Here is a 66,266-nt window from a genome sequence, read left to right as displayed (position 1 = left end):
ACTTGAATGAGGAGAATTAGTGACTAATATGATCATTTGAATTGAAAATACTACACCACCAGGACCAACAGACGAGGCTTGGGATTTTATACCAAGTTAATTTGTACATTTGTACAAATGTTTTTGTTTCGAATAATTCTCTAAGAATACAGACATCTGTATTTCAGTTTTGACTGGTCAAAACCAAGTTACAGATACGGTAACTACAATTTGATTTTGCCTTTACAGTTTACAATTTACAGATATGTGCTACAAATATGCAGTGTAGTTGTTAAATGTTACAAGAACCTGCCGTAGAGTTGTGTATTTGCAGGTATTGGATAGTAAAAGTCGTCTCGCACAGCAGTTGGATAGCTACTGTAAAGCCGTCTACAGTACTATTGTACAGTATGTTGGGCGTGAAGTAGTTAAGTCTCTGGCACACTTTCAGGAGCACATTTTGGCTCACTGTCCACAAAACGTGCACAAACAGAATCTCATCCCATTTGGCTGTTGGGCAAGCGTCTCATTACAAGTGCATTTCATTATGAATTACTCTTTGCATCATAATACTGATTGATGCCACTTGGCCCGAGTCTCATGTTTTCAGTGCAGCCGGCAGAATATTATTTTTGCTGATAAATGGTTAATTTACAACATAACACACATAAGAAATTAGTGAGGATGAGGAACATTTTCAGGCAATTTGCATGTGTTTCTCTTCTCATTACAAAATTTAATTGGAGCCTTTTTTTTCCCCACCACACAGATTTCATCTTTTCCTATCTCTCCAAACTATGAGGTTATATTTTTCTCTTCGGCTGTATATGAAATTGTCAACATTCTGGATTTTTTGCAAGGCAAGGTCCAACTGAACATCTTGAAAAAGGATTTGGAGAACTTTAAAATAGAAGGTGAGTACCCAACAGATAAGATTTATTTCTGGAATTGCGGTTATGGTCAACCATTTCTTGCTCTCGGTTTTGAGATTGTACTTACTGTTTTCGTTGTCCACCACTCAAAGACAGAAACACAGCCGGAACTGATCTGAACCTGGCCTTCACAACCTTCTTGGAGCGCATGGCGCTTCTAAAACAGCAAGTAGGGGAGGAGGGCTTTAAGGAGCACCGTCACGTCATCATTCTTTTTACAGATGGTAACTTCAATCATCCCTGAAATGATTTTCAATGTGTACATTTCATGGGGGGAAAACTTAGCATTTCTCTATTTCACCTAAAATCACTCCCATTTAGACATTTTTGTCCTTTGTTATCATTTCTTAAATCAGTTTCCACTGACATTTTTGGATAACTTACTTTTTTGGGGTAAAAAATATTTCAGTTCAAACCCGTACCTGCTCTGCAATTGTAGTAAAATAGAGCATTAATGGATGTGTATTGTGGCTGGAGTTCATCGTCACCACTGTTTGTCCAAAACTTAACCCACAAGTACTCATAATATGTGATGTTTCTTTCAGCTTGTCCCTTTCGGGGTCAGCACAGCGTGTCATCTCAGATGAACGCACATATATGTTTGGGACAATTTTCGCACCGGATGCCCTTCCTGACGCAACCCTTCTCAGGGAGTGGAGGCCCCAGTGGGATACAAACCCACAACCCCTGGTTTACCAAACCAGTGCTCTAACCACTGAGTTACGGGGCCTCTCGAAAACAAGTACTCATAATATAACCTATACAATACTTACAAAAAATTGGGCATATCTTTTGGGTAAAATTTCAGGGTGGAAGATACTGTAATCTTCTTCTTTCGGCTTGTCCCTTTCGGGGTCGCCACAGCGTGTCATCTCAGATGAACGCACATATATGTTTGGCACAATTTTTACGCCGGATGCCCTTCCTGACGCAACCCTTCTCAAGGAGTGGAGGCCCCAGTGGGATACGAACCCACAACCCCTGGTTTACCAAACCAGTGCTCTAACCACTGAGCTCCGGGGCCTCTGTGGAAGATACTGTAATATTTGTCAAAATCTGGGCACCAAAGGGATTATGCTTTAGTTTTTTGATTCATGGATTTTTTTTAATTTATTTACTTTTGATTGCAGGTGCTTACAATGTGGGTGGTTCAGCTGAGTCTACAGTGGAAAAAATGAAGGACATGGTATACATGGACCCAAATTATAGGCGGAAGGAGCCAGCGAGAGCAGACTACTTGGGTGAGTTTACGTCGGCGTCAACGGAATTGAGTCCAGTTCAAATGACCTTGCTCCGGTTTATTTTGCGACTTGCTTTCAGACATTTACATTTTCGCCATCGGGGCGGTGATCTTCGACAACGACTTGAAGCCTCTCGTCGTGGGGACGGGTGGCAACCATTACTTCAGGATGAACGAAATAAAAAAATTGCAAAAGACATTTGATGAAATGATCGGTGAGTTTCGCCTTTATTATTTTTGTAATTTGCTTCCACAGCTCTGGGCCAAGTGCTCATCTTCAACATTTAATTTGATTCCGAGGAGATGTACAGAAGATTATAACACGATGGCAAAACATCCTTCTCTTGTTTCCTCAAGTACCACTTTAATATTTTACACTATAGATCTGATTTCACTGCCATTTAAACAGCATTAAAATACATACTTTCCCAAACTCAATAACACAAATCTATGGGGCAAAACTAGCATGTGAATGTCGACACCTAATGCAAATATTAAGCAATGTTTTTCTTTGCATTTAGCAAATTAGTATAACAACTATATTGAAAACTCATTATCTCATAACAAAAAAAAAATGTTCGCGTGAGTGAGGTTTGCCAAATGTCCTGAAAGGCCACTGTAGTTGTGGGCTCAGTGGCTAAGCGAATGACCTCAAGCGAACAAGCCTGTGGTTTTTGACAGATAAATTGGATTAAAAATAAACAACAACAAAAAAAAGTCACGGATATCTGCAACAATAAAAATGTGTCACACTGCAGTAGACGTTTTGGGAGGGGAAAAACGGTTGGATAACAGTACATGGCACACATTGTCAAAATTTCCATACCATATAATTGCAATTAATAATGATATCCAAGTTTGAAAAGTTTCATTTTTATTAGCCTTTATGCCAGTTTTCTGTGGGAAATCATGTCATTTTCCTTAGTGAGGGGGTAAATATAATTTAGATTTTAAACCCAAAAGCGAATACAGTCTAATGTACTGCAGTTCCTTGCAGCAAAAAAAGGCTCTACCTTGCAAATTAAAAACATTGTAAAGCCAATGGATTCCAGGGTTCTGCGATCAGATTTTGCACATTTTGATTTGGAGTAATGCGTTCTTTCAAGAATGGCGTTATTAAAAGTTAATCACAATACCGTGTTGCATTTAAACTGGACTATTTTTCCAGCAATGTTAGCATTAGCACAACAGAGTGAGCAAGCTGCTATGAAAACATTTCTTCTATTTAACACACACTGATATGTTTTTTCCCTTCACGTTCAGATGAGGATGAAGTCAAAGGTTTATGTGGTCTCCACAAGGATTATCTGACCACCGAAAAACGGGAAAATTATCCATGGGCGGCCCAGATTGTTGTCCAGGTAAAAAAAAAAAAAAAAAAAACATTTTACTATGATGGCTATTTCAGTTTATAGAAACCGCCCCCCCCCCCCCCTTTGCAATCTATGGTGCATTTGTGGACTAAATCCTAATCTGTATCTTTCAGAACCGTGATGGAACCATGAAATGTATGGGCTCTCTGGTGACCCCCATGTTTGTCCTGACTGCCGCTCACTGCTTCACGTTTGAAAATCGGCCCGAACACGTCACGGTCGACATCGACGACGGACAAGGGAGAAGTAAGATGACGCCCATTCATCCTCCATCATTCGTATTGGATTCAAAAAGATATCGCAGTTCACCTCCGCCAAACCTTTCAAAATCAGATATTTTCATATTTAAGGAAATTTGTGTTGTGGAACTTGCGGGAGCTTCATAATGGGTTATTCCCCCCCGCCCTCTCTTTTAAAGGCCGTTCATTGTACCTGATTACGCACTTGCCCTCCTTTTCTCTCTTGCTCTCTCTCTCTCTGACAGTAAAGCGAGTTAAGAATTTCTTTTTACACCCAAAGTTCAACATCAAGGCTAAAGTGGATGAAGGTGTGAAAGAGTTTTACGACTATGACGTGGCTCTCATCCAACTTACTGAATTTGTGAAAATCTCCACTCTGGTCAGGTACGACTTGATTAAATCATGATTTAAAAAAAAACATCAACTAACATTTGCGATTCTGTGCTCGCCCCATTTTCTTCTCTCCTTTTTTAGACCCATTTGCATACCCTGCACCAAGGAGACCAGCGATGCTCTAAAACTGGTTGGTGAATCCACCTGCGCACAACAAGGTAATTGAATTGAGGTAATTGAAGTAAGTATATTAAAGGTTAGTTCTGGACCTCTAGCTGTTTAAAACAATTTAAAACATGCATTTCTGCTGTGTTGTTTGTTCGCCCGTCAGTAACTTTACCTTTGAAAAGAGCATTCTGCAATAATTAAAAGAATTAACAAGTAATGAAGTTCATGATGCAAGGTATAATACAAGTTAATAATTTAGGACCATGATTAAGTGATCAAAACTACTCTTTATAGAAAATGTATTGGGATACTGCTCATTATTTTTGTGAATATCATGAGCACTCATTTCAAAGTGTGGTCCAAGTACCATTATTGGGATGTGATTTCTGACTAGTCGCATGCAAAAGAATCAATACACAGTTTAGTTGTTTTTAACTTTTTGGATGGATGAAGGCAATGTTATGTATTCTTCATGAGTACAAAACAAAAACATCAGGAGAAATATACCAATCTGATGTATAAAAATGGTCATTTCTGGTGGAATCAAATGTTCAAACTGGATTATTTTATCTTCTCTTATTTTGCTAGCTTTTGAATCAAAACCGTTGTAATAAAGGTGAAGTTAGTACACAATACACTCCATAAAGGTGAAATATGATGTAATGGGATATGTGAAAATTGCCATATTGTGCCATGAAAAAAAAGTGAGTGGTTAGCATGGTGTCAGATTTGATTCTAAAAGATATCTTTTCTATTGATTACATTATAATATCCTTCAAATGCGCTAACCTTATTGTATTTTTTTCTGGTCTGTAACTGTAGAGCAGGTCCTGTTAAACAATGAGAAACTTGCTTTCCTGACACGCGTGGGAAAATGGGTGGATGAAAAACAGGTCCACGCTAAACTTGGCGATAGCGTGAGTTGTAAAACAAATCTTGCCACGTTTCCCCTCCCCAAAGTTCTTTTTGACCTTCCCGTTATGTGACGCAGAGGGATGAATGTATCAAACATGCGTTGAAGGCAGCAGGCATCACAACAACCAAACCGGAGGTTCCCGTGACCCAAAACTTCCTGTGCACTGGTGGTCTGACGCCATTCAGAGATCACATTGCATGTACAGGTAGGTGTATCGTATGGCTTTCTCATAGTTTTCGAGCACTCGGGGTGTCTATTTTCAACTAAGGAATCTCAATTGGCGCAGGTGACTCTGGAGGAGCTGTGTTCAAAAATTATGAGCATCGCACAGTGCAGGTGAGCCTTCCTGTCTCTTTCCCATCTTTCCAAATACAAATATAAAGTGGACCCAGAAAGGTTACAATTTGCAAACTGTTGCCCGAATTTCCAGGTATAAAATGCTTGGGTTAGACTTCCAAGTTATTTAAACGTGTATTGTATGGAATTGACAATAACATTTATTTAATTGTTTTATACTAAAGTACATTTCACTGGCTGAAAAGTACTTCTACCAAAGTACAGAGGAAGTGTGTCTCTCCCCCCCAGCTCTCAGTAAATAAAAGATGCTCCCTTATGTGTAAAAACACTGCTGGTTAAGTTTTGACATTGTTTAAATTGACAAATTTGTTCTTTTTTTTTCTTCCAGATTGGAATTGTCAGCTGGGGAACCCAAAATTTGTGCAAGGGTGGCGGTCTCTACGAATCACAGCAGAATTCCCGAGATTTCCACATCAACGTCTTTCGGGTTGTACCTTTCCTCAAAACCATCCTTGGGAACGATACCCAGAATGATTATGCATCACTGGAGTTCTTGAAGAGCTAAAGGCTTACGCTATCAAGAGTCGCTTCAACAATGCTATTATTTTACCATGTATGAAGCAAAAGACATTGTTTCAATATGATATTAAAAGCATCACGAAATCATTCATTAACCACCCTCAAGTGTTTAAGCAGTATGTTTCTAATGTGAACTGTAGGAGTCGCGTTTAGATTGTTGATGTGATGTTTAATGTTTATTATTTGTATTGTACTCTGGATTTGTTGGTATTTGTTTCATCCGGAATTTGTGCAACCTACTGCCAAACAGGCTTGGGCGAAGGATGAAGGAGACCGTGACAAAGCAGCCACATCATAGTTAATGAATGAGAGTTTGTGTAAAACCCGGGGTCATTTATTTAAATATTGGTATTTGTATTGAAAAAAATCTGAGTGGCTCCATCACGATGTGGAATTTATTCTTAATTGAGAACAGATCCAGCAACGAAGTATTTGTATGCGTCCAGACTTTTCTACGCTTTCAAACTCTCGTGTAAATCTCGACAACTTACTCACCGGATACATGTGTAGATCCACTTGTCCAGGACAAGTGGAAACGAATTAACAGTTCACTTTCTTATCGGCCTCTATGCCAAGTGTCTCTAATTTTTCCACCTACCTTCGTTTATTATCACTTTCTAAATGTTTAATGGTATCGGACAAAACTCTGTGCGTCGTCCTATAAGACATATTTTTGTGCCGTCTCCAACAGACTTAGCATTGAGCAATGCTTTGCTAGACTGTCAATATGGCCCGTCACATGACATCGGTGACGTAGGTGCACGAGCTCTATAAAGAGGAAAATATAAAAGTATAAGTAAAGTATAAGTATAAAAATATAAAGAGGAAGTCTGCAAGTGTCTTTTTCGCGTTTGGTCATGTTACAGCAGGTTTGGATTTTTTAAATTGAAACGTGGCTGTTCACCTAATTGGTTTCACCTAATGTCGTTAGCCAATCAGCTCCTTCCCTGCTGTTTTCCATCCAAAGAGCCAATCAGATCATTGCTTATTGAGTTTGTTAATGCTGCCCAGCTGTGTCTTGTCAGAGTTAATTCTCATATTTAATTCTTATGGTTAAAAAAAAAAAAAGAAAAAAAGCATCTATTTTTCACACACGCACACACACACATCATACATATATCCATCCATCCATTTTCTTTGCCGCTTATCCTCAAAAAGGTTGCGGGGTGTGCTGGAGCCTTTCCCACCTGTCAACAGGCAGGAGGTGGGGGACACCCTGAACTGGTCCCCAGCCATTCGCACGGCACATAGAGACTAACAACCGCACTCACAATCACACCTAGGGGTAATTTAGAGTGTCCAATTAATGTTGCATGTTTTGGGGATGTGGGAGGAAACTGGAGTGCCCAGAAGAAACCCACGCAGGCAGGGAGAACATGCAAACTTCACACAGACAAAACATCAATTTTCTATAATCCATGTCCATATTTAGGTCACAGGTGATCTGGAACAGTCTATGCGCGAGAGGTAGGGTACACCCTGGCCTGGTCGACTGAGGCAACCATTAAAACATTTATAATACATGTTGGTCTAAATTTCTCTACTTACTGATGTGTAGTAGTTAAATAGTTCTCTCTACTTTTACCAGTTTTTTTTTTTTTTTTTTTTTTTACACCCATGTGTCTGTACTTCTACTTAAGTACTCTTGCCACCTGTGGTAATAAGCATTTGAGACGGCCTACGTCACAGAGTGGTCATCATATTCAACAGTTTCCTTAACTACTGGTCGTTTGTCAAACTGCAAACACGAAAGTGGCGTGGAGTTACTAAAAGGTTCCATTAAAAGGCTTTTTCCCGTTTGCTGATGGAGCGTTCCGACTCTCCGTTCGGGTCACCGAGGCGAGGCTTGCCTCCAGCTTGTCTGCGCAGGCCTACGCATTGCGGACACCGCGTCTGGTGATGAGCCAGCTCACATTATTCAAATCTAATTCAGAGGAAAGTACTTTTGGTACAGTTCTGTGTCTCTGTGGTGCAAATTGGCACTACTTGTCATTCTTTGTCGTGCGTGTGTGTGTGTGCTTACAAAGCCTGCATTGCATTACAAAAGATGCAGAGGCAGGTTTATGGCTATTTTGACTTGATCAGCCGACCATTATCTTGTCATGGTTTGCCTCAGAGGAAAAAAGTACACTTAGCAATCCTCCCTATTGGTTAAATGTCCATCTTGGTGAATTTTCCCGCTGAGTTTCTTTGACATATGGCACCACCCATCCTCTGTGTCCCCGAGTGTGTGTGTGTAACCATTGCTGTACTGGAGCATTCCTACGGGAGCATTCATCTGAATTCTGTTTAACTAATGACGGAGGCAAGACGAGGTCAGCGGGATTGCCAGGGACAAACGGGTGTCTAAATTGAACGATAGCTCCTCCCGCTCTCAGATGTAAACAAGAAGTGTTCTGATGGGCAATCCACTTGTCTTCTGCTTTATTGTCCACCTGCTAACCTCAACATGACCCCAACCCCAAACCCACACCACCACCCTTCTCTCCATACCCCAAACTGGAATCAATCAAACAGAACGGGGTTAGCAGATGGAGCAATTCCACCCCTAGTCCCCATTCCTCGCCAGCCCACGCAGCAGATTCCTGATTGAGCATCACGCTTCCTCAAACTCCGGGCTGATCTGTCTCTCTGCTGCTCTTAAATCAAGCTCGTGGGCCATTTTAGAAATTACTCCCATCAGGAAGTGCATACATTCCCCTTTCCTCCATTTGTGCTGGAAAAAAAAGAGCAAAAGTGCATCAAGAGCTGCTGATCCGTGTGGTTATCAGATTGGCAAATTTCAAAGGAATGTTCCAAAACTTGAAAATCTGACTCATCCCAGTGATGCATTGACATTTGTGAAATTGGGGTGCAAAATCAACTCAAAAGGAATCATTTGAAAAGTGCTTGTACACCTTGTATCAATATGAAACTATGGGATAGAAGTGAGCATCTGACCTACATCTAATAAAAAGAAATACTGACACTATTGTGGCATCCTAAACAAGAGTTGGATAAAGTTTGACTGAATTTTACTTGCTATTGTGATTGTAGTTCGCAGTGGCCTCAAAGTTACTATCCATATATTCAATCACTGTGAATGTGTGTGTGGTCTACACTCCAATCACATTTTGTTTAACTTTAAATCAATTGTGCTGTGTGAAGACTAAATCATAACTCAAAAGACTGTCCTAAATGTAAATCACGCCAATACAGATGAAATATATACAAATGATCCTAATTTACACGAAAAGACAATGCGCATGAACACCGCAGAGTGAGGGAAGACATTCCATAAAAACAGCGCTGATTAAATCATAGCAGATCATTCTCATGTAACACCATTGTAATGATAATCCCCTAAAGCGCCAGTCATAAAGCCAGGAGTGAAATCTGCCTCGTGTCAGCGTTTACAATAAGAAGCACTTGCGTGATTAGATGTCTCTGCGATCAATGCCGCCTCTACTGACGATCATTAAGACTGCTCTTAACAGATTACAGCCCCCTCCCTAACACACGCAGCCCCTTCTCATCCTCTCCTCCTTGCTCCTCCTTCCACCACGAACAATCACACACACACACACACACACACACACACACACACACAAGAGGATCCGACTCTTGATTTCTTCATTTGAAGTTCCTTTTTGGCGACTCAGAGCATCCGATCGCTCTTTCAAGTTTTGGCAGATGATGCGCTGATTGCGTGACAGTGATATGACATACTAGGTGCCGAACATCAAAGTCAGATGCCAAAAGCCATGGACGGGCTCGCCATCCTCTGCTACCTCTTGATTTTATGTTTGAACCCATCAGGAGGCACCAGCCTCATCACAGGTAACCCTCACATCCAATTTCTAGAAGCTTCTACACAATCTCACTTGTGAATTTATTTTTTGGGGGGTTTTCCTGACTGCCTCCACGCTGGATATTGGGCTCCTAACATAAAGCGGAAGCATTTGAAGCTAGAGGTAAGCAGCCTGGAATGTGTGGATGTAATATATACTTACTAGACAAGTGTAATACTGTATGTTATTAACCCTGCATTTGCATTACATAATAGTGTTTTTTCTAATGTTTTGCCCTTTCTGAATAGCTAAAAAAGCTACAAAAACTACATCCACAATATGCAACATGTTAACTATGGACAAAATCCATTCTGTGTCACTGGGTGAGTTCTGTGTTTGATGCTACATGTGATGCTTGCAGAAAAAAACAGAAACAATATTCTAAATTGTTAGAAAACCATAAGATAAAACTAAATACAACTGAAAGTAAAAATACTCATTATTCAACGCCTGTTCGATAGGTAACTAATAGTGACGTGTAGTGTGTTCTAATTGTATCCATTCATCCATTTTCCTTGCCGCTTATCCTCACAAGGGTCGCGGGGAGTGCTGGAGCCTATCCCGGCTGTCAACGGGCAGGAGGAAAGGGGTACACCCTAAATTGGTTGCCAGCCAATCGCAGGGCATACAACAGTCCCATCCACATTTACAACAAGGGGCAATTTAGAGTCTCCAATTAATGCACGTTTTTGGGATGAGGGAGGAAACCGGAGAGCCCGGAGAAAACCCACGGAGGCACGGGGAGAACATGGAAATGCCACACAGGCAGAGCCGGGATTTGAACCCCGGTCCTCAGAACTGTGAGACTAATGCTCTACAGCTGTTCCACCGTTCCCCCTAATTGTATATATGATCGCATAAAATTGTAGATTGACAGTACTTGATATTTTTATATTTAAGTGTAATGCTCAGGTCACTGGCACATTCGCCTGACTTTGGTGTGGGCAGCGTGGGCTCAGTTCCCGATGAGTGTGAATGTGAGTACAGATGTGCCTTGCAACGGACTGGCGGGCGGTTCAGGGTGTAGACAGCCTTTCACCTGAAGTCATCTCGGATAGACTCCGGCAAACCATGACGTTGAACAGGATAAGGGGTTTTGTAAATGGATGGATGGATGGAATGCTTAGCAGGACATTTTCTTTGTCAATGTTACATTTAGAGTTCCTTGGTTATGTTGAGGCGGCACGGTGCCTCAGTTAGTAAAGCGTTGGCCTCACAGTTCTGAGGAACCCGGGTTCAATACCGGTCCTGCCTGTGTGGAGTTTTCATGTTCTCCCCGTGCCAGCATGGGTTTTCTCCGGCACTCCAGTTTCCTCCTACATCGCAAAAACATGCAACAATATTTGGGCACTGTAAATTGTCCCTAGCTGTGAGTGTGAGTGTGATTGTTTGTCTCAAAGTGCCCTGCGATTGGCTGGTGACCAGTTCAGGGTGTACCCCGCCTCTTGCCCATTGACAGCTGGGATAGGCTCCAGCACTCCCCACGACCCACGTGAGGATAAGGGGAAAGAAAATGGATGGATGGATGGTTATGCTGAGTTTATTTCCCATCAGTGGTGGCACCACAGACACACACGCACACACACAGAATCCTTTGGATTGTCAAGTCCAACTTGAGTGAAAATGGGTTGCGGGAACCAGTAATGTAGTATGAAAGAAAAATATTAACCGTTCCAAGATGGTCAGAATAGTATGTCATTGGCAAATTTACATTGCGTTTTATCCATCCATCCATTTTCTTTGCCACTTATCCTCACGAGGGTTGCAGAGAGTGCTGGAGCCTATCCCAGCTGTCAAAGTGGAGGAGCCAGGGTAGACCCTGAACTAGTTCCCAGCCAATCACAGGGCAAATAGAGACAAACAGCCACACTCACAATCACACCAAAGGGCAATTTAGGAAGAAAATGCAAACTCCACACAGGCGGGTCCGAGATCGAACCCAGGACCTCATAACTGTGAGGCCAACGCTTTACCAGCTGATCCATTATAGTATTGTAAATCTATTCGTCATCAGGGGTACCATTAACATTCTGGCAACAGGTTGACGCACAAGTAATTTATACCTTCTGCCATCGAGAGGGAGGGCATTTAATAGTTGTGCCTGTCGCTATTTGTCACGGGAAGATAGATGAGAAAAAATTATTTGTCGTGAATACACACATCTCTTCCAGTACAGGGGTTGAGAATAACTGCATTTGAGTGTGCAGGTGCACTATTATAATATTGCATGAAGGCACACAAAGCGTCATTCATACACTTAGATATCAAGTGTGTACCTGTACGTACAGGTCAGCAAGTGTGCAAGCCGTGTTACAAGCTGGCCTACTTCTCCGAGCTGCGGCGGAGGTTGAATTTTGCGGAGGCCGACCTGGCTTGCCGTCGGGATGGTGGGCAGCTGCTGAGCGTTGAGTCGGCATCCGAGCAGAAGATCGTGGAGCAACTCATCGCGGATCTGAGGCCCACCGATGGAGACTTCTGGATCGGGCTGCGGCGTAACCAGAGAGATGAGGACGGCAGCGGCGGCGGCGGCGACTGCTCCTCGCAGTACCGCTGGTTGGACGGCACAAAATCTACATTTAGGTGGGTTAGGTTTAGGGTAGCCATTGACCAAATAATTTTCGATTGTGCTTGTCCTTATTGGGGTCACGAGTGAGCTGGAGCCTATCGCAGTTAACTTCTACCAAATGGCAGGGTACATCCAGAAATATTACCTCAAATATGGACAATATTTTCCCATGGATATATTGATGTCCCATGTAAGTTATCCAAGTTACCTTCATTGGAAGGTCGAACTACAGCCAGTAGGCCATTTATATTCCACATTATATTTTTTTGGCAGCCCATAGGATATACTAAAATTCACAATAGATCTGAGTCACGTGGTTTGCCTGTACTGAACTGATGACTTCCTACCCTGAGTAGTAGATAGAAGGATAATCATAGAATACATTGAATACATTGTTTTAGTGTTGTGAAATATTTAGCTGTTTTTGTGTCAAAATTCACACTCCATTGCGAAGCTCAGTTTCAAAGGATGTCTACTGTGGTCAAGACTAAAGACTAACTCTTTGTCTGCAAGACCTATAAGACAGAAAACCAGAGGTGACATCAACTGCAAGAGGATCATCGTGTCCATTCTGTCCAATAAAGTTGCTCAGATGTCTTTTCATTATTTTTTTTCCAACCAGCGTTCACGCACTGCGTCTAATTGAATTGCAATATTTCGTTTTAAATATACTTCTCAGTATATATCCGGTGATGGTGCTGCACTACTTCCAAATGACAGCCCCCAAAACGCCCATTGAATAAGATCAATAGCTCTCTCCTAAACAATTACAGTAAAAGTGAACATTATAACCCCCGTGAGAGAAAGATTTATTGGCGGGTCATATTGGTTTTATCTGAGTGAGCCCAATAAATGGGAACGTATATTTCGTTGAGGCGGTTTTAGGTAAATGACAGCAGCTGTGTGTGTTTGTGTATGCGTGTGCAGGAACTGGCACTGGGATGAGCCTTCATGCGGCTACGAGGTGTGCGTGGTGATGTATCACCAGCCGTCCGCTCCGCCTGGGCCGGGAGGTCTTTACATGTTCCAGTGGAATGACGACAACTGTGAAACCAAGCATAATTTCATCTGCAAATACACATCAGGTACACCTCACGCACTTATTTGAAATATTTCCATGCTTGAGCTCACTTAATTTTTTATTTTTTTTTTTGCTCTCTCCAGGCGAGTCAGTTGAAACCTCGCCTCCTAACTCCACTCATGGAGGTAAAACCTTTGCTTTGCCTTGAAGAAATGTAAATGTATTTTATTTTATAGTCCGATCATCCTTGGTGTGAATAACCAGAAATTATTTGACTCCATGCGACGTAGATCCGATACACTTATCAGAAAACTAAATAAAAATGTAAACACCTCGTTTCTCCAGTTTTTGAAAATGAATAGCACATTGTAATATTTTCATTTGGAATAGTGTGTACCTTGTGCTCCCAAAACATTGAATGGACGCATACACAAATGTAAATATTAGGATTTTGTACACTATTCAGTTCAAACACTGTCAAGTGTATCTATGTGTTTTATCACAGACATATTTCCCTCATCTGTGCCCTGGAATCCAAGTGACCACAACGCAATGAGGAGCACAGGTTAAAACACCAATTAATAAAAAAAGCCTGATTTATATAAACCCATAAATTGTACATCTAAATGCTAATGAGGTGTGATGTACTGCTTTTTCTCAGCCCTGAATGTGATTTACATCATCATTCCCACAATTCCGGTCATTCTGCTACTGTTGACGGTGACAGGTGTCTGCTGCTTCAAAATGCTCATCTCACGGTGAGTACCCAATAGTTTTGACCCGTCAATCAATGACCGAAGCCATCTCGAGTGGAGAACGTGCAAGCAGAGCACGCGACGTCTTCAACCTTAACTCAAACATCCATACTGTATGCTTATCAATCATAGAGCAGATTATGTTCATTCGGCGAGGAGGGATTGGAAAAACAAGAGGATATGCTGAATTGATGTGTTTGTTTAATACTAACCCAAATGACCTCATCATTCCTGACAATGAAAATCAATTTTGTTGACCGAAAGAAATAGAGAATGATTGGACCGCACGCGAACTCTCAAGTGGGGTACAAACAGACGATAATCAAGACAAATGTCACCCCCCCACACCCTGTTTAGATCAAAAAACGCCCCATTATAGTGCATTTTATTTCTTCAATGGAGGCACACCTGACTTAATCTACCTCTCAATACACTATCAAGTTGCAGTCATATAAACCATAAATGCAATACAAACACAAAATGGAACAGTAACCCTAATCCTAGTGAGAACCGGCCAAGCCAAAAACTGCACGACTTTGATGTGAAATTAAACAATAGCCAATAAGGCAAAGTTGGGAATAAGTCACATATGTGCAAGTCATGCGGTAAGCACCCACTAAATCGAGTAAAGTAATTATTTGTTTGTTTTTTTTTTTTACTTGCTTTAGTTGGCTGTAATGAAACATTCACAATCCATTTTTCAGTGATCCAAACTGGTCTCCATATTATCTATGACTTTATCTTCTCAATTAAAACCAATAACCAACAAGAAACTTCGTTAATGTTTGGCCAGCTATAAGTTATCTTAAATAATGAAAAAAAAACTGTTAATAGTGATACTTGCTTCATGAGATGGTCTCCACACACCACAACATTGCATACTGGCGGGTTGCCAGGTTTGCATGCACAATGGGAATAATAAGTTATTTAAAAACAAAACAACTTGAAAATACACTATTAAACACAAACAGGCAAGACTTAGCTCATCATGAAGTTTAAGTCAAAGCGAGTCTCAATAATACCAAGTCAGAGTAAAGTCCCAAGTCCTAAAATTGATCACTTAACTCGCTAAAGTCAAGTGTGGGAGAATACAAATCACGTAAAACATTTGGTCTGGTTGAGGTTGCATTGTTTTGCTTTCAACAGACGAACAAAAGCGCAGAAGTCTGAAGTACCCAAGACAGAGCCTAGCATCCGGACCAGCCCGACCTCAGCTGACGTCTACAATGTGATTCGCTCCCAGAAGGACGACGATTTGTTGTCCGGACGCCCACACACTAAAAACACATCCTTTCTGTGTTCGTCCCCTGAAACCCCCACGGGGGATTATGACAACATGGGGGGTCGCGACACAGAAAGTGGCTTTGTGACTCTCGCCAGCACCGAGAGCTGCTTCAACTTTGACCTCAATGACCTCAGCCTGGGCCGTCGTGGTACGCGTGACCTCTACAACAGCAGCTTAGGCCGCCCGCTGAAGAAGGACGCCACAGACGGGGGGCTGGCACGACCTGGACAGTTTTATGACCGCCGCACCACCAAGAGCGAGCATTTCAGTGACAGGGTTGCCTACGGGGACCACGAGTTGTTTGATGACATCATGGCAGCAAAGAGGGACCTCTACGAGCCCAAAGTGACACCTGGGGGTCATGCGGTCAAGGCTGACTTATATCAGACCTACAGCAAGAATGGCAAGGGAGACTCTTACCAAAGTATCCTGGGAACGTATGGAAGACGCAAACCTGAGCAGGCCACGCTGGATAGCTACAGAAGTGGTGTGAATCTCGATGGAGGGAGAAAATACTTCAATGAACAACAATGGCTGGACAGTGAGAAGTACTGACGTGTTTGTGAGTGAGTGTGAGTGTGCACAGTAAATTGTGTCAGGTGGTGGACATGGGGTGGTAAAAAAAAGCTGCATGCATGTGGTTTTAAATGCTAATGTAAATGAAGCAAACCAATTACAAAACTTTGTTATTATAAGCAATACATAGAGCCGTACAGTACATCTAGAATGAATTTGCAACAGTTGACTTTTTGCACTTTGTTTAATTTCCCTAATGAGGATAAGTGGAATAGAAAATGGATGAATCCTACCAGGCTGAGAGAGTGAGGCACTCTAAAGTGGCCACACCAGCCCAAACCCCCTGTCCGTGATTGCTTGCTGTCAAGTCAGACATTTTTAAAAGATACCACCTCCCTCATCTTTCTCTGTGACGCGAGCGCACTCACAGCCAACGAGGCCCTCTAAAGCACCCACACCAGAAAACTAGTGAAGGGAAAATAAATTTTCTGCGTGTAAACTCACTACAGTTTCTTCACTGTAATTCAAATCCACATGTGGTGATTGGAGATGATCTGGAAAGGTAGACACCCGTCTACATAAGGTCCCATGTTTGACAATCCAATTAGAGCACAAACCAAGAATATAGTCAAAGGAATTGTCTGCTGAATTTTGTGGATTTTTTAAAAATAAGGCTATAACATAAATGTGTGTAAAGTAAACCACTGTGAATACTTTCTAGATGCAATGTATGCACTTATTGGATACCTCATTGGGTGCACCTGCACAGTACAATGCCAAGGTCCCATTCAAGACCTGTATGAAAAATTCATGATTCTCTGGAGTCCATTATAATACCCCCCCCCCATAGATTTTTAACACATTCTAAATCATGTTTCTCTTCATCATAAACAAATTTGGGTGCAACGCAGTAAACTGAGTGGTAAGCAGATCCGCCCCACAGTCTAGAGTTCCTGGGTTCAAATCTCATCCCAGGGTGCGGAGTTTACTTATCCTGTACATACTAAAAGTGACACAAATGAGGGGTGGGGGAAAGTAATCAGCATCTCTCAGTATGATACAGTGTAATTATACAGCATTACAATTAAGTGATTACCGCTCTGACAGTGTCAATAAAAAAAAAAAAAACAGCTCTATTTGTTGCAGGTAACTTTATTGTGGTTATTGAGTCGAAACAAGTTGTGGGACTTCACACTCATCCTCAATGAAGACCTATTAATGTTTTTAATTTTGACATTTCTTGGAAATTTGTGATTTCATATCGGCCTTGTGATTGCGTTTTACTGAACATTGTAGTGTTGCATGCACTGAACACCAGACATGTGCTTGATGAAGTGGATTTTCTTTTTTAGAACGGTGAACCAGACAAAGCTATGTAGAATGAAGTAAAGCCTCACGTTGACATTGTACATACAAGATAATTACTGTAGCATGGAACATTTGCTTACTGCTAATGTGATATGACAGGTGTTCTTGCACAACCTGTTGATATGTCACTGATGTGTGCTGCGGCTGTAAATGTATATTGGATTAATTTAACACTTTGGGTAAGATGCATATCAAGTGCTTGTTTTTATGTTGCGGAATTGTGCAATGACACAGCTGCAAAGCAGGAATTCAATAAGGGCTTCTTGCGCTTTCCAACCGAATCAATCCATTTTAATTCATAATGCCTGTGAGTGTTGTCGTAGCCTATAAATAACGGCATGTTATTGAGGATTGCTCCACTGCATTGATATTTGTAAAAACGTGCGTCATGATAATGTCTACTCTGCTTTGTATGTTTGTTATGTAAATAAACAAATCAGATGGTGGTGCTGTTATTTTTTTTTTAATTTAAAAACAATGACTGATCACATTTTCTTTCATGACCCATTAAAATAAAATGTATTCATTCTCTACATGCACACAAACCACCTTAAGTAAACTTTTTTTTTCAATGACATGATTCAATGAGGACATTTCTTTCATTCAGGTCACACTTTGAAATCAAGTATGAAGAGAAAAACGAATATGAATTGCTTCCAAGGCATTCAGATAACACACTTTAGACACACAAACACGATTCCTTCCAGTCAATACCCCTTACAAGTTTTCACATGCACATACAGTACACACATACATATACACATGCAGGCCCACACACAGACGCAAGGTCCTTAAAGGGTCCGTATCATCTTATCTTAAAGGTACACTGTGCAAGATTTTAAGTTGTTTACCGGCCAAAATTGATGTCTGTGTGTATACCTGTGTTATCACTGGTGTGTTACGGTTTTGACTAGTAATTTGAGACAGTCTCATAAGAAAGAAGCAAGAATTTTTTTATTTATAACCAGATCCACTGGTTGGTAACGAGATACTAACAATTAAAAAATGGAAACAACACATGCAAATGCGCTGCACACAACTGAGACCCTACAATATGTCTGACCGGCCACTTCATTGGTACGGATATTTCGGTGTTGGTCTCTGGCTTTGGGGTCTCGTTTTTTTTATGTAAAATACCATCAGTTTCTTGCATTTTAACATGTTTTTCAGTCTCAAAAAATACACAGCGATGATACAGACAGCAAAGCGGTTCACAGCCCTATTGCATTCGGTTTTGTTTATAATAGGCGGGATAACACATTAGGGGCAACTGTCACAGATGAATCTGTGCTCTGACAAATTTTGCCCATCTTTGAGGCTTTAAAAAAAATAATAATTTCCACAGCTACCGTTGTTGCCATACATGTTTGGAAAATTAAGAATAGAATGCACTATTCTTTTGAATTACACAATTTCGATGATCAATGGGAGCAATTCTGACAGTGTCCCTTTAGGATGAAGACTTCAAAACACGCAACCACACACACACACACACAGCAGCTGTGTTATGTCAAGAGGGAAGAGTGCTGGGGTTCAAAGATCAGCCGTGGCTGCGGGTACGTGGCTGCTTTTGCCGCCTCGGCTTCAAGATGACATAGCGTGTGTAGCTGGTGTGATGGTCGGAGAGGAAGGGGATGTAAAATGCTCTGAAGATCGGAGAGGACCTGAAAGTGGAGAAAGTGTCCGTTTTGAGGTTAATGTTATTTCCTTTATGTGGAATTCGGGTATTAATTTAAGCAAAAATGTCCGACTACTGAATAGGAAAATTTGACTTGGAAAGATTTCATAAAACATGTAAACAGCGAGCCTGAAAAATACCAATGTCTTCAAACTAAAACAACTACACTTCCTATATGAATAGAATTACAGTATTATTCCTTTGAAGTTTAACAATGATTACTTGAAAAAAATCATATTTTAAAATAACGGTGTAGCATGATCACATACACATCATGTGTAGGTGTTAGTAGCTCTGATTGAGGCATACATTACCTGGAAGCCTGAAGAAAAGGCTTATAGGCAATGACGTTCCATTCTTCTTTGTTGGCCGCGTAGCGCGGTTCACGTGGCGTTTCTTCTTCTGTGTCGAGGTCTACCAGGTAGTGGCAGTGCCGGATGTCCACCTGTGTGGAGCCATCATTACACACTTGCTCGTGTCAATGACAGCTCAGTAAGATTCCATGGAGGCGGGAAAGCATGTCTTACATATCTGCTGGGCTCCTCAAGATTTTGATCGTTCATATCAGCAGGTATGACCTGCGTGGCCAGAGGACCTGAGCCATACGGTTTAGGAAGTTGACCTTTGAACTCACTTTGGATGAAGTGCAGTTGCCAACTGGAGATCAGGAACAGGAAACAGTGACAGTTGTAAAGCTTAATCAGTACGTACATAAAATGGCAATTCAGCAAACTATAATAAAAACATTTAGGTATTTTTTTTGTCCAGTAAAAAACTAACTATGCTCATATAAATATCAATATATATGAAAATAAAACAGCATAATACAAAGGCTCCAAATTAAACCTTTACCATCAAAATCATTTTAAATTAGTTGGGAATTGGCACTCTTAAAATAGTCATGTTTATATGTATATAATACGAGTTACACATTTTGAATTAAACTATTAAAATAAATTGACTATTCAACAATGTTATTTTCAGATTTATTGAGATGTACCACCATGCTGTGTTGCAATATTTACAATAATGTGTTTTCTTTACTTTAAGCAATGAACCTTTCCTTCTTTCTGTTTACTTCACGTACTTTGGCAACCTGTCAAGGTAGAAAGGTCGGGAATGAACTGTGCTTGCTTCTGGTTGCTGCCAAAGGAATCCATTATGCTTCAAAACTTAACGACTACACAACTTAACCATATCGAAGTAAATGTATCCATCCATTTTTTAAAGTGCTTCAACTCATTAGGGTCATGGGTGGGCTGGAGTCTATCCCAACAGACTTTGGTCAAGAGGCGGGGTGACCGTTTTTGACAAATAATTATTCACCCTTAGGCCCATTTTAGAATCTTCCATGATGGTGAAGCACATTTTTTGGAACATGAGAGGAAGCCTAAGGACCTGCAGCAAACCCATGAAAGCACAAGGAGACCATGCAACTGCCACAAAGGATTTGAGACAGAGAACTGCAAGCCAGATGTGTCCACCATTCAGGCCCACTGCACAAATTCAACATGAAGAACAAATGTCCGCAGCTAGTCTTATAGGTCGGAATCATGACTACTGACTTGTGAGGAAGAAGAAAGCTGCTGGGGAAGCGATACCACTCCTTGCCCACGCACACACTAACTGGTCTCCCTTCAGGGACCGTGTGCAGAGTCGTGTCCTTGGCGATGCGGAGAAATTCTGGATACAGGTCCAGAGGGGCATGATAGCCTGTAGAGCGGGAGTGAGAGCAGGGAAAGAACAAAACTCAAGGCCACTGAGACACAAAGATCTGTCCACATCTTCACACACCAACCTCTGAAGAGGGCGACGGAACGAGATAGTGACACAACAGCAAAGACCACAACTGCGCTAAGTGCGAGCCAATTGGAGGACACCGTGTAGTGCTCCAGTCGGTAGCGCTGGAACAGGAAGTGGTAGCATTTCTGCAGGAAGAAAATGGAAAATAGGAAACACAACCTGACCAGTCGGTGGAAAAGATGGTGTAAAACTCACCTGTAGAGACGAGAGGGCCACGGCGCCACTGAGGCAGATGAGAGGGTAGATGGGAAAGAGGAAACGTTCTTCTTTGTGAGGCCGGGTGAAGAAAACCAACATCCACAGGTACATGGGAGACAGAGTCAGCCAGTAGGGACGGCCCAGGTTCTGCACTGCAGAAAACACGCGACGCATGGAAGCAAAAGAGCAGCCGCCATCAAAAGAACCGCCATTTTATCACATACAACCTCACTACACCCAAACAAACAAAGGCCCACACCCATCTAGCCATTTACTCATTGTCACGCGCATCCACACACACACACACACACACACACCACACACACACACACACGCACACACTCTCCTCACCATTGAACTTGTGCAGCAGTGTCTCCATGAGAGCAGTGAGCGGCAGAGAAAAGAGCGCCAGAACAAAAACCAGGTTGAAGTTGAGGGCCCCGTTCAGAAAGTAGAAGTGCCACGGCTCCGTACCTTGGAAGAAACCCCACACAAGACATGCTCAACATTGCAGCATGGGGTCAGAAAATCTTTAAAATGCTTCCCAGAAAGAATTTATGATAAACACTGGGGCGGCACAGTGGAGCGGCTGGTAAACTGTTGGCCTCACAGTTCTTAGGACCCGGGTTCGATTCTGTCCCTGCCTGTGTGGAGTTTGCATGTTCTCCCAATGCCTGCGTGGGTTTTCTCCGCGCACTCCGATTTCCTCCCACATTGCAAAAACATGCAACATTAATTGGACACTCTAAATTGCCCCTAGGTGAGTGTGGGTGTCTGTTTCGGTGTGCCCTACGATTGACTGGCAACCAGGTCAGGGTGTACCCCGCCTCCTGCCCGTTGACAGCCAGCACTCCCCCCAACCCTCGTGAGGATAAGCGGCAAAGAAAATGGATGGATGGATAAGCACTAGCAGAGTTGTACGATACGATCTGTTGAAGTCTTTTTTCCTTGTCTTAATATCAAAAGATGAAGAATTACTTACAGCAGATTTAGCAGAACACTAATTTCCATCTGTAGTCCATTTATCCTTCGATTTGCCCCATTTCTACTGTATTTTCCTTTTCTCCGCTCAGTAAGATGATTGTGCCAATTGGGATTTCATTTTTCATTGAATTCATTTGTAGCTCAGGACACAGCCAATATGGCTTCATTGGCTACTTGTAAACAATATCCACCCACACGATTTTTCTTGGTCTCATATCTAGTAAAATATTACTTGAGGCGTTGTGTTGTATTTATCTTAATTCTTTGCACTTTATTCCTGGAAAAGTGGTTATACTACCAGATATTTTCCAATGGGATTTCTATGGCCACCGGATTTTCTATTTTACTTTATTCTCATTAATCTATTTTTCCTCCTTTTATTGTGCACCCAATATAAAATATGCATTTTATACATAAAGGCTGAGAAGATCGCAGAAAATCAACTCACATTACATTACATTTCATTTTAGGGAAAAATATTACGTCAAGACATGCATTGTTATCAGGATATAAAATTATATGTAACAGGCGGGACAACTAAGTAGTGGTGTGTGTGTGTGTGTGTGTGTACCAAAAGAAACTTCTGATAACCTCAAAACTCTTGGATTCAACCATCCATGCATTTCTAGAGGATGTGTCCTCATTCGAATCGCAGATGAGCTGAAGCCTCTGCTGGCTGAGTACACCCTGAACTGATCGCCGATCAATCAGTGGGCCCATCTAGACAAACAATCATTCAAACTAATGGGCAATTTAGTTGTCACTGAACCTAACATATGCTTTTTGGAATGTGGGAGGAAGTCAGAGGGCCTGGAGAAAGACCACAAAAGCATGGGGACAACATGGATACTCAAACCTTTGACCTATTTGACTTTGAAGCAGATCTGCTAAGACCAGTGTCATCTGTGAAATTCCATTGTTGGATGCAGGCTTCCCCTAGAGTCCAAAGAAGGTCAAGGTGCTTAAAAATGAGCTTTCAACTATCCAATTTTACATACCGCTTGTCATCACGAAGGTCGCAGGTGTAAATGAATATGTAAAAAGAAAATGAAAAAAAAAAGGCATTTAGACCTCATTAAAGGTCACACAACTTGGTTTAATTTGAAATGGGCATGATGCCACTGCTTACTTTTTGCTTGGTGCTCGTGCCAGCACGATAAAATAATATACAGGGGTGTGTGTTAATTACCGTACAGATCGGGGCCATGTGGTGTGAAGACATTATACAGTAGAATATTGAGCGGGGCTACCACCAGTTTGCCATAAAAGAACGAGTCCACTGCCACCAAGGGACACTAAGAAAAAAAAAAAGTTTGAATAATTAAATTTTACATACAATAAGTTTACTTCATTTGTGCATTATTCTTTCACTGGTAATATGTTCAGTCAAAATAGTTTTTTTTTTTTTTTTTTTTTACCAGCAATAGAAGCAGCGCAACAGCTGTCCAGGTGATAAAACATTTCCACTGTCTCTTTATCACAAGCAGGTCAAACGCAATTGGCACCCTACAGAGAAAATGCAGATAAGTCAGAATAAAAAAAAAAAAAAAATCATGTACAGGTTATAATGAGGTAGTCTGTATGAGGACGGTACCCAATCAGAGCAGAGAAGGGCCAGCCAACAATGGCGCCGGCGGCTACACCCATAATGGCTAACGGCACAGAGTCCTGGAACCAACCCGTCATGGCGACTAGTGTCGTGTACATGCAGAAGGAGGAGGGGAGGAATGCTGCGGAGGTGCAGGAAACAAGGATGAGGAATCAGGGCACCAGAAAACACTAAAACAAACAAAAATAAGTAAATTATGATCAACAATAACAACCTGCAGATGAGCTGAACATTCCGGTGCTCAGGACGAGAAAAGCCAACATCAGGCGACCGACGTGCAAGCCAAATTTCTTGCAAACGGCCCTAGACACACAAAGAAAATGCTAATCGACACGAAATTAATACCTGCACTCACTGGACTGATCATTGGGTACACTTGCACAATTTAATGACATCATACAATGACATGAAAGCACAAGTTTCCATTACACTGATTGTAATTTTAACCTTCCGACGAAGCCGACTAAGGTAAACAAAGTTATAATTTCTTCTTATTCCTGCAAATAATTGAATACTACTAATAATAAAGGGCCACTTTGGGATAATCAAAATTTTACTCAGTGTATATTAATTCTGTGATTCACATTTCACTTTTAAGAATTGACATGTTGAAGTTTTCCACGATATTTACGATATGACATTATTGATGCACCAGTAGTTTAGCAAATTTATCGAGAAAAAAAATGCAGACATTCAAATGTTCATACTGAAACTGTTTTCTTTGTCTTTCTTTAATATTTATTGCATTTATCTATTTTGTTTAGCAGGAACCTGTGATCAAGCACTTTACGAAAGCAGAATTGATCAAACATAAATTGAGCAAATGTTTCATAAGTTCTTCCAGTTGAGTACGAAAAGAAACAAATTATGTCCAAACTGTACTAATTTCATTTGACAATCATTCAGCGGTGACGACTGTTGCTAAAATGAATATAAATTTAACATATGGGAATGAATAGGTTCTGATATGGGTACTCCTTTACTTTCTTTTTACTTTTACCCTGTCCAAAAGAGTAAAAAAATAAGAATAAAAAAAGTCTCACTTGTAGAAATAGAGCTCACAGGCACAGCAGCAGAATGCAAGGACACATCGCACAAAGTAGAACACCAACACCTGCAACATAAGCGTTAACGCTCGACTTGCTCCATCCTGGATGTGTTCTCGTGCGATGTCGGACACAGTACAAGTGCGTACCCTGCTCGTTTGCAATACATGGACGTGCAAACAGGCCGGGAGAGCGTGAAGCCACAAGTAAGCGTAGGACCTGATGGCGTACAATGGCGAGTATTCCCACGTTTGCATCCCTGTGCCATAAAGCAGGTAGTGCATCTGTCAGAAAAGAGTCATCACAACTATTATGCACATTAACATCTTAAGATGACTAAATAGTAACCTTGCAAGCAAGCAAGAAGTGTTGCAATATTTTTTTAAACAGTCCACAAGTACTTTAATAACATATCTGAATGAGGTTTGCAATTGCACATCGATGTCACAAGATGACCGATAAAAAAAAAATCAGTCTTTCACAATATGTTGCCGTGAGGCACCATTACTTTTTTTTTTTTAAACTCTAGTACGCACAGGTTCCCAGTAATTGAAGGTCTCATCGCAGTCGGAGATGTTGCTTAGCAACGCTGCGCAGAAGCGTGCCGACAGCAAACATTTGAATGCAGTAGAGCCTTCCGGAGCCCACACTTGCCCACCGCGGCTTATTGACCTACGAAAGGAACACATGCGCATTAAGAATTGTTTAATACTTGCTGTCAGGTGTGCTGCTATGTCACTATGCTTGAGTACTATTCAATTAATTTAAAATCAATAGCTGTATCAAGTACCACAGAACTAAGCATGAACGTAATGCAGTACCTCGCTCACATTGTCCGGAATAACATCCTGCTTGATATTACTATTTTTGAAACAGTTCTTGCCTCACAATACTAGTTTTACACAGTTCTTTCTCACTTTGGATTCATTTAGATTTTAGATCGTGCAGATGTATTTATTCTAATGGCATGTATGGCAAAGGTCAATTTAGTAGTAGCAGGTGATTCATCAATGTTGTTTATGAATGCAGCTGCATTTGAAGGTTGTCCCCCTGACTCCCCAGCATCTAAAGTTCGCAAAGCACAGCTTCGCTGATGTGCACTGCTCGCACCACTAACATGGCTGCCGAGCTACTTGACAACAACGCAGCCAGTTTTGCCAAATTGGTGACTTTGCACTATTTAGCGACCTTCCAACCCTTCAATGAATTCTTTCTCAGAAAAACATGAACATTTTTTTTTTTTGCAAAAGGTAAAAAACATGTAAAGGGGGATAATGACATAAAATCGTAAATGTATTTTTATTTGAACTCCATAATCACTCAAATCAACTTCCAAATGCATGTGAACTTTTGACTTACTTGACTTTCATTACTACTTAACTACTATTAATATATCAATTACTTAAATGCGCGCTTTAAGCAATAAAGGTTGATAGAGGCAGTTCTAGTCGAGCAATTCTCCAGTTTCACACGTCATCGGATTAGTTCGATTAATTGGCTCAAACTGCGCACCTCATTAAGGATCGTAATTTGAGTAACACGTCACCTTAAGAGTGAGATCCAGTTCAAACATTTAATAGTCATGATGACACGAAGCAGCGTAGTGTGTCGACGATGTGCCAGAAAGGTTGACATAATTCCCACCGAATGTGCCATGAATGAAGCAGCAGGGGAGAATGACGAATGAATGAAGACCACCAGCCTATTTGAGGTCAACGATCGGATTGTTTCGGAAGCGAAACAGGGCTCCGAAAACGCTGGAGCAAAAATGATTGTCAATATGATTTTTGAGGGAGGCTTCACAGCCGCTGTCACGAAACTGTTATGAGTCGTAGATAGCTAGCTTTCTAGCTCCCCTGTCCGAGCTGTCAGTCAACCCTGGGATGGACCTAAAACCAGCGGCGTGTCTCCTGTCCCTCGTCCCCGCTTCGTACTCACTCTTGGCGAGTCTCTGTGACTTTGCTCTCATCGCCCCCTTTCTCATCTTTCGGCGTCCGAGCCTCTGTGGAAACACTGAGGTTATTCGCATCTTGTCTACTGCCTCGTCTGCTTCGCTGTCGGAGCGCCTTGGCCGCCATGTTTCTCGACGAAGCGCCTCCGAGTCCCCCTTCGTTTATTTCCGTCACCGCTCGGCTCAGGACACGAACGAGAGCCGCGGATTGGTCAATAACAGCCACCATCGTCACGCTAATGCTGCTTAAATTCCTCAACACTGAAATAGATTTGATCCTTTATTTCTGAGCACGGAAACAAAACGTTACAACTGAAAAGGTTTCAAAATGTAAAAAAAAAACACCTATGAAGAAGGTTTTATTTGTTATTAAGTTATAAATGCCTCGATGTCTTCGTGGTTGATTATTGTCTGGCCGTATTGCTATTAATGTGTATGTGCATAATTACATGTTTTTTATCTTTCGTGAGCGACTGAATTCTAATTGAGGATGGAATTTGATTATTGAATCTGGCGCATTTCCGCAATAAATTCTTGTCCCACCTCACAGAATGAAATACAAAATCATTTCCAGTTTGTATATATTCTGCTAGTTTTGAAGATACAACCACTCAATTGTAAAACAATTCTGGATTTTTTTTTTTGTTTGTTTCATGGTATGAACTTTGTACATGATATTTAACTGGCCAAATGTTAATAAATTTGACTGCTACAAGAGTGAATGCCATCCTGACGTTGTGAATGATCCATCCTTCCATTTTCTTTGCCGCTTATCCTTACGAGTGTCACGGGAGTGCTGGAGCCTATCCCAGCTGTCAACGGGCAGGAGGCAGGGTATACCCTGAACTGGTTGCCAGCCAATCGCAGGGCACATGGGGATAAACAGTCGCATTCACAATCACACCTAGGGTAATTTAGAGTGTCCAATTAATGTTGCATGTTTTTGGGATGTTGGAGGAAACTAGAGTGGCTGGAGAAAACGCATGCAGGGACGGGGAGGACATGCAAACTCCACACAGGCGGGTCCGGGATTGAACCCAGGACCTCAGAACTGTGAGGCCACCGCTTTCCAGCTGCGCCAACGTGCCGACTGAATGATCCTTATTGCCCTATTTTATAGCTGTATGCTAATGTTGTCTGTGTACCATGTAATACAAAACGCATCAATGGCAAAATTAGATTGTGAAATAAATCCAAAACATTTAAAGTACTTAATTTATGTGTAGATTGTGAAATAAATCCAAAATATTTAAAGTACTTAATTTATTGTAAACAAATGACTGACATTACTCAAGTTTACATAATGCACTGCAATGTGCACATTTTTGCCTAATCATTGTTTAGTATGAATTCTTTCTTGCATATACTGTGTTGCACAATACTAAGGTCCAAGTCTCTTGTTGCATATACAACTCATCTATTAAATAAATAAGATTAATAATTATGCAAATGTCACTGGCATGTGTAAGATTCTCAAAGACAAAAGCATGAAATGCCCTTCCACTACCACCACTACAAACACAGCATCATTATTTCATCATACATGACTTTGTTTGATTGTGCCCCATAAAATGATAAAAAGTATTGACCTTCAAACAAAGGTCAGGAAACACTCTTGAGCACTCTGGTGATCACATTTTTGAGCCCACAGCAGTGCTTTTTCAAAGTCGTAGCCTAGATTAAACTTCTCCTGAAACACTGTTTCACAATATTTGGCTCATTTCAAGGTTCTAATTTACATTTAATGAATAGTCTCATAAAGTGTATAGTTTTCAGACAAACTGGGGAAGAATAGCAGCTACCTGATTATCACTTCCAAGCACGAGGAGAGTAATAACTCCAAGCGTTTGTGGAAGTGGAGGGCTTGTGTGTGTGACAGTGCATGTGTGTGTGAGTGATAAATGAGCCTGTAGCAGTAGCTGGTCTGGCTCAGGTCCGGATGTGAAAACTTATCAATGAGTTTAACATGCTCCACCGTCTCGCAGGAGGCCTGTCGGACCAGCGCGTAGAACTTCTTTTCGTCCCACGCTGTCCCCGTCCAGAAACTAATATCGAAGCTAAACAGCTCAGGGAACAGAGAATATGCAGTGAAGGGTGTCCCAGGCAGTGGCCGGAGGACAAATTGCTGCAAGAAGCGTGGGTCATGTGACCACAGCAGACGCCAGTCTGGGAGCGAGAACATGAGCACAGCGAGGAGGTCCAGATTTAAAGACACAATTACGCTGAGGAGGGTGACGTCGCCTGCGCTACTTGTGAAAATTTTACCGATCAACCCCATCGGCTCTGCCATCAGATGCAGACCTTCCTGCCTGGTGACCGCGGAGACGCCATAGGGAGCGAGCAACACTCCCAAGGTTTGCTCAAGAACTTTCACTGGCTCGTAGTTTTTAGGGAGAACACAGATGAAGAGGAGCTCGTGGAAGACGGGCTGAGCCCAGCGGTGCACTGGAACATTTCTGAACACCAGCCCACTAATTCCAAAAAGCAAGCTTGGCACACTGTTCCAGTTTCCGCTGTGCTCCAGATTCACTCCCTGAGCTTGTTTTTTTCCCATTTCTGTCTCTCCGCTGGTCCACCCATCTTTTTTAGCAACAAGTGCTTCCATCTGAGGGCGCAGTGAGGGACGTAATACAAAAAGAGCCGTCCCCTCCTCAACGTCAACATCAGGAGCACACAATGACCTTACCCCCTGCGCGCCCTTACTATTCAACACGTTGTCCAGCGGCTTTGAGATAATGCACGACCCTCGAACCTGACCCGCCAACTCCTCTGTGGGGTAACAAGACTCGCAGTTCAGCTCTTTCTGACACACATGAATCCAGTAGAATAGTGTGTGGTCTATGTCAGGGGAGCACAAATGCAACTGTTTGGCTGTGAGGAGGACAGGAAGTGTCTCTGACGCCATGGAGACCGCCCACTTTTCCTGTAGTCTTTCGAGAAGAAAATCTTGCACCAATTTAACAGGATGGACAGAATCTGAGTTGAGAAAGCCCCTGGAGAAAGAGCATAAAGACAGTAAACAACTTGAATGACATTAGGCTCCATCCATTTACTTTACTGCTTATCCCCATTACTATTACTATTAAGCACAGCAGGCGCTCATTATTTAGAATAAACGGCATTCTCAATTTTAGGGCAAGTGTGAGTTAGGTTAGAATCAATTTCCCACCAGCTGTAACGAAGTCCGTTTAAATCAACCACCATTAATTTTTCATCACATTCTGCACTCATCAATGGCCCTGGCAAAGGCTTTTATATACGACATTTATAGTCACTTGACAAAGAGTGAGGCATCATTCATTAGGAATATTAAAAATTCCTTGATATGATCAATTTGGCACACAAAATTTTCTAATTTTTCCCTGTGTGATTGAAAATGTCCATCAAAATTGGCTAATCAGTTTAGTTCCGAAGCAACAATTGGTTGATGTGTTTCTTTATAACGGAACTATTATCTCCACTATTTAACAGCTTGTTTCTCGTGTGACTATCCAGCACTTAACTTATTCCATCCATCCATTTTATTTTGCCGCTTATCCTCACAAGGGCCGCGGGGAGTGCTGGAGCCTATCCCAGCTGTCAACGGGCAAGAGGTGGGGTACACCCTGAACTAGTTGCCAGCCAATCGCAGGGCACATTGAGACAAACCGCCGCACGCACAATTACACCTAATGTTGCATGTTTTTGGGATGTGGGAGGAAACCGGACTGCCCGGGGAGAACATGCAAACTCCACACCGGTGGGGCTAGGATCGAACCCGGGTCCTCAGAACTGTGAGGGCAACACTTTACCAGCTGAGTCACTGTGCTACCTCACTTAACTTATTATCAAAATTATTAATGAGACAAAGTGGCATCAAAATCTGTTCACTAGGTTTTACATAATCCAACAACGTTTTATTGTAATCCAACATCCACTGGATATCAAATATGAGGGAGAGTGTTGAGGTTAAATACCGAGATGTGTAATCACTGAGTTCTGCCGGTATGTTGTACTGGAGTTTCTCTCCTTCCACAGTTTCTTCCACTTTAAATACTTGAGGGCATCTGAAGGGGGCGCTGCGAGTAAACACATGGAGCAGAGCATTCTCCAAATGGAAGCCTTTATCTTGACTCCTGTGGAAAAAAGGGGATCTCAATAATCATCTTCCAGTGCCACATTAAGAGAACAAGCTGTCAGTTTAAACACTCACCTTTACATCTTACCTGTATCCTGTGCACTTGTAGCTCTGGTATTTGTCACTCTCGAAAGGGCGGACATCACTGAGGATGAGGCGTGCCTCTGCTGCCATGGCGACCACCTGCCAGCTGTTGTGTCGCTCTCGTCTGGGCTGGTCGGCCGGCGTCCCGCCCTGTCCGTTGCACAAGGAAACGTGAACCTCCCCGTCTTCAGCTAACACCTGAATGCAACTGAAGGGACAATGCCACAAAAGCGACAGTTGGATGGATTGCGGGCAGAGTCAATCAGGAGTTGATACTAGAACAACTAAACTTCTTGGAGCTAATCAGAGGCACTTTAGACGGTGGCTGTGATTGATTAATTCTGAACACAGGCGCATCCCCAGTTAAAATAGGGTGTGCACATGTATGCACCTTTTTTTCTTTTAAAAGAAATTGACTTGTTCAGGTTATAGATCACATTGATGGCGAAAATGTTTTATAATGTAATGATTTTGCTTTGTCTCTTGTTTTTTTTTTTTTTTTTTCTCCTATCAAACACTTGGCATTCAAACAGTGCAGGGTTCAACTTTAACGATTGCCGTTTTCCCAAAATGCTTCTTCGGGAAAGTAAATGTACGGCACGATTGCCCGACGGGACAAGTGGGAATTTTCACAGAAATATCGTAATTTCGCATTTATTAAAAAAATATTGGGTCCAAGTCGATAGTATTGATGACTCACGGCCGACATTGCGTGAGAACATGTGACAACAACAGCTTAACATACGAGTTTCTGATTCGCTGGAGCTCGACTGAAAAAGCCTGCCTTCTTTTACGGCGTAATGGCCGCCTTGTGCTTTGGTCAAGAATAGTTAAACGACGAAATACAATCAAGGAAAATCTGAGGTAAGAAAGTCCGACTTAGTTAATATATTTATACAAATGATAAGTGCTGTCATCGATAACAATAATATTTTGACATGACACAGTTAGTTATTAGTGTATATTGTGATGAAACGGCGACACACAAAAGGGAAAACCGGCCAACATATTGTTGAAGGCTGCTTCCGGTCAGTGTTGTAAACAAATCCACGTGTTTGAAATTACACACTGGTTGGCAATTCATAGTTCCAATTGACCTGTGCTGAGGAAGATGAGTTGCTAGATGTCCTGATCAGTAAAAATATGATTTAGTATTTTATTCACTTTTCATTTGATAAGTCATTATTTAGTCATTTTATTTGTTCGTCATTTGTTATTGTGCCAACCTTTTGCCATATTTTTTTTAAATTCAGTAGTTATTTGTTAAAAGTCATTATTTAGTATTTAGTTATTTAATTTGTTCGTCATTTGTTATCGTGCCAAACATTTACCACATTTTTTTTCAATTTACATTTGTGTTTTTATTATTTAATTTATTTTTTGTCATATCGATGCAATAAACAATAACAAAACCTAAAATATATTTTATATGATGTAAGGATTATCAACAGTTGCTATAAAAGCATGTAATATTTGTTGAAAGCTATGGCAAGCGGGCTTTCGGATGGGGCAAGTGAGATTTAGATTCACTTGCCCAATAGGGCAAGTAGCTGCAAAAGTTAATGTTGAGCCCTGCAGTGGTGTGTAGACTTTTCATATCTATCACTATCAAACATTATTCAGTTATTCCTGATACTGTGTTTGCAAAGTATAAATGCATCATAAAATCTTCACAAAGCAAACACTAACAATGTCATCTACAATGAATGCATTTTTAATGGCAGTTAATCTACGTATTAGTATGGCCTTGAAGCCCTTGAAGCCGCTGTACTGCATCTCTTGGTTTCCCTTGGTAAGAAACAATTTTACCTGAGAAAGAAGTCTTTGAGAAGTTGCCTGTTCTTTTTGACGCCACTTTTTCTCCCGCAGTGTGGGAAGTTAAAGACCACACGGTCAAACAGATGCCCTTGCAGAGATGCGCATTCCCCAAGCTTTGTACTGTTTATCTCAAAAAGCACACAGCCACCTGAGGGAGAAAAAAAAAGTTACCAAAAAAAATACAATATATGGAACAAAACCACATGGTAATTTTTTTGAGAAGGTTAAAAATCCAAATCCTAACCGGAGTCCTTGATGCTCTGTATATTCTCGAATGCACCTTCCTGCCGCAGTGCTTCCTCCTGCGGCTGCAGACAAGTGGCCGTGACCTTCACTTCCGATGATAAGCGGCACAAAACAGCGGAAAACGAAAAGTTCCCTTCTCCCACCAGCAATATTGACAGTGAACGAGACATATCGCGCGTGAGAGAAAAAAAAAATATCCTACAGGTTTCAAAAAGTATTCTTTTCTCACGCAAAAGAAATGCGCGTCAGAGTCGGGATTTAAACAGATTTAATTCATAATTGTTTTGTAGTCTTAGCAATAAAATGTAGTTTTCCCGTCTTTTAGGCTAAAACTGTCTGACTCTTAATTTATGGTGCCTCAGGACGCAGACGAACCTGAGGATTAAGATCACCTCCAACCTGATTTCGTAGACCGTGTTTGCATTTTAGTAGTCCGACAGGAAACAAGGCTGTTGACATTAATATCCCAATTGTGATAAATAATAAACCCCAACTATCCACAGTATTTATTAAAGAGATGTGAATTATAAATAAATTATTTGAAAAAAAAACCAAAGCAATTTTTATTAAACCAGGTGTGCAGAAGAAGGAGCAAGTTCGTGTTTCCAAGGGACATGTTATCCGGTACCACATAACAGCTGGATGATCAGTTCCGGTCATAGCAGCGTTCTCATATTCACTTAACGTTTCCGATGTGTCGCTCAAGGGTTCTCCTTGGAATTTAAGGTATTTTAATCCGGAATGAGGTCACCGGTAGAACGAAAAGTGTACTTAGCTGTCCGTTGTCGCCTATGCTAATGTCATGGAAGCTAACGGTACTGATGCATCCGGGTACAGCATCCTTCAAAGTATGCTGCACATTTTTTTTTATATATTTTGTGTTTGACAACGTTTGGAATTATATTTGTACATCAACATCACTTTGAATACGTTTACACTGAAATTTACCAGCCAGAATCTTAGCTACAGTCTGCACAGTCAAGTAATAAAAATGGTGCACAGGAATATGTTTATAAATACACAGGTAACACGCCAACTTCCAAGGACCAATTTCCAGCCCATGTTTGAAGTGTCGTTTAATTATTCTGGTGTATTATTTAATGTGTTAATGTTGGCATGGGATGTATATAGCATAAAGGGAGATGGAAAAAAAACGAGTCCTTCATTCCTTCCAGGAAGTGTTGCAGTCTCATGGGCAGTGTTTTGGCTTTGTCTTCCGGTCCGGGCCACCAGAATTGGCCTTTTTCTACGGACCCCCCACCTTCTCGCTGGGACGCACATCCTGCTCACTGGTACAGCCCGCCACGCTGGGAGAGGAGAGATGGACGCCTACCAAACCCAGGCAGCTTTCACTCTCTTCACAGGAGTTGCAAAGGTTTGCCTGAAATACAGTTTGAACCACCAAAAGGGTTACTACTAATAAATTTCTTGGATTTTTTTCAAGTATGCATTAACTTTCATCTCTGACTGGCATGTCGAGAGCTGAGTGTCATCCCTTTTGACTCAAATTTAAGTGAGCAAACATGGTTAGAGGGCTACTGAATCCTGTATATAAATTCAGTAAATGAATCAAATGTAATTTAATTATGAAAATAATTTAGTTATTGTCACTTATGAACAATTTTCTTCTTCTCCTCTCAGATGTGTTTCCTCAACAGATTGAAGGTGTTAAGATGATTGTCAATAAAACTGTGAGCAGCTTCTTCAAGGTGATGCCTGTTTGATTGAATTGGAATTTTGTTCGGGTGTACCTAATGTTGTAGCCAGTGACTGAAAGATAAAATGTAGTTTGAGGTGATCATGCATGCGTCTGTCTTCAGGTCAGTCATACACTCCACCTCAGTGCTGTCAGTCCTTCATACTATCGATTCCATGTGGAACACCTGCAGTCTGATGATTACAGCAAAGACAAGGTAAAGCATGAATCACTGTTGTCATATACGCGTCCTACAGGCACACAAATTGCACATTGATGATTCGTCTACCTCAAGGATGCCCCCGCGTTAATTGGTGAGATGGATTCCTCAGGCAGTCTGAATGCACATGCTTTGCTGCATCTTACTGAGCGTATACGAGCCAGATCGGTTTTCCAGGTAGAAAAAAAGTGCTGTTGTTTTGCTGCTCTGCCATAAAACATGAGATGGTGAAAATTTTCATTGTTGTTTTAAGACCCAGCAGTCCCAATTCGTCACCTGGCAGTTTGAAACAGAGTACAGGGGGAGTGACTTCACCGCAGCTGTGACGGTGGCTAATCCAGATGTTCTTAGAGAATCAGGTGAGACCAGACCACCATACTATACCATACCACTGAAATTTGTGTGAGAACTGTGTTTTTTTTTATTTTTTTTATTGAAGATTCTCTTATAGTAACATTTGAGCTGCACTGTGTTTGTTTATGGATTAGGTGTGTGTTTTAAGCGTCCTTATAACTGGTCCATTATTTTACATACTGTAATTGCCCCTGCTTTTTATTATTAACATTTTCATCTTAGATAAGTACTTTTGAACCAATGTCAAGCAAAAACTCTGGGAATTGCTTTGCATAAAATGATATGGAGGACGAGATCTGTCCTGCACGCCTTGAGTTTGACACCTGCATAATCTGGGATATTAGTTGAAAATCAGAACATCTACATTACATTCTGAGTTTCATCAACACTGACAAAGAAGTATTTAAGCAATATATTATGGTAATTGTAGTTATCAGTGGTGACAAAGTGTACACCGTCGGAAGTTAAACCTATTGTGTTTTTTGTCTGTTAATCTATGTTGTATCTCTGTATGTCGTTTTCTGGACCAGTTATCCTCGTGGCTCACTTTCTGCAAAGTGTGTCCTCTGGTCTGGTGTTAGGAGGAGAGCTGGTCTACCACAGAGGCAGAGCAGAAGAGGGTGGAATCCTCACACTGGCTGGACAGTATTCAAGTGGGGATTCCTTGTGAATTAAGTAAATGTCATATTTTGTCAAGTTTTGGTGGATCTCATAGCACTTTTTCACTATCTTTTGCGTTTAGAACCAAATTGGGTGGCAACTTTGAATGCCGGTAAAGGAGGTGCCCATGCTAGCTATTATCACAGAGCCAACAAGCAGGTGCTGTATCTAATGTGTCAAAGTTTTTGTATTTTTTGCACTATTGCATGCATATGGTGTGTGGGCTCACTAGATCCAAGTAGGGGTGGAATTTGAAGCCAGTACCAGGACTCAGGAGACCACAACTTCATTTGGGTACCAGATGGAACTGCCAGAGGCCAACATGGTCTTTCGAGGTGTGTACAGAGATACAAATGCCCCAATTTTTTTCATATTTTGAGATTCTCGCCATCATTTTACTGATATTTTTGCTTTGACTGGCAAGAGCAAATTGGTAGCTAGGGAACATTTTATCAAAAAAGAGCCTTCAAGCTCTTTAATTTTACTCACAGTGGAAGTTACTCTCAAATATAAAACTAATAGAATTAGTTATATTTAATTATAATTAAATATAACTACAATAGTTCATGAATCATATAATAATTAATTAAATTATATTTAAAGGAACTGAACTCCCTTGCCTGACCCTAACCCTATGGCCCTCATTGGAATATCCCATTGACATGCTAATGGTAGCATTACTAGTTACTGTATTACAACACTTTAACAGATGGGTATTTGAATACAAATGCTGGAACAACACATGTAGACAGATAATACAACAACACTCACAGGGCATATTGTAGATTTTTAAGTTACTGTATTAAGAATACAGCAATTTACTGAATTCTAGTAGTAGAAATCTGTTATTCGTTTGTGTCTGTATGAATGTATTATCCAGTACTGCTTCCTGGTGTCCAAGGTGGGCACACCAAAAGCAGCTGAAAAAAATTCCGCACTAAATCATGATGCACAAAATGTTTACTGCTTTACATTGTGTTTAAGTATGTTATTGCTCTGTTTTTTTTTTTAATACTTTTGTTTGTATGGGGAAATGGCTTTTCAATCAATTTCAGTGGGAAAGAAGACTTGAGATGCGAGTGTTGTGAATTTGGAATGTGGCCACAGAATGAATTAAACTCATGTCTCACGGGTGCAATGTATTTTTAATTTTCATTAATCTCACAAGCATAATTTAAGATACCTATGAATTGTGTGCTGCAGGTATGATAAACAGTCGCTGCATCATAGGAGGCGTGCTGGAGAAACGCCTGAGCCCTCTCCCTGCCACCCTGATAATGGGTGCGTTTGTAAACCACCGCGGTGACAAGCTGCAAGTAGGTCTTGGTGTCAATGTGGGACAATAGTATACTTTTTTTCCTGCTGGAATGACATCTTACATCGACAACTGACATGTAGAGTGGGGGAACAGAAACCTGCGTCCATAGCTTCATCCTGACTCAATCCCTAACACTGAATCAGGTCTGGGATAAACAACATTGTCGTGGTCCCGGGTTCTCGAACAATACCTGAAATCAGTGCATCATCTCTTGCAATCTACCTCTGAAACGAAGGAGGATTATTTGTTTCTCATTTGTTTGCTGTTAAACTAAACTGAAATGACAAGGTGGGCTTTCCGGGACGCATAACCAACCAATATGAGGGATCTACTAGTACAAACATTTTTTTTTTTTTTTTACAAGAGATTATACTTATAAAAAACAAAACAATGTTCTTTTAATGTTTTTACTGGAAACCTTTCTGGATACTAGACCGCAATCATGGTCATTTAAATATGAAACTAATTTGCACATCATAAACTAGTTTTAGATTGTCAATGAGCAACTCAGATGTAATTACTAGCTGACAGGCCACTACTTGTTGGCATTCCTGCTAATGCATCAAAAAACAAAAACAGCAGTGAACTATGTGGTATTTTCAAATCAATGGATGCTAAAAGAAGGGATGTGGACAGAATGACCCAAAACTTGTTAAGTTAGGTGTAAAAAGATATAAATGGTGCTGTTACAGTCAACCCAAGAAGACCAAGTAATGAATACTATGGAAAGTATGCACAATACTGTTCTGTCATGCAACATGCACTATTGCACGCTCCAGACTTAATTCATATATTTATTGTTATTTATTTGTTATTTAAAAAAGGAGGGATGTGGAACAAAGCGCATTTTCTGAAATTAATTTATTAAACTATGTTATTTCTATCATGTGGCACTGTTTCTTTCTTCTTCTAATCCACGGACTGGCCTTAACATTAGGTGCAAAATTAAAAAAACTATTGACATCCATTAGAAGAGCTGTACCAAGAATTTCACCTCTTAGTATGATTTTGTTATACTTATTGCAAACGGAAACCGCAATGCTGTAATTATGTTTGTTTTTTTTTTTAAATACTGCTCTGACAAAACCTTACTTTGTAAAGGCTTTTTTTGGTGAGATTTTGTAGATTTTTGCACCCAAAGAAAGGCCTGATTATAAAAATGGTTTCATATTTGATAAAATGGATTACTAATTCAAAATTCTCAAAACATGCTGTGGTGATATAAAAATGCTATTTTCAGTTTAAAATATAAAGACGGACTAAGTTTGATCTTTTTAAGGCAGGCCTAAAGAGGTTTGTGAAGCAAAGAAACCAACCCTGAAAAAAATACAAGCTCCCAAATAACATTTTAATGAAAAGCAATAAAAATTGATAGTGTTTCTTTACTGTACATCCATAAATACAATTATATAGATATATACACCTGCTTCTTGTTATGCTCCAAAAAATGTAAAATGTTCACTCCTCTTGTACTTTAAAGTGGCAGTTTACTGTTTCCATTTGTATTATTTCTCTCTAAAAAGGGAAGAGAAGAATCCTTTTCCTCCTTCGCCTTTCAATTTCAAAGACTTGCTTCTTTGGAGTCCTCCTATGCTCGTTTGCTCTTGCTGAGCTTTCTTTAGTCTGTCCTCCTCCTTCTGCAGCACCTGTTGATTGATCACCAACCGCATATCCTCCTGCCAGACAGAGTCCAGGTTGGGAAAAACAGGACATTTTTAACTTCATTAGGTACACAGTGTCTTGGCTGCTTATCCTTTCTCGGGTTGTGGGTGTGCTGGTACCTATCCCAGGTGACTGTGTAAGAGGCCGGATGCACCCTGAATTGGTCGCCAGCCAATCGCAAAACACATTCACCCTTAAACAAACAACCTTTCACACTGACATTCACACCTATGGACAATTTAGTCTTGAACCTACCATGCATATTTTGGAGTGGAGAAGGAAACCAGAGTACCCGGAAAACCTGACACACAGGCACGAGGAGAACATGCAATCGCCATAAAGGAAAGCAATATTTGAACGAGTGACCTCAGAACTCTGAGACGGATCTACTAACCATTGGTCTGCCGCGGCGCATACACGTGTCTAATGAGCTTCAATGCAAGAGTTGAATCACATGTCTTTGATACAGGAGTTAGAAGTAAAGTTGCTACTCTTAAAAAGTGTTTTGAGTATGTTTTTGAACAATATCTGGTTAAAAGAAATGTAATCACACTCGCAGCGTTAACATTATAAGTATTGCTACTTGGTATGAGCAAGTATAGAAATGTAAGTACTAGTTAAGGCAAATGTGCCAACCACGATTGCACCATGGCACCCAGTTAGTATACCTTTATGTCAGAGTCTATTTTAGACGTACCTGCCAAGCGTCCAGCTCTTGGGACAGGGCCACTTTGTGTTGGATGGTATTGAGAAGCTGATGGGTCAGTAAGTCTTTCTCCTGTCGCACCGTGGCCAACTCACTCTCTAGCAAACTGGACATCGGTGAGTTGATGAACATATCTATAAACATGGGAGATCACAACCATTTTTGGAAAAAATGTTTAACTTTACCTATAACTTGGCGCATCTGGACTGCTTCGAAATGGCTTTATTTCCTCTCGCAGTGACTCCAGTTCTTCTTGTTGGGATTTCAGCTGAGAAGTTGGAAAAATCAAGTCATCAGTCATGTGAGATAACATTCAAGTTCTCTGTATCACACATTAACCCGCTCATGAAAATGCCCTTTATCTAATCTACACTGTTAGTCATTTGCTTATGTGAATTTGACAAAGAACCATTTTGACAGTAGCACAACTTTCACTTCCATAATGCAAAGCATTTTTGTATTTTGGGATACAATCTCTAGGATGATAAAGGTTTGACTAATTCAGTTCATCTCAAAAGCGCTCAGGTCTCTGTTCATTTTTGTCATCCCCCAAAATACTACACCTAGTAGTAAAATGTGCAATGAGTGCGAAATGCTTCCATTCAAGCTGCACACACGGCTCCTCCGTGAAGCACTCCACTATCAGTGCATAACTTTGGTCTCTGGAGGTTGAATACTGACGTGATTAGATGCTTGATTACCACTGTACATTCTTGACAAAGTGTAATGGGTTACGTCACAGCCACATACTGAAGATAAAAAAAAAAAAAGCTACTGTACATAGCAGTATTTGTATTAAATGAAAAAAACTGCAGGCCAATTAAGTGAGATTAGATATTTACCAATATACAGTGACTAGGAATCACTGGTGTAGTGGTTCACATCGCTGAATTTTCTGGATTTTACATGAGATCCATTCCCAGCCAATACAATATTCAAAAATGCTTTGTGATTGACTGGCAACCAGTCCAGGGCATAGTCTGCTTTTGAGTTTGCAGATGCACGGGTAGACCTTTGTGTTTTGTTTTGTTTTTGTTGCATTTGTATACAGAGGATGGTTGTACAACGTTTCTGCAGACCTCCTCTTTCAGTGCTGCTATCTCATCATCTCTCGCTTGCAGTGCCACAGAGTGGGCTAAGAGTGCATCTTTGGCCTAGAGAGTGGGGTGGGTGAAGTTGGATATATTAGACATATTGTATACATATTTAATACATGAAAAAAATTATTAGAAGTTCTGGTATTGGTTGATGCATTCTAAAATCAACAAAAGCAAAAATTTGGGTCTTTAATGGTTAGTATGCACAGAAAATTGCAGTGGGCCCTCCGTCTGTGTGTGTGTGTGTGTTTGTGCTTGCATTTGTGTCTGTATGTACCTGGGATTGCTGAATTTCACTAAGCAGGGACAAAGGTCGTGTGTGTGTAGTGTCCAGGATGCTCTCTTCTTCCAGGCTCAGGGCATTTTGCTGGAGAGAGCGATTCATGGTACGCAACTCAAACATCACCCCTTGCTCCTGCTCTAGCTACACAAATACACACACGCACACACAGTGAGTGAGGGATATGCACTCGTTGAACACTACAATTACTGATTGTGTGTTTGTAGCTTGTTGTTAGTGAGTACTGTAGTTGATTGACTTCCTGTGAGCGTCACCATGACAAAGACCACCCTGTGTCACGGGCCGGCGGCCGTTTACCTCTGTCTCTTTCTCTTTCAGCTGCACCTGGAGCTCCGACACTCTGTCCCTCAGGACGTTCCGCTCCGAGCGCAGTCTATTGCTGTCCTCCTGGGAGGTCTTCAGCTGGGCTTCTATGTGACACAGGCGCCCCTTCAGAATTCGGCTCTGTGGGAAAGGCCAATAAGTGGATGAAAAGGTAATATTCATTTTGCTTTTCCATTTACCAAATTAACCCTGACAATGAGCTTATTTTTTTTATCTGTTTGTTTGGGTGTAGCGATTCAAAGGGTCTGTACATTTCTGTAAACTTTCCTGAAACTTTGTTGGAATACTTCGAAAACTATTTAAAAGCGGGCCCCCTCTAAAATATGTGATAGTGCTTCCTGGTAAAAAAAAAAACCAAAAAACTTAAGTACCAAATTGTGTAGATACATTTTAATTACTCCCATGAGTTATTATTAAGTGTCCTTAGGTCATTGCTAAGATGTATGTAAATCTAAGCTATTATTACAAAATCACTCATAAGAAGTTTAAAAAATATTTTCCTTATTTGTAAGCAGTGCTTTAATGAAGAACAATATAAATCTTGACTAACCCAAATTTTGTCGTAACCATACAGTATTTTTTTCCCCCATGGTTATGCAGCAAGATGTTTTTACTTCCAAGTAAACATATTTTAAGAACCATGTATAAAATTGAAATTTTGTAAATTTCCAAAGTATTCCCAGAAGTGTTTATGTAGTTCCCAAAGTCCCCATTTGTGAACAGGTTTGTGCAAAAACAGTTATAATTTGGCAATTCATCAATTACGGTAGCCGTTGCCTTTCCACTTGTTATATATAGAATCCTTTATCATAGACTAATTGAATTCCTCTAGGTCACTTAAATTTGGATTTCTGTGTGAATCCTCCTCAACTTGGATTAATACAGCACCTTACGTTATGACTAAAACTGACTCACTTTAAATTAGTGTAAATAGATACGATTTTGATAAGGAACTATATTTACGCTACTTCATTTCTGCACACTAAATACAAATAAGAAACGTGAACAGTTGGCAGTTCACAGTTGGTGAATTCACTCTGCTCTAAATGCGAAAAAGAATAGAGACACAGCTCTTCAATCAAGGGTTATGATCCTTATTGCCTCCTGAATCTTTTAGACAATTGTATGCTTCCAACTTTGTGGAAACAGTTTAGGGAAAGGCCCCTTTTCTGTTCCACAGTGACTCTGCTGCAGTGTAAAAAGAGAGGTCCATAAAGGCATTGTTGGATGAGTTTGATGTGTTCCCTGAACTCAACCTCATAACACACCTATCGGATGAATTATAGCTATTGTGAGCTAGGTCCAACTTCAGGCTTTTGGATTTTCAGTCCCTGTTGTTGTAGCTATTCCAACAATATAGCCAATAGTCTGCAGAGGAGGTCTTTCTGTGCATAGTATGCGATGAAAGTGTTTCAGTTATATTTATACCTCTGCTAGTGTGCTTTCTAATTGTGTGGAGCTGATATTCCGGCTAAAGGAGGACTCGTCCATCTCCTCTCTCAGGGTACGAATCTCAGTCCTCAAGGAATGTTCCAGCGTCACAGCCTAGACGGGTGGCAGAGGGGAAAAGTTTAACAGACGGTTCAAAGAATTACAGACTCCCTGAACCTGTTTGCCTGCATTGCTCTCGCTGTGAATTCAGTTGTACTGTGACTGCATCATCAAAACATTCTCGTTCAGACTTAACAATTGAAACTTGCTCGATGGGTGATTATGTAAAACACACCTCTGACAGCTGCTCCACCAAGCGCTGGTTATGGTTGGATAACTGAGTCAGCTGTTCACTCTCATCCTTGCGACGGTCCCGCCCCTGAGTGTGATGGCGGTCCAGCTCAGAACGTAAGGCGGCCAAATCTCCATTCAGTTCGGCCTCCTTCTGTCCAGATGCCAGTTCATTCATTTCCAGCCTCCTTTGCAGAACATGCTTCTGTTGTTGTAACACCTAAAACATTCAACATGAGAGTTTTGGACAGATGTGCGCTCCAATCTTTAAAAAAAAAAAAAAAAGTTTTTATCATTGTCTATGTCACTAGTTAAACCCCCAATTTTCAAAATTATATCTCATTAAATAGTTGTTTGATTAATTTATTGCAGACAAAAAAAAGTTCAATAATTTTAGTCATGGTTAACTATTGTGTATTTTATGTATTCATTTATTTTATTGAATGTTTAAATATATGTTTATGAATGTATACGTTTGATACTTTTGTAGAACTACTTTTCGAGACTTATTTTATTTCGTAGTGATTACGTGCACTGGGGTGTAAATAAGAGGGCAGATGGAAAGTTTTTTTTTTAACTCATTGATCCTATTTCCAATATTATAGATGTACACTTACCACACAACCTAAAGAGATCAAGCACATTGCGATGGAATTAACTGCACTGATCATACTTTGAATAGTTTCTAAAATTGTAAATACATTAACACAGAGGCGTCATCAGACCTATTTTATTTGAAAATGTGGCTAAGCCCCCCCTGCAAAAAAAAAAAAAAAAAGATTTGAGTGTATGTGGTTATGTCCAAGTTTTCACGCCACCCTAAAACCAATTTTTAGCCTCCGTAAATGATTTGGTTCTTTGAAAAAAATGTTGTGTTAGGACAACAACAACAGCGGATATGAATGTTGGACCCAAAAGCTACAGTTGTGTCCTGAAAAATGTATCTATCTATCCATCCATCCATCCATCCATCCATGTTCCTTACCAGTTTTCTTCACTAGGGTCACAGGTGTGCTATAGCTCATCCCAGCTATCTTTGGGCGAGAGGCCTGGTACACCCTGAACCAGTCGCCAGCCAATCTCATAGACACATAGAAACAGCCATTCACACTGACATTCATAACTACGGGCAATTTAGTGTCTTTAATTAACCTACCATGCATGTTTTTGGAATGTGGATGGAAACCAGAGTACACACAGGCACGGGGAGAACATGGAAACTTCACACAGGCGAAGCTTGGGATTTGAACCCCGGTCCTCAGAACTGTGTGGCAGATGTGCTAACTCGTCCCTCACCATTCCAAAATATGTACACTACTATTATGTATTGTATAATATACTAACCTCCACTTCTTTCGCCTTCTCCTCCAGAGCGGCGGCCAGTTCCTCATTCTTCTCCAGCAGAGCCTGTCCCAGCTCAGCTGCCAGAATCAGGTCAGTCTCTATGCCGCCCCCGCTGTCGATGTCACCACGGTCTGGCGTGGATGTGGGGAGGGCGAAGGAGAGCGAGATTGGAGAGGTAGGCGAGAGCGGGAAAAAGGAGTCCTCCAAGATGGGGGAAGAGAGACTGTTCTTCTTGGGACTGAACATGGTCTCAGGGTGGCAGGGGTCAGTTTGAGAATGTCGTCATAGGTATGACAGTTAAGTGGGCTGACCAGAAAAAAATTCTTCTTTGGAATTGTTTCTTTGTAATCCAATTAATCCAAGTGGATTGTTCTTCACTGTAATCCAGATTCTTTTGATGCCGGTGTTTTTCACCTTTCCGGTCCTGTGTGGGGCAAGATAATGAACCCAATCCAACTTTAAATACAAAGCGGAAGAGATTTATAAGGGTTCCCTCTGGCTGTTTTCTAGTAATTTAATCTCACACGCTCTTTTGTTTGACAGTCTCTTTTGTCATTTTCTGACCAAAATTCCAGATCCACTGTCATTTTTTTTTTATCCACTCCCTGAATTCCACAGTTAACGTTCTCCACTGTTTCCTCCAAACATGTTACTAAATGTCAACAAAAATTCCACAAAGTAAAACTTTAGTTAATCCATACTTTTCTGATTGAGAAATCTTAATATTTTCTTTTGACAGTAGTTTCTGACAAGAAAACATTCAGCGGCTTCACAACTGTAGTTAGAGCTGCACAATCCCGTGACATCCAACATGAGCGCTATTATACAGAATGATTGAGGCGTTTCTGGTGTTTTGCCCTTTGCGTATACAGCATGTAATGCAACCAAAACATTAAAATAAATACACAATACAATGTGGTCCAGTACAGCTGTACACCAAAATGAACTGCAGCCAGAGCAATAGACATTTAACACACAAGTTCAATCAAAACTGAGCATTATCTTTATAAAGGCATAATTGTTCCTATACAGTCTGTAAAGAGATTGTGCATTAAGATTTGATTATTATTATTATATTCACCCTCAAAACTGCCATTCTGTCATATTTTCCTCACCATCTCCCACTAATTGGTATTATGAATAGTCATGTTAAAAGGCTAAAATTTGATTTAGTTCATGTTACCCTTTAATTCAACATGAAAATCAGAAATTCAACCTCACCTGAATGTTCCCGCAGGCAACTCACGCCAAAGAGTAATGGTCTTCCTGTTTAGTGAGTGTGTGTTTGCACAAGAGAGGCTGAGCTGGTTCCCTTGGCAGTGCAGAGTACAGTATGTAAATACAGGTTGAGGCTCCACCTCTTAGAGGTTTGAATGGATAGAAGAAGGTGGGGAAGGACCAAAAGAAAAGTGCGAGGATCAGCAAAAAATATTCTGACACCTAGTGGCTGAACAGGGAAGAAAGAACACAGAGGTGGCAAAAAAGAATACTCACTAGAGTGTGAGCCTGCTGTGCTCGTTTGGCATGGGAAAAGGGGGCGGGTGGAAGTCAGAAAACAAGCATGAGTTTGTCAAACCTGCACACTCCTCCATCCACAACACTCCTCCTTCATTCCTCCATCCTGTTTACCTACTTGAAAGCTTTCAAAGGACCTCTGTGTACGTAAGTCCTAAGCAAGGATATTAGGTGAGGGGGAGTACAAATAGTAGGCACCATCACAACATCTCCCACCTAAGAATAAGCTCGGAAGAAGAAGAGCATAGTGGATCAGTGGGTGCAGACATGCCTTGCAAATTCTTTCTTTTTCTCTCACTTGGGCTTTTCTTGCCAAGCTCTAATGCTGGAAGACAGATGCCTAAACTTTCTGCTAGAAAACTCTGCGCTGACTCAGAATGCAGCTGTAAGTATGCACACTTTCATAAGGGTGTTAAGGAGTTGTCGATTCTGGCATTCCCCCCATCAATTCATTTCTATGATTGTTTTTCAGATCCTATCCTGATAGCTCGTGCTGTGCAGGACTACAACCCCGCAGACTGCAGGTTCATCTCCATCAGACAGGGGCAGCTAGTTTATGTCTACGGCATGCTACAGGACACTGGCAACCTCTTCTGGGCAGGCAGCGTGAGTAACAAAAAAAAATTGAAACAAGTACAACTTTGTATAAATCAGGGGTGCCCAAACATTATTTCCTCAAGATCTACTTTTCAAGCAGCCAACTTCTCACGGACTAGATTTTTTTTTTTTTTTTTTTTTTTTTTGTGGTGGCGGGTTCGCAACCATCTCTCCTGTTTGAGAGCATAGAGAACTACCAGTGAGCTAAAGTTCTGGGGCACTGATACACCTCAGCACCAATGTATGTTCATGAACCTGACATCACCGCATGAGCACAACACAACATAATTAACTATGTAAAAATACAATGTCGATCACGATTGATACATTAAGCACCCCCCTGACATCCATTGTAAGAGAAAACATGTGGGAACAGCTGGTATTTGTGTTTATGCAAAGTGAAGAAAATATGATGATATTCATTCCTTAGTTTGTAACTGCTTCAGGGGAAGCACAGCAGCAATAGTTAAAAAAGGAAGAAAATTCTAACCATCTGAAAGGCATAACAACTTGAGGGGAAAAAAACGAAAATTCATTCATGAGAATAAATGGTTTGGAAAAGAGAAAAAGAAAAATAATTGGAAACATTTTGTCAATGAACAGAAAACGGGCAGCAGCTTGAGAAAAATAAAAACAAAGAAAATGCTGTCATAAACAGAGAAGGAACAGAAGCTACAGATAAAGTACCCAGTAAGAATTTGGTCACAAACAGAAAAGGTGCAGCAGCTTGAGAAAAATAAAGAAAATAAATGTTTTCCCCCAACTGCTCTCATGAAGCACATCATTTTCCAGAATATAAGCATATTAAAATAAACATTCAAGCTAATGCGCCTAATCTTTTAAATTTGTGTGTGCATAACATTCTTTTAGCCCACACGCAGCATATTGCGTGCAGATGATAATAACCATCCCTAACCACCATTTATGAATATTAATGCTCACAACAAATACCATCTATCAAATTGTTCTAGGTTCAGGATTCCTATTATGGAGGACAGGAGGCTCATATTGGTCACTTTCCAAGCAGCGTGGTGGAGGAGGTTCAAGCTCTCGAGCCAGCCAAAACAGAAGTGAAGACGACCGTGAGTTAGCATGCACACACAGAATGTAATGTTTGTAGTTTTGTAGTGATTTTTTTTTTTTCTTCCAGAAATGGGACTTTTACTGTAAGTAAAATGGGATCCCCAAGGAAAACAAAATTCTGGACATTACAAGATTTTACAGCCGCCACTTCAGTAGGATCTATCGCAAAGTTCTTGTTCTAGTTGTAAGAAATCACTGCATTGTGTTTATAGCCGTTTCTAATATTCTGGTTATTTTATGAAGAAAATAGGGGGGCTTTAGTATAATGCATTGCAACTCATGGTAAATAAGGGCCAAATGTCGGCTCAGTCCTGGCAAGCTTGCTTTTCTCATGTAGAAGCTTTTAAGCCATCATCCAATAAAATAACATTTTCATTTGGGAACCTCAGGCAAAAAAATATTTGTTGGTTGAAAATGCATTCCTACATCAGTGGTTTTAAGATGAAAGAAAATAAACATTGCTTTGTAAAATCATCTCCTGTATTTTGTGTTTGTACTTTTGCATCACTGACTCTTATGGATCGTTACTCTTTGAAATCGGAGCTTATTACTGTATACCATTAAAAAAAAAAAAAAAAAAAAAAAAAAAAAAAAGCTGTGACAAAGTAAACAGTAAAACTCGTGGTTTTTTTCCCAACATTTATTCTATGTATTATGTGTTAATACACCAGGTGATCTTTAGCATTTGCAAAGAGTGATAGGGATCATCATTAATTATCATCATTAATCATCATTATATTCTCACTCTCTTTTGGGATTCACCACACACTCAACATCATACACATACATAAATACAGGGTATCCCTAACACTCTAAGGCCCTGCCTCCCTGTGGAAAAGGATTACAGTAGTTCTTCCGTCATCCAACATTCCTTAACCCATTTTTCCCCCTCCCTCTCTGTAGAGCACATACCTGGTCCCAAATTCAACACATACAAAAAGGAACAGACTCTCACTCATTCAGGCACTGCTGCAATCACTTTTGGCGTAGAAACCTTTTCCCTACGTAAGTTACAGTTTTAAATTTGAAGTCAAATTGAAAATAAGAGCACTTTTACATTCAAGGTGGACAGGATATTTGGTTTGTTCATAATTTCTGTTCGGAAATTGTCCTCTAACCTAACTCCTGGCTTTAGGTGTCAATCAGTGGTTTAAAGCACAATTGTCTTGCAGGTATGACAATAGTAGTAAGTTAGATACTGGTTTATTAGAAGGCTCTTTGCAGGACTCTAGACATGGCTGGCCCATCTATACACGCACTCAACTGCTCACAACACAGGTTAAATACAAACACATGCAGAATTTAGTCGTGAATATTAGTAGTGAAACTGCATCAGAGGCCTCCCTGACTCTGCTCTACATTTTCTGCTTGGGTGTTCCATCGTCACAGGATATTGGGATGTTACGCTCGGGACCGGGTGAAGACCTGGGTGCAGTGATTGTCAGCACGCCGTCGAACGACAAGCTGGAGGTGATATCAGCGCACGACACCCCGGTGGGCAGCCTGTATTTTCGCACAAACTCCCTGGACACATAGCCGTGGTCGTCCTGAAAAGTGGGGAAGATAAACAGTCACCCATATGGACTTGTGCCATTTTCTGTGGAGTTCTGATCATTTCACTAACCTGTCTTTCGTCATGCTTGGCATGTATTGTGATGAACTCGTCACCGACGTTGACGTTGAGCTCCTCCGGTGAGAAATGCTTCACATCCAGATAAATCACATAGCGATCCTTTTCCACGGACATCTGTAGGTTAGACACTTGTTAGGAAGACAACTGAGAACCCTGCATTTCTACGACTACTGTTACTACCTTAAAAGCGAATAATCATTGGGCACTTTACCTCACTGTGTCCATTTTCTGGCCAGTTTAACCAGCGCATGAAACTGGGGCGCATCCAAGCAAAGGACCAGGGGAAAGGCCAGATGAGAGGCCAGTCGGTGAGAGACTCGACAAAGGACAGGTCAGTACGTCGGTATGGGAAGGCCCGGCGGTACCAGGGGTACTGAATGGGGATATCCATGGTGAGTATCCGGAGAAGATGAAACAGCGTTGGCGTGTCTGAGGGCGATACTTGGTCTCAGATGGGTGCTCGCTGTGCTTTCCTGCGTTGCATTTATAGCGCGTTCCCCCTCCCAGCCCACCCTGAGCGACTATGTCCGCCGCACTCCCCCCTGCACCCCGCCATGACAGCCCACTTGCACGGTGACCCTGCCAACAGGCTGATCTTTCTGGAACAATGATGTCAACTGTTTGTCCCACCATTGGCCTCATTGTTTCTTCTTCCCAATGGAGGCTGGCTGTCTCTCTCTCCCTCTCAGCATCTCTCTGCCGCTCCCTTCTGCCCGGTCATGAGTTAAGATTGGCTGAGAATACTGCTGATGCTGCCCATGTTTCTCTACCCAGGAAATGCCCCGGTCTGGATCTCTGTGCACGTGTTGGTATGAGGACGAGCTGCCAGAGCATTAGCCTGCTGGCCTGCGAGTGCCAGAAGCTTTAGGCCTGCGAGCAAAGTGAATGTGCGGCTTGAATGGGAAATGATGACTTTGTATGGCACTGCATTAGGTGAAGGCTAAAGCGTGTATCATTTTGCTGTGAGCTCAGATGTCAAATATGAAGTTCCCGATACACATTTTTCTCAATATGCAATTCCGTTCTTGATCACTAGATATATATTGCATTATGAAACATTTTAATGCACTTCTTGTTGAGAGGAAAAACAAAAATTTTTTAAAAGTGTGGTTCAATTCTAAGACGAAATTTACATTGTGTATGTACCAAATATACTAATATTAATGTGTCAGTGAATACAATATAGCTTACCGAAGATTATAAATTCAGATTGTTCCAAAAGTACACTTTCTTTTTCACGTTTGATTTTTATGTAACACTGGGACAGATGTTAGGCCATCAGCATTTGACTTGTGTATTGCATTTTTGGTAAGGATATAATTGTCTTATCCATTCCTTGTCAATGACATTGGAGCAGCACAACAAAGGTTTTCTGTCCCCAGATGCAATTCCAGCCCTGGTTTTTTAAACTTTATGATTCTGGGTGAGGGATGAGGTACACCCACAACTGGTTGCCAGCCAGGGCACTATATACGGTTTTTTTGGGAATATGCAAGGAAACGAGTACCTGGAGAAAAACCAGACAGCCACAGAACATGCAAACTACACACAGGCAAGGTCCGATTTGAACAACAGTTCTCTGAACTGTGAGGCTAATGTTTTTACCAGTTGTCCACTGTAACCTCTGTTTTCACACCACTTTTTTTCATATTGTTTTGATATTATATTCCTGAGCTGAACTGTTGCCAAAAACTTGAATTTCAAGTGCATATTATGTCATCATACAAGCCGCTTAACTTCAAAAGGGTTGCAGGAAAGTTGGAGCCTATACCAGCTAGTTTCGCGCGAAAGGCAGACTACACCCGGAACTGGTTCCCAGTCAGTCACAGGGCAGATATCGACACCATCACTGAGCGGGAATCGATCCCATGCTGCCCGCACCAAAGGCAACAAAGTCACCATCAGTGACTCCAACTGCATATTATAATGTGTAAATATACTTAAATGCGTATATGTGTGGGAACATAACGAACAAATTCATCAAAAGTATGCAAATTTAAGTGGGAACTATTGAACAGAAATATTCAAAACTTGAAAACAAAGCAAAGGGGGATTTTAGTGTATGTGAAATGTCAGTTTTATCCAAATGTGGTTTTAGTTTAGCTCAAACATCCAAATGTAAATAAATGCATACATAAATCACTACAAATCTGTCAATTGGTTAGTTTCCTAAAATGTGACATTTGAAATATGTAGTGGGGGTCATGGCTTCCACCAACCTCCATGTCATTGTTCAAGAGCAAAGGTTCACATATCTACAATCCTTTAAAAGGGTCCTAAAGGGACCTAAGGAGACGTGTGTGACCAAACAAAATAAATACACGCACTGTATTCATCATACTCTACTGGATTAATGTCGTTTTATCTCCACAGAAGCAATTGGGAAATTGGAAATGTAAAAATTCCGACATTCCCCGATAACTTGAACGCATCACTTTCAAGTGTCTGGTTTATTTAGCGTCGCACTTGTTACCATGGTGAAACGTCTCGTCTCGCACTCGTTGGCTGTTCAAGATTACTATTATGGCCTCGATGGATTTACCAGCGACCTATTACGGCAAAGTTGACAAAAGAAACCCGGTCATTGTCTCTTTTGAGCGAGACATTAACTCGTTTATGACCGTGATGAAACGAGTGGCGTCGTCCACCTTCCAGGACAACGTCTCTTATTTTAAAGGGTAAGTTAGCTAGTTTGGTAACAGGAAAAAAAAAATCACATAACTAAAATGGAACTTTTTTTTTTCTTGATTTTAATTTCTTACTTATTCGAAACTAAGTTATAAATAGTTTAAACAAACAAATGTTTTGCTTGTATTGGTATCTATGAGTAATATCAACGACTCCTGAGTCTTGTAAAGGGAGAAATTTGAAGTATTCGGCTTGAGGATTTATTTTAGCTGATGTACAATCCCAATACACGAAACACAATTTTCATCATGCATCCTTTTTCTGAACCTATGGATTGTATGGTTACAAGCAAAATTGGAAAATTATTTTGGATATGTAGTTGATTACAATTACAAGTAACCCTGAAAATGTATTAGTTGTGTAAATATTTCAATTACTTTCTCAACGTAATATAACTAAATATATTTTTAACAGGAGGTAGATTAACTGCTTAGTTAATGACAACTGAGGATGACGAAATGTAAACATGAAAAATGTGGAAGACATGTTACCATGTTGACCACATTACAAATAATAAAAATAAACATGCATTATACTCATGTAGCGCTTTTCTAGACACTCGCGCTTTAAATTTCATGCATTATTCATTCACTCTCCAGTTCACCATGGTAGTGGTAAGATATTAGTGTAGCTACAGCTGCCCTGGGGCAGTCTGATGATACAGCTACGCCCCTTCAACCACCACCAAACATCTAACCACATTCATTTGTCGGCAGTCTCTTTGTCTTGCCCAGAACACGATGATGACCTGCGCCCAGGCGGGTATTTGGACCAGTGACCTTTTCGGTTGCCCACCGTCCAATGTGCACAATTTGTGTACGAGGAGAGTGAGAGTATGAGATTAACCTTTTCACAATCGCCGACAAACTAATACAGCACAGCAAGGTGGTGCTCTGAGGTCACATCTGGAAAAAAACTGAAAGTGTAATCATAGTAGTTTCCCCCCCCAAAAAAACAACTAATGTACTCATACATTTTCGTACTGTTATGGATGACAATCACAATCATTTTGTATTTAAATGATCTAATTATTTACTCCCCAATTAGGGAGTGAAACCGTGATCATGAGGTGCCCTGTTAGCACTGTTATCATGTTGTTGAATGTTTTGTTTGAAATAACTTTGGAAGGATTACACTGCTGGCTGAGATCTGGAGAAACTTCAAACCTCGTCTGCCTTTTAAATTGTACCAGGAGCGCATGTTACAGATTGGAGATTTTCTCACTGGATTGAAGGTAAGTGTCAAATTGTCTGTATTGAGGGGGTTCGTTTGTTTACATGTTTTCTTAAATGTATGTCTCTTGTTTGGGCAGTTGTACCAGACGGCTTTGTCGCAAGGCTACAGTCTGCACCTGCTTCAGTTTTGCTCAACTAGTATAACCGACATCACAGATGTTGACCACTTTGTCAAGTGCTTTTTTCCAGATGGTTTTGACACAGACCAAGATGTCTTTATCATGAAGGTATTTTTTTGTTGTATTTTGTTCGTTTTTCTTCCTTGCCACTACAAAGGGAGTCATGCAAAGTCATTTCTGTTAATTGTATTACTTTTTTTGTGTGTCCTGGTCTGTGTGTGTGCCGGTAGGTCCGTTCAATGCTGGGCTGTGCGCTGTGTATATTTGAGTTGGAGAAAAGGCCCATGGTCCTCAGCCAGAAGGGGCTTTCGAAACTGCTGCATGTGCTGAACTTCATCAGGATAATGATGCAGGCTTTTCAGCAGAACAAGCACCTCTGCTGGATTATTTATAATGGTGAATTATTTCAATTTTGATTTTTGTCCAGCATGTTCTTTTGGTGCGCCACATTATTTCAAAATTATTTTTTTTCTTCCATACTCGCCTTTTACAGGCACGTTGCATATCTTCAAAATGTGTAGCTACCTGATGGCGTTGAATCATAGTGCAAAGGTATGCAGGTTGAGATGTGTCGAACCCATAAAACTCACATTTCACCTCAAACGTCATGTTGTAATATAATTGGAAATCCGTTTTACTCCTTGTTTTCCTTTTGTGAACCCTTCAAGGCATTGGAGTACCTTCTATGGGCGACCCTGTCTTTGGAGTCAACCATGCCTGTCATGACTGTTAAACATCTGCCATGGCTTGTGAGACTCTACTGTGCTGTCTGTCACTGTTACTATGACAACCAAGCTTCTCTACAGGCAGAGGTGAAACCTACTTGTCATTCTGTTCAGACACTTAAATGAGAACTCAGGACCAACCTGACCTTAAGCCTCAACTATCTTCATCAGTGTTGAAATTAAGTAAAAAGGAATGTCTATCAAGAGTAATTCTTAAAATTTTCCACTCCCATGTTTTTAAATGCTTATAGGAATTTGCCCGGAGAGCACTTGGAAAAATCAATGACCTTGCAGAGCAAGAGAAGGATAAGGAGAATAGTGGTCCTTCAAACAAAGAGACTCAAATGGCCTTCAGAGAAGCCTCCATCAAGGCATTAGACTATTTTTTTTTTAAAGACTGTAATGTCATACTACTTTGCTACAATAATATACTTTAATATCAGCAGGCATTTAAAGGATGAAAGGCACATTTTGTTGCATATCTTTTTGTCATTTTAACCACTACCTTTTGTTTTCCTTCCGGACTCAAAATTATTGTTTGCAGTAAAGTGGAAACCATTTTAAGCAAAAATGTTTTTTCTTCCAGCTGGCTGCCATGATGTTCAAGCGGGCTGTGTTTGAGACCAGGAGAAAACCCAAACACATGATTACAATCAAGAGCAAAACCACTCTAAAGGACTTTCCAAATGTAAAGAAAGCTTTTAAAAAACACTACTCTGTGGATGCTGCTGATGTGATTTTAAAGCAACATTCAGCAAAGAGACTAATTTGTGTGTTTGAGTTTAAAATTTATATTGTTTCTTGGTTTGCAAAGGGGTGAACCATTTTATGAAAGTTGACAGTAAATTTGGTAGTCCACCTATAAAAAGACGATCTTCATTTTTGTGTCTTCACATAAACTCCCATTAGTTCCCATTCAAAGATTCCAACTTTGAAAAGTCCTCAAAGTTTGCAAGCATAATTTCTGATGTAGTTGTTGTCAATAAATAGTCCTGATTGTTTTTACAGTTTTTGTCTTGTTCGTGTCACCATTTGCCGAATAGGGCAACAAAGACATTTAATTGTCTTAGGTTTGTTACTGTTAGGCACTCCGACCTACAATGATCTAAATGTTCTGTAGATACCGTGGCCTCGTAATGCCACAGAGCGAATGCTGATGGGCCTCTTTGACAGCAGTGCGGCACAATTCTTGGGCATCTGTGAAGCACTTTGGGACAGCTCCATGCGCCCGCTGCAGGCAAGGCTGCCGGAAGAGCTGGAGCTGCAGGAGGTGGTCCTAGAGCTCTTCGCCTCTGGTATCAGTATATTATCTGGTCAGTAGAACTAACAATTTAAATCACAAGTCATCAAGAGAAAATGTTGGTGGTCATATAACGGGAATTTACGTTTTGTCAAGGAGTGGCTACGACCAGTGATCAGAAACGTCAAGAACAGTCTTCCGTACCGCTCAGTGCACTGTCCAAAACATCAACTCTGATGGAATTAGCTGTTGCAGGTAAATTTATTGTCAAATTTATGTCTTTTTTTTTGTCCATTGTCATTCACTTTCAACACCCTATGATGAGTTTCTTGAATGTGATGTGATGTGTCACCTTGCTGCAGGAGAACACAAGGTGCCTGTCACTACCGCCGTCAGGTTTATCAAATTGATGATTCAGTACAAGCAACCGGACGCTTTCGCGGAACATTCGCGATTGATGCTGCAGATTTTGACTGTGAGTTCTTGTTTGCTTGTCCTGTTTAATAGAAAAGTAGAGGAAATTCACGTTATCAAAGTCTTCTTAAAGGATGCTGTCTGTGTCTGTCAGGTTGTGGAAGGGCCTGCATTCAGGAAGGCAGAATTTGAGCTCGGCTTGATCAATGGTTTCAGCACACTGAAATCCTCCCATAGAAGGCGGCTGAGAGACGACTTTGGTAGTAGAAACTATTACTAGTACAGTATTTCCAACCTTTAATGAGCAAAAAAATTATGGACCATTTCACGAAATTGCTTCTATTTGCATCTTTTTTTTTTTTTTTTGGTTAAGGCAAGTGTCCTGAAAAATGTGTCAGATTTCTGTCCACACGTTCGAGGCTTTAAAATGAAATATAGGTTTATGTATGACAATCTTTTTTTTGTTTACACATTTGTGTTATGCCTTATCCCAGCAATACGTTCAATATTATTGCCCTACTGTAGCGCATTACCTGAGTTGTTTTTGGGGCACCCCCCGGCCCTTTTGGGAGTTTGGGTTTTCTGACCAAATCATGGTTTTCTAGCAAACTCATTTCTGATGATTGAGTTGGATTCAAACCACAACATGGTCTTGTTCATCAATGTTTTTGACAGACCGGTACAGGGGGCCGCTAGATTGCATCATTGGCCTGACAGAGACTCTGCACAAGGCAGTTTGTGATTCTGTTCCTGTAAGTTTAGATTACATTATATCAATGTTTATATTACATCATATTAATGTTTTGTTTTTGGCATCTTCTAAAAAAACATGACATTCAGCTGTTGATTGTGGAGATGAGCCTGATGTGTTGTATATATGTGTAGGATGTAGGATTTGAAAGGCTTCAGACAAAGAGCATGAAATGCGGATGTGTTGTTTTATAGGAGGCGCAGCCGGATATAGAGCTAGTTTGGGATGTTTTGCTCTTTCTGTGGGGAAAGCTGAAGCTGGCGATGCTGATGGATCAGATGAATAATCCAGAATTCACACAGGACCACGACAAGGTAAAACATGAACTGCAACGGTGTTTATAAACCGTTGCTGTTTGATATATTTTTACTTGATGCATGCAGCTAGCTATTTCTCCCTTTGCCAATGCAGTGGGCGTGGTGCCTATCCATGCAGTGTGAGGTGGCCTTTGCCTGTGACCTGGCAACGGTTGACTGCATAAAGACAGCAGAGATGATCCACAGCTTGGTTTTATTGCTGGAGAGTGCAGCTGATCGGAGTAAGCATAGTGATCACACTTTTCTTGTTCTAAATCATGTTGCCTTTATACATTCATTATTGCATTTAACTTCTCAAACTTGTATTTGTTTGCCATAGTTCCACCTAAAGTCAAAGCTAGTAGTGAAAAGAAATATTGCTTCACTCTGCTTAAGGTATGTGAATTGAATATTACATAGCAATTAAAAAAAAATCTATAGTTCAAAATAGATAAGAACCTAGGAATACGAATTTAATCTGTTCTGTGAACTCATTCTCAAACTGAAACCTTTGCACACTGAGGTCATGTTTCCCTTTGAAATGAATGGAAATGCAATTAATTAATCCACTCCAGTTCCAGAACAATGCTTATCAAATTCTGACCACTATGAAGTTAAAAATGAATGCTGCAACATTTCAGCTGAGCTTTTTGTGTTGCTTTTTTGGATGAAGTTTTAGTCATTTTAGGCAAAAAGTATAATAGAATCATACAGACAAATTTCAGTAATAGAGACTAATACTTATTCTTCTATTACTGTAATTGGCTCAGTTAAATGCTGTTATATTAGTTATTTTTCATTGTGTAAAGTTTCTTTTGGCTTGTCCCGTTAGGTTCGCCACAGCGTGACATCTCAGATGGACGCTCATATTTGTTTGGCACAGTTTTTTTACGCACTTGGCATCAAACTGTTGAAGCTTCTTCTTTGATGAATTCGTCAATATTTGACAGGGTGCTTCTTATTATGAAGTGAGTTCAATTGAACTCACTGACCACTATACATCGCTCGTATCTCAAGTTGGCGCTTGAAAGTTAGAGCAAAATAAATCGTCAGAATCTCCAACACTTGTAAGTTGGGTCACCTGTAGCTCGAGGCACCAGTGCATAAACTGCTGCGGATTTTTGTGTGTTTGCAGGGGTCACGTACAGAACTTCTTCAGAAAGTCTGCATGGTCATTGAAAAAGGTTTTGAGGCTCTGGTCAAGCGAGTGGTCACGCTGATGCCCCAAGATGGCTCAGCACCCCCTGACATTACTTATTTGCTGGTACATACTACCGTATGAGATTTCTGTATTCATTTTATGTTTTTTTTTTTTTACTTTTACGAAGGCTCTTATCTTTGTATTTGGGTGCTGTGAATTTCCTCTCGTACTTTCTGAAGAGGCAAGATGGAAACGGAGAGAATGAAATCACAGAGAAGCAAAAGGAAGAAATAGAATCAGATGTTAAAAAGGATCGATCCAATCAGTCTACACATACAGCTATGCTTGCGATCGACATTCTTCTTGAACTGGACATCATCCACCATCGGGCATCTCTCAAGTTAATGCAATTAAGTGCAGGTAAGCCCCTTATGCTACATTGCTAAATAACTAAAATATGTGGAGATGCTAATAGCGTTTAATCTTTCCAGTGACGGAATCTGATCTCTTGGACAAGATCAAGAAGAACAAAGTGTCCAAAGCACTTTTTCTGATCCAGAAGGCCTTGCTTTTGTATGATGGAAGGACGTCAAATGACTGCAGTGTGACCAGGAGTCTACTAGAGGTTGTATGCAAAAAAGGTTTCCGGAATACTCTCAGAAAATATATATTTTATTTTCATATTCGGCTTTTGGGTGAAATTTCAGTACAAACATAAAAGTCACTATAACCTTTGCACGTTTGCTTCATTATAACTTCTATAAAGTTTTAAATGCACGCGTTCAATGCTTCTGTAGTTATGGTGTGTTTTTGTGTATTGTTGCAAAACTTGCCGTTCTCTAAGAAGGAGCTGAATAAATGTCTTGATTTACATATATTCAGTAATTGAACAGCCCTCCTTGTGATGCTGTTTTGTTTTCATAAAACCAATACAGCAACTAACAATTGATCAACAAGCTGTACCTGAGCACTGCGATATATCAAACAGGATCCTCTCGGAAATGGCAACTGAGCTGAGTGTCACAGAGCATTATCAGCGAACGCAAGAATCAGAGCGACTGGAACAGTCACACAAAGGCGCAGAAGTGGAAATCCTTTGAAATTCATTGGTTGATTCAATGATCAAACCCGACCCTAAGATGAAAAGTTGTGTGGAAAAATCGTGATGTATTGAACACTTGGACATGTCCATGTAAAAGTTAAGAAAAAGTTAAATTCACCTGCAAAGGTTGAAGTGCATTGTAGGTTCCAAAACAGAAATTCCACGTGGACATTGTTAACTTTTTGAAATCCTGTATATAATTTACAGTAATAATAATAAGGATTCATTTCACTCTGCATCCAGATACGTATTTACAATAATATCAAATTTTTATCATGTTCACCAGGAAGCCTGTGTTTTAACCGAGAAGGCAGCAACAGAAGAGAGAAAACTGTACATTGCCAACAACCCAAAGTTTGCACTTGAAAATAAAAGCAAAGTAATGAAGGAGGAAAAGGAAATCCCTCCACCTCGTCCCGTCCTAATCTCCCGCACTAACCGCTCCTTAACCTTCGCTCCTGCCCCGTACCACATGGAAGAACAAGTAGGTCTCATCTTCATTTTTTTGTGAAGTTATCGAGCACATCAGTAACACATGGATCTCAAGTTATTTCCTTCCTACATCGAACAAGGTGTGCTGGTACCAACTGTGTGGACGCCCAGCTGAGGGTATCGACCTGAAAGTCCGCCTCGGAGACTGCAGCCTGGCAGGAACTGGAAATTTGGTGTGGATTTATTCAAAATGGTGTGATCTAAGACTTGATATGTTCCCATGCTAACAATACAAATTGTTTTCAGGTACCAGCAATATGTGGTGAGTGGCAGCTGAAGGTGGAGAGGCTGGAACCGAACCAGAAGTATGTTTTTGCCCTAGCGGCATACAACTGCCAAGGAAGGTTACTGGGCAATGCCATTGGCGCCTCGACCTTCCCACTGATGACCTCCATGCCGCAGTCATTGCTTTCCTCGTGGGCTCACATAGCACAGGTACACTTTGCTTTCATGAGGATCTCCATACATTTAAATACTGTGCTGTCACATTGTCTTCTCATGAAATGATGAAAGTAATGTTTTTTTTGTGTGTGTGTGTTTTCTCAGATAGCATTTCAAACCAAGCAGTTTGACTTTGCAAAGAGAGCCTGCAAGGAATTATGGAGCCATTTTACCCTTCCTGGGAGTGGGCCTGACAGAACACAGGATAGACTTTCTTCAACAGCGTGAGGAGCTCATAACTACTATCTAAAGTTTGTTCTTTGTTCATCTCATTCTTCTCTATTCTCATTAAAGACTGCATATGAAGTATCTGCAATGCTCGTCTCCACTCCTGTGTCAGCTCTTCCTCACATCCATCTTCATTGAGACAGATATCAACATTCGGCAGCAGTCACTCCTCTGCGACTCAGGCAGCATTTGTGGACTCTTTGTCTGGAAACAGGTGTGTATATTTTTTTTGCCCGGGTCATTCACTTCAGCGCAAGAAATCAAATCTGTTTTAGCAGTAAAAGCAGTTATTTGTTTGAGGAAATGCAATCTTCTCTGCACCGCCCATGGGTTTAAATACTCAATATTTGCCTGTTTGATGTACACAGGAAGCCAGACTAGCTGAATGTGAACGATTGTTGGTAGCCATGGACTTGGCTATGTGGCTAAATGACAGCAGTTCTGCTGTTCAAGCTGTCGGAAGCTGTTATGGCCTTTTGCTTCCATTCATTTTCCATCAGATTCTTTGCGATCCAGCAATAAAGGTAAAAATCACTGAGACTCTCCATCCTTCCCAGTAATATTTAAACCAAATTCTTATTGTGTTACACTTTTCAGTTATTGTCCAAATGCTTAAATGTACTGAAAGAGAACGAAGCTCATCTCAAACAAAAATGGCCCAGAAAAACAGTGGAAAGTCTTATGCACATGATTGCCTGTATCACCAACTATCTCTCCAAGGTGGGTATGCATGTGTCTCAGCCCCTGTCAATAAATAATGGTCCTCCGCTCCGGCATCATCAAGAAACTACTGGAAATGCAAACAATGTTGAGTTCTGGATAATGAAGCTGTAACTTGGGGTTTTAGAGTCTAGTTTTGTCAGCAACTATCTTCTATGGCCAGGCATGGCGTGGACTGAAAGAGCATCAGAAGGCCTCTGTGGTGGTAGACTGTGGTTGTGCTCTTCTCCAAGACGTCTTTGAAGCCCAAGAGCGGTTCAGTAGACTTGCTCGCAAACGTGTGTCGGTAAAGATGAATGTTCTTTTTTTTAGGGGGATGGGGCTCTTAGTATTTCAAACTTACAGTCAAGTAATTACTTGCAACATTCACTGAAGCTTCCATTCTTTGTATTTTACTCTGTTATTGTTGTTAGTCAAAGATAGAGGATCCTGCTGCTGCAAAGGAAGAAATGAAAAAATATGTTCAACTGAAGGTACTGTATGGGAAGTTCAAGGAGGTCATCATGGTTGATGCAGATCCCAACAAAGTCAAAGGTAAAAAAAACCGATATTCAAATAAGAGCATTAAAGTTGAACGATCAAAGTGTTTGTGTTTCATAACAGTTTTTTCCCTGGGAAATAATAATAATAATCCAATGCTCTAATTTGTTCTACTCAAATTGATGCCATCATAGAACATCTGACGGTTCCAACAACCTTTCAATTCCAATTTCAACACTAGTAACGTTCATTCAGGAACGAAGAGAAGTAATTCAAGAAAACTAATAAAAGAAAATAATGAAGAATTAATCCCACAGCGTTTTTTAATTCATTTTGCATTATTCATTATATTGCCACTTTGTAATATGCACAAATGGTTTGCTCAAGAAAATGATTTCATTCCCATCTAAAATAAATAAACAAAATGAAAAAACATCATCGCGTAGCACAGCATGTCCCAGGAACATTCATATTGATATTCATAAATGTCCACTATGCATGGTTTCACAGAGAGTTCCCCCTCACTGAGCGGTTCTGAGGATGCTGCCACGCTGCGTGAGCGGATCTTCACTAGCAAGCTACAACATGCTTATCGAATCAGTAAGTAGTAAGTAAGCATTACAGTATATTCTGTTTAAAATCGACAATTCCTGAATTCGGCCACGTGTGGTTTGTGTTTTTTATAGTGATGCAGCTTGGCAACCATTCACATTTCATGGAAATTTCAGCATTACTACTTCAGAGAGCCTTGGAAGAAGGACACCTAGATCTTGTGCTGCAATGGGGTCAAACCATATTTGGATTTCTTGCCAGGCATGACTGAATCCAAACCATAGTTTTACCAAAATCTATTATTTTCGATTGCTGTCCTGACTTTAAACCAGATATACATTATAAAGATTTTACCTATTTTGTTCATTAAATAACAATTTGAAAATGGTTCTGTCTTTGCCAGGAGAGATGACGAAATGATTATGTCTGCCAAATGTTTGGAGAGAAACACGCCGCGTGATAAAGAAACTAATAAATCCACTGCTACAGAAGGTCAATCATCACAGGTAAAAGTACACATGGCTACAGAATGGGAATACATTGTGCCATGCATAATGGTCCACCCGGGCGATGTTTTCCTTCAAGTCCTTCAGGTACTCTACCAGAGGCCCTGGAGCCACTGGCAGCCATAAATGCCCGCCTGGCCATGGGACAGCTGAGCAGCCAATTGTCCCCTTAATTGTGGTACCTGAAAAAAATGTGAGGCACGTTTACAAACGGTTGTGAGTCCTACATTGTTCACCTGATTTAGATGTCAATACCCTCAAACTGAAGCAGTTAAAGAATATGATGTTTGTTCCATTGAAAATCCATCGTAGTGGTATTAAGAGCCAAAAAGATGAGAATTGTGTTGCTCTCCCAACATTTATGGACCTGTCTGTGTATAAAAAAAATATTTTATTGCAGAAGACAACAAAAAAGTCTCAGAAGAAACGGAAGAAACTTAGACGCGGTGCACTTCTGACAGCAAGAACTGTCAGGTAGACAACAGTATATACATATACAGTACAGTCCAAGTTTGAGGTATACACATACTGTGCAAAACATTTCAGTCTTGTGTCACTGTCTGAAGTCAAATCATACTAAACCTATCCTGTTTTTGGTCAGTCTGGATCACCAAAATTATTTAATTTTGTTAAATGCCACAATATTAAGAGAAAGAATTTCTTAGAGAATTTTACATTTTCTTCGAGGTCAAACATTTACATACATAGATTTTGGCAGTATCCTTTATTTTTAGTTTATTTTATTTAACTTCCTGACTGGTGTCTTGAGATGTTGCCTTGATTTCTTCATGTAGTGTTCTTTCTTCATGATACCGTCTATTTTATGAAGAGCTCCAGTTCCTGGTGCAGCAAAACAGCCCCACAACTTGATGCTAAACTTTTATTCTTGGAGAAAATAATAAAAAAATTTCAAAGAAATCCTCTCTCATTTTTGTACCATTCAACACAATTATTTAATTTTGGTGATCCCGATTAACCTGATTTGACTTCTATGTAAACGTCTTGCTTCAACTGTACAGTAAGTGTGTGTGAGATGTGTAATTGTGTCGATATACCGGTAATCTCGATGGAGTGCTCACTTTATTTCTCTCTTTAGGGAGTTGAAGGCTGTAGACCGTCTGATGACTTCAATGAATAATGTTGTGGAACGGCACTCAAGGAGGCTTCAGCTAAGAAGGAGGTGCTCCGAGGAAAGAGTGTGGCGGTCTCAGATCAATTTCAGCATCGCTCAGGCACATCTTGCATTGTTCGAAAAGGAGCTTCACCAATTGCATGAAGGATCCCTGCAATCAAGGTTCACACATATACCTCATACAAGCACCACTTACTTCCCGTTACCATATATTGCTAACCATGTGAGAGTGGTTAAAAGCTCAGTATCTCTGTAACAATGACAAAGATGACTATTATTATATTTCACATGCTTCATATATATTTTACTGACTTCCCCACAAGCTAAAGCAAATGACTCTCTAATTGTGCTTTCATCAATGGAATGGCATTCCAATATATGAAACAGTGCAGAGGATGAGTTATACATTGTGGTTGTCTACAACTCTACATGTGTTGTAGTATATTTTTATAAATGCTTATTATGTTATGTGGCGGCACGGTGGAGCAGCTGTGAAGCGTCGGCCTCACAGTTCTGAGGACCCGGGTTCAATCCCGGCCCTGCCTGTGTGGAGTTTGCATGTTCTCTCTGTGCTTGAGTGGGTTTTCTCTGGGCACCTCGGTTTCCTCCCACATCCCAAAAACATGCAACATTAATTGAACCCCCTAAATTGCTCCTAGGTGTGATTGTGAACGCGACTGCTGTCTCTCTCCATGTGCCCTGTAATTGGTTGGCGACCAGTTCAGGGTACGCCCTGCCTCCTGCCCGTTGACAACTGAGATGGGCTCCAGCACTTCCGCGACCGTTGTGAGGATAAGCGGCACAGAAAATGGATGGATTATTTTATGTAGCTCTTGTATTGTATGTATCTCATTGCATCCTGCAGGTACAAACAGAATTATGTTCTGTATGTTTCAGATACAGCCACTTGAATCCCTCAATCTTCTTTCTGGCCAACTCTGGTGTCCTTGTAAAAAAGAACATACAAGAACAACAAGCCACCACATGCGAAGATAGTTCAGAGAGAGACTCGTCACACTCTGATCTGTCAGATGATGCTTCCAGCAAAGACTGTGACAAAAATGGTACGTAAGATCACATTGAAACACACAAAGTGGAAAAAAAAAAAACATTGCCTCTGTCTTTTTTTTCTTGTAGAGGATAGTTCTGACAGTGAAGATAGTTGTGAGGAGGCAGAACACCACCCTCAAAAGCCTGAGCTGCTGACAAACTTGCCGTTGGACTCACTGGAGAAAGCTGCTTTACATCTACGCAGGGCCATGGTACGGTTTGTTAGTATACACAAGGGGCACATTTGATTTTTAAAATAGACACATCAGCCATGTCACTTGTTTATGAGGTAAAACAAACAAACAAACAAAATAACACTTGACAATGTAAATATTTTGTTGGCCAGACTCAAGAACAAATCATGTTATATCTGGTATTACTTTCCCCACCTCTGACATAAATCTAATTGCATTCACACAATGTAGTACAATATTTTTTGGGTGGTCCGTCATGCATTTGTTTGTTTGTTTTTCTTCTTTTTTTCAGGTATTAGCCCACCGTGGAGGTCACTGGACAAATTTGCAGAAAGTTTGTCACACTGTGTGGGAACAAAGCAACAGAATTATTGCATTAGAGCAGACAGCTTCTCAGCTTCAACCTCCCTTCCTGGTTACATCAGAAGAGTTGCACAACACCTTCAGCCCTCTATTAGTCCTTGCAACAGATCTTATCATGGACATGCTAAGCAGACTGGGAGTAAGTCACATACACAATAATAAATACAGTTTGCCATCCAATATTCCTTTTTAGGTCATCCAGTTTTAACTGCCTTTTTGTTATCACCTTAAGCTGTGGCATTTGTACAACAGCGTGACTGAGGAGGAACAAGAGTTCAGTCTCTGTTTTTCTGCCCCACTGGATGACTGCACCCAAGTGGACATGCGTTTTGTCCGCGATTTGGTGTTGCGCACTCTGGAGCTGCTCCATGACACTGGCAAATGGGAACGCCTGGCACATTTTGCCTTAATTTTCAACTCGTACACCCGGTAAATGTGAATGTAATGATCTGGTTTTAAGCACAAGAGGTCGAAAATGTGCCGAACAAAATGTTGTATTTGCACATTTTCTTTTGACAAATGTGCATCATACGGAGACGTGTTTGTAGTTTGACCCTTTATTTAGCTGAATAAAGAAACTAATAGAGAGAATAAATGTGAACGTGGCCTGTCATCCTAGAGAACGATACGCCTTGACAGTAACTCCCCTCTTGGCCCTCGCCCAGAGGAAGCTCCTTGAAAGGATTCGCACTCACGGAGAGTCAAAGGTCCCACAAAAACATCATGTCAAGACTCGCTGGGCCACTGGAAAAGAGGTAGCACATTTGCGTATCATCATTCAGGAAATTATTCTACCGCTTTTGAAAGGAACACATTCTGTGTGTGCTTTTTGCCTTTTTATGTTTTAGGTTACGTACAAGAGTTATGCAGGGTGCCAGCTGTTCAGTGGGTGGGTTCCTCGGCCTACCCACCAGTCGTCAAGCTCCGTGGTGAAGATCGCGCTGCCTGAAGAAACTGAGCTCATAGGTTAGAGTACCAACTGTAGCTAAATGCATGTTTTCAATTATGGGAGTCATGTTTTTGTGTTTTGTGTGTCACTAAGATGCAGAAATGAAGCGCTCCCAGCTCCTTGTGTGTGTTCCTCTGGATGTGGCGAACACATTGCACTTTTACCGTCAAGCCGTTGAAAGAATCCCGCATTGTCTCCAAGTATTCCGCTACTGCCGATCACTACTGCTGCTCCTACTGGCTCATACGCAACTGAGTTTTGAAACAGAGCAGTGCTGTGACATCA

The 66,266-nt window shown here is 40.8% G+C and overlaps 9 protein-coding genes across 17 annotated transcripts in view; 5 read left to right on the top strand and 4 right to left on the bottom strand.

The window, feature by feature from the left end:
• LOC133491951 (complement factor B-like) overlaps positions 1–6,143 on the top strand; it is an 11,518-nt gene extending 5,375 nt beyond the window's left edge. For all 3 annotated transcript variants that reach the window (XM_061803719.1, XM_061803721.1, XM_061803720.1), the window contains exons 8-19: positions 749–893; positions 1,004–1,135; positions 2,042–2,152; positions 2,232–2,366; positions 3,415–3,512; positions 3,638–3,770; positions 4,009–4,147; positions 4,238–4,314; positions 5,087–5,181; positions 5,256–5,385; positions 5,467–5,516; positions 5,866–6,143. In XM_061803719.1, the coding sequence (XP_061659703.1) occupies positions 749–893; positions 1,004–1,135; positions 2,042–2,152; positions 2,232–2,366; positions 3,415–3,512; positions 3,638–3,770; positions 4,009–4,147; positions 4,238–4,314; positions 5,087–5,181; positions 5,256–5,385; positions 5,467–5,516; positions 5,866–6,042 (1,422 nt within the window). In that variant the 3' untranslated portion in view covers positions 6,043–6,143. The remainder of the gene's footprint in view (positions 1–748; positions 894–1,003; positions 1,136–2,041; positions 2,153–2,231; positions 2,367–3,414; positions 3,513–3,637; positions 3,771–4,008; positions 4,148–4,237; positions 4,315–5,086; positions 5,182–5,255; positions 5,386–5,466; positions 5,517–5,865) is intronic.
• Positions 6,144–9,787: 3,644 nt separating this feature from the next.
• LOC133492027 (layilin-like) lies at positions 9,788–16,068 on the top strand. Its single transcript, XM_061803915.1, has 8 exons — positions 9,788–9,875; positions 9,989–10,009; positions 12,175–12,466; positions 13,380–13,537; positions 13,617–13,658; positions 13,979–14,038; positions 14,135–14,231; positions 15,375–16,068. Exons 1-8 carry the CDS (start codon positions 9,788–9,790, stop codon positions 16,066–16,068), a joined length of 1,452 nt encoding a protein of 483 aa, XP_061659899.1.
• Positions 16,069–17,832: 1,764 nt separating this feature from the next.
• alg9 (ALG9 alpha-1,2-mannosyltransferase) lies at positions 17,833–26,896 on the bottom strand. Of its 2 annotated transcripts, none has more exons than XM_061804042.1 (15): positions 26,654–26,896; positions 25,252–25,387; positions 24,865–24,999; positions 24,713–24,783; positions 23,884–23,972; positions 23,655–23,790; positions 23,479–23,566; positions 23,250–23,355; positions 21,428–21,550; positions 21,074–21,228; positions 20,874–21,003; positions 20,641–20,788; positions 19,603–19,732; positions 19,390–19,520; positions 17,833–19,061 (listed from the first exon to the last, which is right to left on the bottom strand). In XM_061804042.1, the coding sequence occupies exons 1-15, from the start codon at positions 26,893–26,895 to the stop codon at positions 18,938–18,940; spliced, it is 1,944 nt and encodes a 647-aa protein (XP_061660026.1). In that variant the 5' UTR covers position 26,896; the 3' UTR covers positions 17,833–18,937. The 2 variants fall into 2 exon arrangements, with proteins under 2 accessions (XP_061660026.1, XP_061660027.1); XM_061804043.1 differs by lacking the exon at positions 26,654–26,896 and adding an exon at positions 26,262–26,634.
• Positions 26,897–27,788: 892 nt separating this feature from the next.
• Positions 27,789–33,347, bottom strand: fdxacb1 (ferredoxin-fold anticodon binding domain containing 1). The gene is made up of 5 exons (XM_061803290.1): positions 32,930–33,347; positions 32,677–32,833; positions 30,872–31,075; positions 30,623–30,781; positions 27,789–29,659 (listed from the first exon to the last, which is right to left on the bottom strand). The coding sequence occupies exons 1-5, from the start codon at positions 33,099–33,101 to the stop codon at positions 28,465–28,467; spliced, it is 1,887 nt and encodes a 628-aa protein (XP_061659274.1). The 5' UTR covers positions 33,102–33,347; the 3' UTR covers positions 27,789–28,464.
• Positions 33,348–33,540: 193 nt separating this feature from the next.
• Positions 33,541–38,062, top strand: si:dkey-71l1.1 (uncharacterized protein LOC569883 homolog). Of its 2 annotated transcripts, none has more exons than XM_061803295.1 (10): positions 33,541–33,657; positions 34,107–34,306; positions 34,573–34,640; positions 34,752–34,844; positions 34,923–35,024; positions 35,101–35,206; positions 35,732–35,854; positions 35,944–36,020; positions 36,094–36,196; positions 37,065–38,062. In XM_061803295.1, exons 2-10 carry the CDS (start codon positions 34,123–34,125, stop codon positions 37,205–37,207), a joined length of 999 nt encoding a protein of 332 aa, XP_061659279.1. In that variant the 5' UTR covers positions 33,541–33,657; positions 34,107–34,122; the 3' UTR covers positions 37,208–38,062. The 2 variants fall into 2 exon arrangements, with proteins under 2 accessions (XP_061659279.1, XP_061659280.1); XM_061803296.1 differs by having other exon boundaries at positions 33,646–33,779.
• A 451-nt stretch (positions 38,063–38,513) lies between these two features.
• On the bottom strand, positions 38,514–45,696 carry bicdl2 (BICD family like cargo adaptor 2). Of its 3 annotated transcripts, XM_061804376.1 has the most exons (10): positions 45,557–45,696; positions 44,336–44,759; positions 42,996–43,211; positions 42,698–42,814; positions 41,243–41,389; positions 40,922–41,068; positions 40,627–40,701; positions 39,733–39,815; positions 39,539–39,653; positions 38,514–38,855 (listed from the first exon to the last, which is right to left on the bottom strand). In XM_061804376.1, exons 2-10 carry the CDS (start codon positions 44,579–44,581, stop codon positions 38,685–38,687), a joined length of 1,317 nt encoding a protein of 438 aa, XP_061660360.1. In that variant the 5' UTR covers positions 44,582–44,759; positions 45,557–45,696; the 3' UTR covers positions 38,514–38,684. The 3 variants fall into 3 exon arrangements, with proteins under 3 accessions (XP_061660360.1, XP_061660362.1, XP_061660361.1); XM_061804378.1 differs by lacking the exon at positions 40,922–41,068; XM_061804377.1 differs by lacking the exon at positions 45,557–45,696 and having other exon boundaries at positions 44,336–45,475.
• mia (MIA SH3 domain containing) lies at positions 45,645–47,969 on the top strand. The gene is made up of 4 exons (XM_061804379.1): positions 45,645–46,235; positions 46,323–46,456; positions 47,419–47,529; positions 47,598–47,969. Exons 1-4 carry the CDS (start codon positions 46,118–46,120, stop codon positions 47,619–47,621), a joined length of 387 nt encoding a protein of 128 aa, XP_061660363.1. The 5' UTR covers positions 45,645–46,117; the 3' UTR covers positions 47,622–47,969.
• Positions 47,970–48,296: 327 nt separating this feature from the next.
• On the bottom strand, positions 48,297–49,595 carry LOC133491928 (alpha-crystallin B chain-like). Its single transcript, XM_061803672.1, has 3 exons — positions 49,375–49,595; positions 49,155–49,277; positions 48,297–49,077 (listed from the first exon to the last, which is right to left on the bottom strand). The coding sequence occupies exons 1-3, from the start codon at positions 49,552–49,554 to the stop codon at positions 48,886–48,888; spliced, it is 495 nt and encodes a 164-aa protein (XP_061659656.1). The 5' UTR covers positions 49,555–49,595; the 3' UTR covers positions 48,297–48,885.
• Positions 49,596–51,617: 2,022 nt separating this feature from the next.
• Positions 51,618–66,266, top strand: part of LOC133492097 (cilia- and flagella-associated protein 54-like) — a 20,855-nt gene continuing 6,206 nt past the window's right edge. Inside the window, exons 1-41 of one of the 3 annotated variants that reach the window (XM_061804046.1) lie at positions 51,618–51,841; positions 52,980–53,085; positions 53,164–53,313; positions 53,436–53,601; positions 53,699–53,757; positions 53,874–54,017; positions 54,182–54,301; positions 54,517–54,618; positions 55,051–55,243; positions 55,327–55,425; positions 55,533–55,645; positions 55,739–55,844; positions 56,260–56,336; positions 56,530–56,649; positions 56,747–56,873; positions 56,972–57,027; positions 57,767–57,895; positions 58,012–58,192; positions 58,264–58,397; positions 59,161–59,358; positions 59,447–59,539; positions 59,613–59,801; positions 59,913–60,031; positions 60,102–60,249; positions 60,404–60,559; positions 60,633–60,755; positions 60,919–61,041; positions 61,169–61,289; positions 61,746–61,835; positions 61,922–62,048; positions 62,191–62,293; positions 62,373–62,486; positions 62,694–62,767; positions 63,390–63,587; positions 64,323–64,489; positions 64,563–64,687; positions 64,962–65,171; positions 65,265–65,461; positions 65,652–65,787; positions 65,881–65,998; positions 66,075–66,266. The exon at positions 66,075–66,266 is cut by the window's right edge and continues 162 nt beyond it. In XM_061804046.1, coding sequence (XP_061660030.1) covers positions 51,687–51,841; positions 52,980–53,085; positions 53,164–53,313; positions 53,436–53,601; positions 53,699–53,757; positions 53,874–54,017; positions 54,182–54,301; positions 54,517–54,618; positions 55,051–55,243; positions 55,327–55,425; positions 55,533–55,645; positions 55,739–55,844; positions 56,260–56,336; positions 56,530–56,649; positions 56,747–56,873; positions 56,972–57,027; positions 57,767–57,895; positions 58,012–58,192; positions 58,264–58,397; positions 59,161–59,358; positions 59,447–59,539; positions 59,613–59,801; positions 59,913–60,031; positions 60,102–60,249; positions 60,404–60,559; positions 60,633–60,755; positions 60,919–61,041; positions 61,169–61,289; positions 61,746–61,835; positions 61,922–62,048; positions 62,191–62,293; positions 62,373–62,486; positions 62,694–62,767; positions 63,390–63,587; positions 64,323–64,489; positions 64,563–64,687; positions 64,962–65,171; positions 65,265–65,461; positions 65,652–65,787; positions 65,881–65,998; positions 66,075–66,266 — 5,458 coding nt within the window. In that variant the 5' untranslated portion in view covers positions 51,618–51,686. Of the gene's footprint in view, positions 51,842–52,979; positions 53,086–53,163; positions 53,314–53,435; positions 53,602–53,698; positions 53,758–53,873; positions 54,018–54,181; positions 54,302–54,516; positions 54,619–55,050; positions 55,244–55,326; positions 55,426–55,532; positions 55,646–55,717; positions 55,845–56,259; positions 56,337–56,529; positions 56,650–56,746; positions 56,874–56,971; positions 57,028–57,766; positions 57,896–58,011; positions 58,193–58,263; positions 58,398–59,160; positions 59,359–59,446; positions 59,540–59,612; positions 59,802–59,912; positions 60,032–60,101; positions 60,250–60,403; positions 60,560–60,632; positions 60,756–60,918; positions 61,042–61,168; positions 61,290–61,745; positions 61,836–61,921; positions 62,049–62,190; positions 62,294–62,372; positions 62,487–62,693; positions 62,768–63,389; positions 63,588–64,322; positions 64,490–64,562; positions 64,688–64,961; positions 65,172–65,264; positions 65,462–65,651; positions 65,788–65,880; positions 65,999–66,074 lie in introns of those variants that run through there. The other 2 variants (XM_061804045.1, XM_061804047.1) reach the window with 2 other exon arrangements.

This window comes from Syngnathoides biaculeatus, chromosome 18 (assembly GCF_019802595.1).
Source record: "Syngnathoides biaculeatus isolate LvHL_M chromosome 18, ASM1980259v1, whole genome shotgun sequence".
In the NCBI taxonomy this organism is placed as follows: Eukaryota; Metazoa; Chordata; class Actinopteri; order Syngnathiformes; family Syngnathidae; genus Syngnathoides; species Syngnathoides biaculeatus.
The sequence above is the reverse complement of the archived record's forward strand: the minus strand, read 5'-3'. Positions and strand labels throughout refer to the sequence as shown.

What these genes read in the sequence shown, in the direction of transcription:
- fdxacb1 (XM_061803290.1), bottom strand. Translation starts at nt 33,101, where the DNA reads ATGTCTCGTTCACTGTCAATATTGCTGGTGGGAGAAGGGAACTTTTCG. An exon ending in CTCAAAGACTTCTTTCTCAG is followed by an intron (nt 31,076 to 32,676) that starts GTAAAATTGTTT and finishes TTGTCCCTTCAG; the next exon opens with TTGCATTCAGGTGTTAGCTG. An exon ending in CTCAGTGATTACACATCTCG is followed by an intron (nt 29,660 to 30,622) that starts GTATTTAACCTC and finishes CTCTTTCTCCAG; the next exon opens with GGGCTTTCTCAACTCAGATT.
- si:dkey-71l1.1 (XM_061803295.1), top strand. Translation starts at nt 34,123, where the DNA reads ATGGGCAGTGTTTTGGCTTTGTCTTCCGGTCCGGGCCACCAGAATTGG. An exon ending in TCTTCACAGGAGTTGCAAAG is followed by an intron (nt 34,307 to 34,572) that starts GTTTGCCTGAAA and finishes TTCTCCTCTCAG; the next exon opens with ATGTGTTTCCTCAACAGATT. An exon ending in ACTGGCTGGACAGTATTCAA is followed by an intron (nt 35,855 to 35,943) that starts GTGGGGATTCCT and finishes TTTTGCGTTTAG; the next exon opens with AACCAAATTGGGTGGCAACT.
- alg9 (XM_061804042.1), bottom strand. Translation starts at nt 26,895, where the DNA reads ATGGTGGCTGTTATTGACCAATCCGCGGCTCTCGTTCGTGTCCTGAGC. An exon ending in CCCTTCTCTGCTCTGATTGG is followed by an intron (nt 23,567 to 23,654) that starts GTACCGTCCTCA and finishes TTTTCTCTGTAG; the next exon opens with GGTGCCAATTGCGTTTGACC. An exon ending in TTGAGGAGCCCAGCAGATAT is followed by an intron (nt 19,521 to 19,602) that starts GTAAGACATGCT and finishes GGCTCCACACAG; the next exon opens with GTGGACATCCGGCACTGCCA.
- LOC133492027 (XM_061803915.1), top strand. Translation starts at nt 9,788, where the DNA reads ATGCCAAAAGCCATGGACGGGCTCGCCATCCTCTGCTACCTCTTGATT. An exon ending in AGGCACCAGCCTCATCACAG is followed by an intron (nt 9,876 to 9,988) that starts GTAACCCTCACA and finishes CCTAACATAAAG; the next exon opens with CGGAAGCATTTGAAGCTAGA. An exon ending in GGAAGCATTTGAAGCTAGAG is followed by an intron (nt 10,010 to 12,174) that starts GTAAGCAGCCTG and finishes CTGTACGTACAG; the next exon opens with GTCAGCAAGTGTGCAAGCCG.
- bicdl2 (XM_061804376.1), bottom strand. Translation starts at nt 44,581, where the DNA reads ATGTTCAGTCCCAAGAAGAACAGTCTCTCTTCCCCCATCTTGGAGGAC. An exon ending in TAGCAGCACTGAAAGAGGAG is followed by an intron (nt 39,816 to 40,626) that starts GTCTGCAGAAAC and finishes CCAACTTCTCAG; the next exon opens with CTGAAATCCCAACAAGAAGA. An exon ending in CCAGATGCGCCAAGTTATAG is followed by an intron (nt 39,654 to 39,732) that starts GTAAAGTTAAAC and finishes ACCGATGTCCAG; the next exon opens with TTTGCTAGAGAGTGAGTTGG.
- mia (XM_061804379.1), top strand. Translation starts at nt 46,118, where the DNA reads ATGCCTTGCAAATTCTTTCTTTTTCTCTCACTTGGGCTTTTCTTGCCA. An exon ending in CGCTGACTCAGAATGCAGCT is followed by an intron (nt 46,236 to 46,322) that starts GTAAGTATGCAC and finishes ATTGTTTTTCAG; the next exon opens with ATCCTATCCTGATAGCTCGT. An exon ending in ACCTCTTCTGGGCAGGCAGC is followed by an intron (nt 46,457 to 47,418) that starts GTGAGTAACAAA and finishes AAATTGTTCTAG; the next exon opens with GTTCAGGATTCCTATTATGG.
- LOC133491928 (XM_061803672.1), bottom strand. Translation starts at nt 49,554, where the DNA reads ATGGATATCCCCATTCAGTACCCCTGGTACCGCCGGGCCTTCCCATAC. An exon ending in CAGAAAATGGACACAGTGAG is followed by an intron (nt 49,278 to 49,374) that starts GTAAAGTGCCCA and finishes TCTAACCTACAG; the next exon opens with ATGTCCGTGGAAAAGGATCG. An exon ending in CCAAGCATGACGAAAGACAG is followed by an intron (nt 49,078 to 49,154) that starts GTTAGTGAAATG and finishes CCCACTTTTCAG; the next exon opens with GACGACCACGGCTATGTGTC.